Source organism: Microchirus variegatus (assembly GCF_963457635.1).
Source record: "Microchirus variegatus genome assembly, chromosome: 2".
NCBI classification, from domain to species: Eukaryota; Metazoa; Chordata; class Actinopteri; order Pleuronectiformes; family Soleidae; genus Microchirus; species Microchirus variegatus.
In genome coordinates this window covers 36,140,463-36,212,551 of record NC_139803.1, presented here as the reverse complement: position 1 = coordinate 36,212,551, position 72,089 = coordinate 36,140,463, and the positions used below count along the sequence as shown (strand labels likewise).

At 40.8% G+C, this 72,089-nt stretch overlaps 3 protein-coding genes across 3 annotated transcripts in view; all 3 read right to left on the bottom strand.

Moving 5' to 3' along the window:
* LOC310941730 (thioredoxin-related transmembrane protein 1-like) overlaps positions 1 to 3,972 on the bottom strand; it is a gene marked incomplete at its 5' end in the record, with an annotated part of 6,449 nt that extends 2,477 nt beyond the window's left edge. The window contains 8 exons of the mRNA XM_083906942.1: positions 1 to 32; positions 130 to 196; positions 908 to 1,009; positions 1,708 to 1,753; positions 2,277 to 2,405; positions 2,673 to 2,718; positions 3,369 to 3,484; positions 3,794 to 3,972. The exon at positions 1 to 32 is cut by the window's left edge and continues 2,477 nt beyond it. Coding sequence (XP_083763068.1) covers positions 1 to 32; positions 130 to 196; positions 908 to 1,009; positions 1,708 to 1,753; positions 2,277 to 2,405; positions 2,673 to 2,718; positions 3,369 to 3,484; positions 3,794 to 3,972 — 717 coding nt within the window. The remainder of the gene's footprint in view (positions 33 to 129; positions 197 to 907; positions 1,010 to 1,707; positions 1,754 to 2,276; positions 2,406 to 2,672; positions 2,719 to 3,368; positions 3,485 to 3,793) is intronic.
* Positions 3,973 to 9,795: 5,823 nt separating this feature from the next.
* On the bottom strand, positions 9,796 to 15,087 carry crip1 (cysteine-rich protein 1). Its single transcript, XM_083910589.1, has 5 exons — positions 14,904 to 15,087; positions 11,354 to 11,448; positions 11,192 to 11,249; positions 10,099 to 10,140; positions 9,796 to 9,994 (listed from the first exon to the last, which is right to left on the bottom strand). Exons 1-4 carry the CDS (start codon positions 14,941 to 14,943, stop codon positions 10,103 to 10,105), a joined length of 231 nt encoding a protein of 76 aa, XP_083766715.1. The 5' UTR covers positions 14,944 to 15,087; the 3' UTR covers positions 9,796 to 9,994; positions 10,099 to 10,102.
* A 26,327-nt stretch (positions 15,088 to 41,414) lies between these two features.
* crip2 (cysteine-rich protein 2) lies at positions 41,415 to 63,241 on the bottom strand. The gene is made up of 8 exons (XM_083910588.1): positions 63,104 to 63,241; positions 48,753 to 48,847; positions 45,212 to 45,269; positions 44,701 to 44,829; positions 43,548 to 43,616; positions 43,331 to 43,425; positions 42,561 to 42,618; positions 41,415 to 42,396 (listed from the first exon to the last, which is right to left on the bottom strand). Exons 1-8 carry the CDS (start codon positions 63,144 to 63,146, stop codon positions 42,329 to 42,331), a joined length of 615 nt encoding a protein of 204 aa, XP_083766714.1. The 5' UTR covers positions 63,147 to 63,241; the 3' UTR covers positions 41,415 to 42,328.
* Between the last annotated feature and the right edge of the window lie 8,848 nt (positions 63,242 to 72,089).

Here is a 72,089-nt window from a genome sequence, read left to right as displayed (position 1 = left end):
GATTAACCTCGCCTGTTCCATTGTTTGTTTCTCTGCGGGGGTCACATTCAGGAAATTAAACAGACCATAATCACTTCATCAGGCTAAAAAAAAAAAAAAAAAATCACAAGCAGTAATCGGGACACTCACTCTGGTAGTAATCAGGAGAGGAAAAGCGTCTTGAGGGGAAGACGAAATCTGCGATGAACACCAGCAACTGCAAAGGACAACAGCAAACATTAACACATTGTTCATGCTGGTGTTCAACAAATGAAACCTCAAATGTTCACAGAACATACACTACTGTTCAGAAGTTTGGGGTCACTTAGGAATGTCCTTATTTTTGAAGGAAAAGCCCTTTTTTCCAATGAATATAACATTAAATGAATCAGAAATACACTCTATACATGGTTAATGTGGTAAACGACTATTCTAGCTGCAAACGTTGGGTTTTTAATGGAATATGTACATGGTACAGGTGTATAGAGGCCCATTTCCAGTGTTCTAATGGTACATTGTGTTTGCTAATCGCGTTAGAAGGCTATTGGATGATTAGAAAACCCTTGAAAACCCTTGTGCAATGTTAGCACAGCTGAAAACTGTTTTGCTGGTTCTTTAATGAAAGCAAAGTTTGAAGGGCAAAATGATTATTTGGAATAAAAATCATTATTTCTAATGTTGTCAATGTTTTGACTATATTTTCTATTCATTTTGCAACTCTTTTGATGAATAAAGTGTGACTTTTAATGGAAAACACAAAAAAAATGTGTAGGTGACCCCAAACTTTTCAACGGTAGTGTATACATTTCTACTGGTTGATTATTCTTGTCTTTTTGACTTTTGTACATCTTATTTTATACTTTGCACTCCAATTATAAAGTCTAAACTAAATCTCAATCCTGATAATACAAGCAGAATCCTTTCTCACCAGTCCAAGCACGAGGCCAGAGAACAGAGTGGCCAGGCCAAAGATCACATACGACCCCCAGACAGGAATGCCCAGATGCTCGGTCATGTAATTGTGACAGCGCTGGACACAGAAATAAAAACACAGGTTGTAAAAAGGTCAGTTCAGACAAACAAAAGGATGCCGTGACTAATCAATTATGAAATAATTACAATTTTAATCATAATAATTAAAACAAGCACTGTTGAACATTCCTGGGCTTTCAAGAGAATTGACGGATTCATTAATATTAATTAATTAATTAAATATAAGAATTAATATTGATACTAACTATAATGACTGACTGCATTTACCTGCAATTATCAACATTTCACAACAGCACTGAGTCACATTTAGTATTTAATAATATATCACTCTGATTCAGTACAAGAACATTATTAAAGTATGTGTTATTCCAATAGTTATGAACAAATGCCCTTAATGTCTGTTAAAATGTGGTATTGAATTCTACTCTTTAAGGTTACTTTATTAAAAAAACATGTAAAGACCAGTGTGGTATGATTATATCATCATTTGTGCACCCTCCCTCTAAATATATCTCTTTATCATGGTTACATGTGTATCCTGTATAACTCTTATTAGAGTTTTTCTCTGACATCCACTGCACTTTGCATTTAAAGCACATTTTATTTGCACAGTTGACAGCACTTTCTTCCATGAAATGACTGCAGGGAAGTAGTATGAATAAATAAATAACTATACAGAGTGTAATAACCTGTATACTGACAGTCAATGCTCCACAGAGATACATTTTAACTTACCCGGATAAACATGGAGAGCTTGAACAAAGCAGACATTGAATTCATCCTGTCAAAACAAGAGAAAATGACATGTAATGAGAGCAGATTTGTCAAGTGGTGACATCAATAGACAAAAGTCTGTGACTAGAAAAAGGCAGTTGAGGTGTAGAATGACGCTATAAATAGATCCGACAAGGGCAGGCAGGTTATTTTCTGTTAGTTCAAGGTAAAGCTGTACAACACTGGTGTTGTATTACTGAACAGAGTATAAAAGAATATTCTACTGTTTTAACTGCAGATTAGAAAAGTAAAAAGTACTGTTAAACAGTGTGAATTTGGCCTGTGAAAAGTGTGTTTCAATTACAATTATGACCCCAAACAATTATAAGAAAACGGGGGACATTTATTCAGCAAACAACGTCAAAATAGAACACAGACCTTCAGTGGAATCACGCAGCGAGAGCTAAGATATATATACAATAAGTCACAGTTCTTTTAAGGTAAAGGTTCATTCAAAATGTTCAAAGCCAAATTGACCCAAAATAATCCTGATTATGATAGTTTTCAATACAGCCATATTGTGAACTCACAAAATTGACGATGGCCCGAACCAAGATGAAATTGGCTCCACAGCGGTCCATTTCTGCTCATCGACGAAGCTGAGGAAGTCGTCTTTCGTGCGAGCTCCCTGGTACTTCCGGAAGACGCCATCCTTACAGCTAGAACACACACAGACACACATACAGATACCGATTTTCACTGCAAAGATCGAGAAAGATAGTTTTACGCTAAATAGATACTGAGTTGTGGGAAAAGTAATTTAAAAAAGCAGTTAAACCAGTTATCAAAAATAATTACAGAATAATTAACTCTTAAGACTGACGATGAACGAGTGTTTAGAGTGCAGATTCTAAAAAACTAAACTTTCACAAAAGAGTCACATCACAGAGGAAGTAATACAGACCACAACATAACCAAGAACTCACTGATAAATAGTAGGAAGGGAAGTGATGATGAATCGTCCACTCAGACCTAAACAGAGAGAGGAGAAGAGCGCGGTTCAGTGAGCAGGAAGGAACAATTCTGACTCATTATTACTGACAACATCAAGACTGAAACTCTGAGGCAGAAATAACATTCAGACACAAACTCTCTTCTCTTGGAGTTAATGTTCTGAGAGAGTTTTTTCATAATACTAATTTTTACCAGTATAATGCACACGTACTATCGACTAAATACAAACCATTTACCATTAGAGTGGGTGATGTAAACTCACAATAATACGCATTTTACGCAAAGATCATAATACACCTTAGGATTTGGCTGCACGTTCACAGCTTGATCCCCTGAAGCTCTGGTTTATTATACAGAGGTTTCACACTAAATGTAACTGTTGGTAAAAGTGGTTCATGTAGTGGTTAGCACCCTGGTCTTTAGAGTTTGCATGTTCTCCACATGCAGATTTGGGGATGAGGCAACATGGACACTCTAAATTGACTGTAGGTGTAGTGTTAGAGTAGAAGGTTGTTTGTCTGTATGTGGTCCTGTGATGGCGACATGCCCAGTGTGTACCCCGCCTTTCACCCTTTGTCAGTTGGGATTGACAACAGTGCCAACCGCGACCCTCAGGTGGAGGATTAAGAGGTATGGATGAATGGATGGTAAAGGTTATTCAGACCGACCTGGTTGTTCTGTCACGTCCACCTTGGCTATGCTGACCCCCATGTCCTCCCCCCAGTCTGCAAACTCCTTCCATACCGTCTGCAGCTGCTGACATGCCGGACACCAGGGAGCATAGCTGGTGGAAGGGGCGAGGAGAAGAGGGAGGGAGGGTACGAACACATTAAAACGAGAGCCGACATGTTGTTGACATTTGGCTAGCTGCTGACTAGCTGTCAGCGCTAGTTATTAGCTTGTACTGACCATAAAGCACGACAGTTACTACCACAACACTCATTTTAACAACTTGTCCGGAGTAAACGTGGGCAAATATTAAAACAGTTAAGCAGAAATTCTAACGCAGAAGACACAGGTATTGTGCACACATTTACACAAGCGTTAACGACGATCTAGATACCCGGTTAGCCGTTAGCAGCGTCACACTCACAATTCAATCATCCATTCTCCGGTGAGGATTTCTTCCCAGTTGCCGTCGGTGACTTCTCTAAGGCTGTCCGGTTTGGTCCAAACTGGCACCGTCGTTAACTGTATCACAAGGAACAAATAGCAAACGAACGAGTGCTGTTTACTCCGTGACATCGCTGTGTCCGTGCGGCTACTCGCCATGACTGACTGAGCTCAGCTGCACTTCCGCTGTGCGCCTGAACGTACGAGTCACGTGGTTTGAAACCACCGGAACCAGGAAGTTATATTTAGTAAACGTACATATAAAACAAACCAAACAAGTAAGTTGCGTAAAGTTTTAAAATTACAAAGGTACTAATATATCGTCAGTGCCTTTAATGATGACGGAGCTCTCCATGGCAACTCGGCACTATATTTGTGTTGTAATGTAGACGTAAGTCCAGCAGGTGGCGCTGTTGTCCACAAATTAGAGCACATTGACTTGAAATGTATGTATTTACTTGTATTTACCAGGAAGTCCCAGTGAGATTAGAAACCTCCTTTACTATTTTACAAGGGAGACCTGGTGTAAATGATCATATGGTATGATAAGCAACATTTTATTGTGTAATTTATAGAAACATATCAGCCTATGTACAGGGGGTCATTCCTGGTTTACTGTGGTGTTAAAAGGTTTTTTTTCTTCATCTTGCCTATGATTTTCTGCTGTCTTTGCCCAAACGTAAGTGTAAACTTATTACCGGTGTCCTCATGCAAACGATTTAACCTCAAATACAAGTTTAACTTCAAATGTTATTTGTGCAGTGTATGTTTTCGGTGCACTGAAATGAGTGCGACTGAGTGCAAGAACACAACTTGATCAAATTATCTTACAGCTGGAGAACATTTCAGATCAAAGACGATTTCAGAGGGAAACACTGTCATCACCGAATTCCACAAAAGATAATCCCCACTCATCAGTTTCTGTGACATTGAATAATGGCTCTCATCTTTTACATATAAAACACAAATTAGATAACTATTTGTGTGCCGGTACAGCAGAGCATCCATCACATGGACACAGAGACCACAGGTTATTTATCACATCATACGGTTAAACCAGTTCCCCTCGAGGCTCCGGTGACATCAGAAATGATCCAGGTGAATGTGGTCAGGTGCTCTTCCTCTTTGTAGAGAAAGGAAATAAGTAAACACTAATCATTTCCATCATTGTGCTCGAGGTCAACATGATACGGGCCTGGTTATTAGATCTGAGCCCAGCAGGAGCCTGAGGCCATACTAAACAAAAGGTTGGACTATTTTGTTTAGTCTGTCTCAGACAATTTAAATAAAACACATTTTTTTTGGCAGATCTGTACTTCTTACTAATGAACATTTGCTATCTAAAATAAAAAGAAATAAAAACGTCTGCGATATTCCATTCTATTCTCGAGTGACATACTTAGTCAGTCCACCACATCTGGAGTGAGCTATCTGAGACAAATTAGCATGTCATTCTGTCCACGTTTTTTCATTAAATGGATCTTAACAAGAGCACTGGACCAGTCCTCGTGGTCATGGTGCATGTAAAGTGGAGCGGTTTACAAGAAATGATGTCTTTACTGAAACACAGAAGGGAAAGAAAAGCAGGTGAGGGTCAGGATATGAAACACACAGGGAAAATGAAACAGAGCAGAAGCACAACGGCCACACTGTGTGTGTCTGTCTGTGCACTTTTAGGACCTTACAGTACATGTTATATCAGAAAATGACCTTTGATACTTAAGTACAGTAAATGTTAAATGTTAAATACTTCAAGACTTTTACATAAGACACATTAAGACAAAAAGTGACTTTGACTTCTACCAGAGTCATTTTCTGGTAAGATACTTGTACTTTTATTCAAGTATACATTTAAGGTACTTTATACAAGAAGACGTTGCTTAGGTTATGGGTTATACTGTAGTCAGACACTTAATTATGTCTGTGAGAGTCCTCAACATGCTGTGCAAGAATGTGTGTGTGTGTGTTCTTGTACTTGTGCCATACTGAGGACCAGTGAGGGTTTTTAACCAACAAAGTGAGGTCATTTTTACGAAGTGAGGACATTTTGGCTGGTCCTCACTTTGTTTTCATTGAAATCACTATACTCTGTTTTTAACAGGTTTACGCTGTTTTTAACAGCGTAAACCCATTTTCCAGCTCTGGTGTTTCACACACTTTTTGCTCCGGGGCTCCACCTGCAGACATGTTATGGTACTGCACCCAGTAGTTCTTTATAGATGTCATTCATGTGTAATTGTGTTGATTTATAAAGTGGAAATGCTGGTCCTAAAATTTGTCAGCAACCCAGTCCTGAGTATGCAGCAAGTACAAGAATGTGTGTGTGTGTGTGTGATGAAGAAGATTTTCACACTGTGTGTGTGTTCATTATAAAACTGGCAGGCCCTGATTTTTATGGCTTCACACATGTGATACAGTTGTAAAATCTCCACTCTCAGACTATTACTGTGCAGTCATGTTGTGTTCCCGCCTCCATCAGTATTGTCTGTTTTATTGGAAGTAACATGAGAAATGTCCTGTCGTAAAAAAAAGAAAAAAAAATTACCAGGAGGGCCAGACGCGCTGTGGTAATCTTCCTGAGTGAGATTTATTTTTTTTAAAGGGTCCACAAATCATCTTTTACAAGACTGGATGATTCTGCTGCTCGGCAACACTAAATTATGTCTCATACTTAAAGACACTTGGTAAAGACGCTTTAAGGTCCTAATTATCTGAAGTAATTTTGTACAGATTACATTCCTCATCTACAGATGACAAATATGTCAGTGAACTTGCACTGTAAAAAGAAAAATGGTTGATAAAACTTGTAAAAAGAAAATGACACCTAAATAAATGAAGTTTAAGCAAATGGTGCATATTACTTATTATGATTAGTTATTTTTTAAGTTTATCAACCATTTTCTTTTCCACTGTATTGACATGTGCATGTTTTACAGTAACTAACACAGTAAACTTTATATCTATTGTTATTATTTCTGTTATTTTACTGTGTCATGTGATCACAATTGTAAATTGTACCCATTGTGACAATCAACCTATTTTTAAAAAGAAATTTAGGATTCACTGACTTAAGTTGACCGATATACTTCTGTGAACAGAACAAGTAAACAATATATATGAGTTATAGTTATATATATGTGTTTCCTGGATTGTTTTAAGTTATATTAACTTTTTTATAGTGCTGGGCCCATTAACGGCGTTTGACCGGAAAAAGACCTGCGTGACGTCATGTTTACGTGACTCCCGATTGTTAAAACGAGTCTCTAAAGTAACGCTAAACTTTGAAAACAGAGGCACACATACGCATTTACACAGGTACGCTGGTGATTTGTGGCAATGCTCTTTTCGGTTAACAAACAGACCGCTCCAGTTCCACTGTAGGCGCGCTAACGGTGCTAAATGAGCTAATGCAGCTAACGGAGCTAACTGGTAAACGGTGCCTCTTCTTTCCTCCTGGTTCTTTTCATCTGGCTGCTGCTTTTATGTATAATTAGGAAATCATTTTTTTTCTGGGAGTTTGAATTCAGACCTACAAGTTCAAACCCATTCACCAGGGAGTTGGAAGGGATGCCTCTGTCAGCCATTTTTACCTTTCACCGCAACCTGTCTAGGCAGATGTCTGCACAACTTTGAGTCTGGATTTATCAGAGATTTCCTCCTGTTAAAGGGAAGTTATTTCTCTCCACTGATGCATATTTGTTCATTGTGTGAGTTGTTATGTTTCTCTGCTCTCCATAACATTGTAAAGGTTTTTGCCAACAGAGCCTTGAGATAATGTGTTGTGATTTGACGCTATACAAATTTAAATGAACTCTTATCAAATTGTGAATGCATTTATTTGACTGACTTAAGGACTCATGGCCACCCAGGGATTAACTGTACATGTAAGCATGAGTAATGAAAGCCACATATTGCGTCTACACTCGTTTTCTAGCCCTTAATTGAGACGCTAATGGTTCTACTTTTTACAGCTTCATGACTGAAGGGCGTCTGATTCTTGTTGTCACAGCAGGTCTTCGTTGGAGGAAATTACTCCGGCTTCTCTCGCTCCTCCTGCTTTACAAGGGAAAAGAAAAACAAGAAAGAAAAAAAAAACTGGCAACACTTCACTTTAAGTGCAAGTCACCGTAAGTGGTTTATAAATGTGCTCACTGCCTCCATTATCATCACGTCAGGAAATTAGCCATTAGGCCTCAACGTCATGAATCAATCATGTGCTTCTTGGAGCCAGAAATAATGTGTATTTGCCGCCTGCTGCTCCTTCACTGAGTGCATCTACATTGTGTTTTCACTCTGTCTGGTTACTGTTTCAAAAGCAGAACCAGAGCATTTTATCAGGTCATTTTTATCAAACTATTATATGAGTAATGTTCCTGGTTTCATGCAAATATCTCGATGTGTCACCACGGCAACTAAGTATGCAGTAAACTTCCTGTGCAAAGCTTGACTGAGAGAGAGGTATTTGCATCCCGAAATGAAAATGAGAATTTTCAGAGGAGGAATGTAAACACTCTCTCCAAACCACGTCAAAACAGGACATATTCAGACACAGGATAGTTTGTAGTAAACTATTCTTTTCTATCAACAGGCATCTATTTGAAAAAGTTTTATGTCCACAACAACTCTGAATGGATCCTCTACGTTTTCTGTTGTTTTACTCATGCATTTGTTTGTCAAATATATCACATTTGTCATTTTTACTCCGACTGTTTCCACTTTGAAATAGAAGTTATCCGTATATTTGATATGAGCTACAGTTAATCTACATTTTGGTCCCAGCAACCTACTGAGTGTCTACTTGAATGTTTTTGAAACAATTCAAAATACTCAAAGTATTAGTAAGTTAAAAAAAAAATCATACTGCTTGAGACTGGTTTTAGTTTTAGTCACTATATTCTTATTTATGCAACTATACACTTGTATGTCCTTGCTAGTGCCTCAATGAGGAGCAGATGTGGGACATGTTATATGCATTAACTAGGTGATAAGTAAGTCGCATACTAGCCCTTTATTAGTAATCATTAAGCACATATTAACACCTCATTCTACATAACTTTATTCTACCTCTCCATCACAACATGATTAAGAATTTTCTTACATAAGGTGTTAATACGTGCTTAATATTTACTAAAAAAAAGGGCTAGTATGCAACTTATATGCATGTTAGTAAGAACCTAGTTAATGGTGAATATGTGTTCCCTAATCTAAAGTGTTACCATCACATTTTTGTCTGAATTAAAAGATCATTGAAAATTAAGAAAACATAAAGCATTCAATGATAAAACCATAAAAGACTGTAAGTGTGTAGGGTGAAAACCAGTGTGAAGAACAACAAAACACGTTTTTGTTTTGCATTTCACAATCGGCTTCACGGAGGAGCTGAAAAAATGTCTTCATCGCTGTCCTCTGTGTCTGCGACAGTGAGCATCTTTGTTGCAGAGAATCATAGCGACAGCCAGGCAGAAGACCACAGTGGCTGTGTGTTGGGGCCCCTGTTTGTGTCTGTTGCCGCGGCAACAGTCAAGGCTGTGATGACGGTGGAAGGCAACGGCTGCTGCGTGATTCTTGGACAATGTGGGCGGCCTGGGCGGAGCTTACGTTTGGCATCTTGAGCTGAGAAAGTAGCATAGAGGAAGCATCTGGTCTGATCTGTAAAGACTCACGACCATGGCCTCAGCTGCTCCAGCTGCTACCCACAGTGCACCAGCATGTGCCGGGTTTAGCTTTTTAAATCCTCTGAGCCTGAGCCATTTGTTAGAGTATATTCATTAATGATGCTGCAAGACTGTTGTTATGACAGCATCCATGGAATGAAACATCAGTTTATTTCACTTTGACTGTGCAGTTGTGCCATAATCTAACGTCAAAGTGAATGAAGTGAATTGTGATGTTGAAAAAAGTATTATGTCCTCAATAATGAGTTTCTCTGTCTCACTGCTCACTGCAGTCAGGACAAAATATAAAGACAAATCACACGACACATGTTTTGAGAAGTGTTTAATCAGTCATTAAACAAACGTTTGTCATTGCTGTATCACAGATGACATAAAACACATGCATTCAAAATGTTTTCCTCTTAATCAGAATGTGTTTGCTGGTTTGCATTGGGACTCGTGAGCAACACGAGCATCTTCCATCCGGTTTCCGAGCATCATTTTATGTGTTACTGCGAGGCCTTAACCTGACGATGGAGCAAAAGAAAACACACGTCAATGAACACCGCGAGCCACCAGGAGTGGATTTGCTTATGACCAAAGTCTAAGTAAAACATAAGCAAATGGGTACCTCTCTAATATTTGTAGCTCTCGGTTCCACCACGACCAAAGCCTGAGGAAAGAGACAGAGAGAGTGAGTCATATTTACGAAAAAATTAGAGGAAAAGCTCCAAGGACTACAGTTACTGGCCAGTGGTAGTTTGTAGTGTCTGTCAACAAATGTACTTATCCAGACTTAAATAACATGCTGAATGATTCTTCCCATTTAAAAAGCCAAAAACATGTTTTTCAAAGCCACTGTGACCTTGTTTGGCCACGCAAATGAAGTCACTTCATCTCTGAGCCCAACTGAACAATTGTGCCAAACTGAAAAGAATCTTCTTGAATTAACCGAAAGATAAAGACACATTGACGACTTCAGGGTTTCTCAATCTTGGTCCTGTTTTAGAACACACCCGATTCAAATAAATGGGACATTATCAGGCTTATGCAGCGCGCATTGGTGAGCTGACCTTTTGAATCAAGCGTGCTGGAGCAAGAAAACATTGGAAACATGCAGGACAGTGGAATGAATCCCTGGACTACCATTTTATAATCGAGCCCACGTTAAGTCCAAGATAACTTTTGTACCAGATGTAAATAGGGACTTCTATCTATTCACTGTATCCTTGATTGGTTTGTTTAAGGTGTTTCTAAGACAATATCAAACATCCTTTGAAAGATCACAGAGCTCTTGAACTTTGACGTTCGACCACCAAATTCTCACCAGTTCTTGTGTCCGTCCAGGTAAATGGTTTTACCAAGTTTGAAGACATTTCCTTGCGGCACTCTTAAGAGACCATGTTTAAAAGATGACAAACTGGCCTCTGGCTGTCGCCGAGGTGTGCAGGTGTAAAAATTTCCAGGAGACATCTGGCTCCAGTTTACAGCTGTGTTGATCCATGCTATTAATTATGTAATGATTCACAGTGTGTGTGTTTGTGTGTGATCCTATCAGGTGACAGAGCGTGTTTGATAGCAACATTAACAGCCTCAGTGTCACTACCACGTACAACCGGTTGTTGTCCTGGACGACCACAGGTTGGCTGAGTTTCGAATGTCACTCAGAGTCAACGTGAGCTCATTCTTTAATTAAAGCAGAGGAGTGAGGTGAACGTTCTTACCACCAGGTCCAAACATAGAACTGTAGCAGGGTTTGTGGCAGTAAGGCTTTTCTTCATGCTGCAAGAGAAAGGGGTACATTGATGCCTTTAGTCCTTAGGCAGGTTGATGGTTTAAAAGAAGTACATACACAAGAAGAAAACTAGAAACTAAGAAAATCTCACCACTGCATGTGAACCTGGTGTCAGTGTCTTGCTGCACTTCTCACACTTCAGGCACGGCCTGTGCCACTCCTTCCCTATTGACACCACCTTCTCGGCTGCCAAAACACCAATAAAAGAAACAAATTAATAATCAACTTCCTCTCCAAAGAGAGCTATTGTGGTTCGTAGAGGAGAAAGAAGCATCACATGGGGTCAGTTAAGGACTCGGTGAATATCAGTAGATAACTAGATATAGACTTTGCAGATTATTTTGAGTTGATTGCTTGGGCGCGGTGCTTTAGTGTCCCCAATGAATCTGTCCTTTTGCCTCATAAAGTAAACTCTGATAAAGATGGTCTTTATCTGCACAGCTCATCTGCACCAACACCCAACAGGACGACTGCAAAAGAGGCGAAGAATCCATGTTTTTACTGAATTAGATGGACACAGTTGAGCTGTCTTAGGGAGAAAAAACAATCTAAATGATAAAAACAGATCAAGACTGGATCACATGCACCTCAAAAAGCAAAGGATATGGTTAAAAATGTAATCATCATGGTCTGCCACCATCTCCTAGAGCAGGGAGGGGAGCAAATGCCACATAGGCCTCAAAACCTAAACACAATATTTGGATATGACATGATATTTCCTCCCTAAAAATAGCCTGATGGGGTATGATATTATGTAACCGGCAGCGGAAAACAAAGACAGGGTGAGGTCGGCCTCTCAGGCCAATGTGTTTAGAATGGAAAGATATGTACTAACCCAAAAATAATTACTGTGCTTAAACTCAAATCACACAGCAGTGAACTTTGTGAGTGCTCCTACCTCTCCACACCTCAAAGTCCAAATTTCCTCTGGATTGTGTATGGATCAGATAAAGCACGTGTGCTTTATATGCGTATGGGTCGTTTGTTTGAACTGATATCGTGACAAGAAACGGGCTGTGACGGACAGGAGAATATATCCAATCTATTCTCTGCATCGACTCATGCAGTCTGGATCTTTATGGAGGCAGTCCAGAATACACAAATACCTCAAATACAGCTAGTCACGTCAGACCATATACAGAAAAAGCTTAATGGAGCGGTTGAATAACAGTTCGTCAGCCTGAAAACAAAGAGGCTAAAGCGTTCACAGATTCTAAATATAGGCACTTTTGCACTTGGTTAATATTCAAGCATTGACGTATTAAAGGAATAGTGAATTATTCTGAGTTAATTAAGAAAACGGATGCAGCTCTCGTGTCACACTCAAGTTAAATGCATTCCAGCTTTCCAAGTCGGTTTATTCAGTGGTTAATGTTAGCGTTTTAGTGATATCGAGCTAGTAGCCTATAGTCCTTTTGATGAACACGTCATCAAATGTGGTATATGTGTTTTTTTTTAATAAAAACTATAGCATGTCCACAGACACCAGTGGGACAGGACTGTGACTGTACTACTGTGTGTATTCAATGGTTAATGTTAGCGGTATCACTAAGTTCGCTAACTAGCAGGCTAATCTTGTGCATCATGCAGTATTTCATACATAAAAAGGCCGTAGCGCTAGTGTTGTAGTGGGATCACCATCTTCAGTAGTGAACTCCAGGCATGATTATTTGGAATTACAACATCAGGGGGCGCTATAATTGACTTAGGTTGTGGACATTTTCTTTTGCTTAAATCTAACAGTATTTTGAATGTTTTACCATTTTGAACAACTACGAAAAAACACAAAGTAAACATTTTAGAGTTTTTTTGGGGACATTTTAATCACTAATATCACCTTAAAAAGTCAAGATTTCTGGCCGGACTTAGAGAAGCTTGCCTACATTTTTAGCAGAAGTTGAGTGAGTGATAGTCTGTGCACAATGTCAATTGAAACGTCATACTTGTAGATCTGAGCAGGTCTTGAAGTTGAAGTTTTAATATTACATGCATACTCTCATAATGTTTGTGAAGTTAAAAGCTGGAAGCAACTGTTGCGGTTTAATTTCCTAAGATATGGAATTCAGTGACGTGTTCATTCACAATTACTACATGGCATCGCATAACTCAAAGTCCCAATGGAAAACACAATCATCTGCAAAGTTTCCAGCAAAAGCAAACTTTTTTTTTGCTTTGTGTTGGACTTGGACCAGGATTGTTTGGAACAGTGAAGCAGCAGTAGCCCGATTGTTTCCATGTGAGGACTGTTAACATGAAAACAAAATGAGGAGCAGCAGAGATGGATGAGGAGAGCGGAGTAGTGAGGTGTTCAGGAGGCGATCACACGCTGAGTGACACTTGGAGAAACAATCAGACACGGTTTGCTTTAGGAAACTGATTCAAGACAATGATAAAACAAGAATGAAAAAGTATATGCTTCATACTTTTGCTGCAAAAATTGCATGGTTGGCGTTTTCTTTTATCCGAGTCAAATGGGTTTGATAGTTTTGGTCAGAAGGGGAAGGTTTATCCATTAAAAAGGGAGAAAGGAAAGCGATGGTTCCCCAGTCCCTCAGTAAATTCATTTGACTGACAGTCCAAAGACTTGGCTTCGTATTTTTTATTGGCCTTGGCCTCTGGAGAAGATCTATCCTGTTGCACTACAGAGCAGGAGACAATGTTGTAAATGGATTAAGACGAGGGTAAAATGGAGTTGTCTCCATCCAGTGGATGGAGTAACTGCTCCATGCTTTAATGGCATCCTCATGAGAAAGAGGAAACCTGCCTCCACTGCTTCATCCAGTCGTTAATCATGTTGTTAATCAGACATCGAGAGGGATAATTCAATTCCTGCAGGGAGCAAAAAACCCTGAAATGCCTAAGTTCTTTCTCATATGAAATCGTAGAATGCAGTAAACGTTTCATGTATACGATGCATTTTAGATGATACTTGTACTCTAAAAGCACAAACAGCTGCTCAAAGCTGTTCCCCTAAAAACATAACAACACAAAGTAAAATGCAAACTCATAATAATCTTTAAAAAAAATCAGCGGTGGAAGACGTATTTGGATTGTTTACTCGCATCGTAATCGTAGTTGTGAAGACCAGTAAATACATGCAATTCAGAATAAAAGGCAATTTCCTTCCCAAAAGTACCACATTTTGTAATTACAAATGCAGTACAATAAATGGTATTTGTACTTTAGTATCTCCATTTCCATTCATATACATTAACTCTATTGTATTCATTACAACATAACATAACATCATTTTTTTTTTCATTTTGAAGCATGAATCACAACATACAGAAATTACAACATACACACTTTAAGTTAACCAACTACATTGTTACAGTGCTTATTACTGACTTATGCACCAATAATGACAAATGTGCATTATTATCATTGTTTTGAAGCCTTGTGAATTCTTTTTTTTTCATTTTTTAAAAAAGTGGATAGAATCACTATATGTGTGTGTATATATATATATATATATATATACAATATCCATATTTGAAAATAAATACTGAATACACTTTGTCATGTGCTTCTTGTCTTCTTGCTCAACTTCCTTGTTTCCTGCTTCCTTATTTGTGCAGAAAAGCCGCATGTTCTTGCAACAATAAAGATAAATAAATACACGATTGAACGAGAACACTTACCGAAGTAAACTTCTTTCATGCATTTGGGACACTTTGGCATGTTGGTGGAGCTGGTGTGGATCAGCCGGTGAGAAAGTGTAGTAGTCGTAGTAGTAGTTTCTCCTCCTGTGTGTGAAGTGAAACTGCAGCTGTACCTGTCAGCACTGACGCACCACACCTCAGATTGAAGTGCAGATGTGAGCTGCTGCCTCCTCCGCTTAAATAACTGCAGCCGAAACTTTCTGTAGATTTTTTTTCCTGAACAGAGGGGGGCGAGGCTTGTGTTGAGTCTGAGCGAGTGTTTGTGCAGACACGCATGTTATTGTGAGCTCAAATTACTCCCCCATTCTGTGGCATTTGTGTTATGTTTCTCATTATTTGAGATAGGAAAACGAGTCCACCGATCAGTCTTTCTTCATATAGAGTAGTGTAAGCAGTGTAGGGGTCAAACAAGGTCACTGTGTGTGTGTGTGGCCCTGCATTGTACTTGACTGTTGTTGGATGCATCCTCTGTATGTGTCCTGATAATGTGTTACTGAATTAAATTTTGAATTAATTACAAACAAATGTAGGTGGTAATATGGAAATATTGTAGTGGATAAGCAGTCATGGAGTCCATAGAAAATGAAGCAAATAACAACAAATAAACAATAATAAAAATTTAATCGGTTAATCCTTCAGTGTTTACTTTTTGGAGTATGACGCGAGGGAAGCGGAGCTCCCTGTTGCTCCATCAAAATCCACTTGATATGTGACTCCACTGGTGTGTTCGGTGCTGAATGGCAACCCAACCCATATTGATGAATAATCCAGGTTGAGGTGACACAAACACACACACATGCACACAGGTTTGCACAATTATTCTGATTAGCCCAATGCATCAATTTCCATTATCCTGAACCCTAACTTCATCTAATCACAATTCGAATCTTCGGCCAACAGTTCCTCAGAAATGAGGTTCTTCCTCATTAGCACCAGGTTTTGGCCCGTTGGTCAATGTTTATTCATAGAAAAAAAGTCCTAAAGAGATAACAAATACAAGTACACACACCTTTTTATGCAGCCGTTTTTGATGATCTGTTTATGACCAGTAATGTTGTCGCTTTGACTTGGACTCTGAGTTTGGGTGTAATCATCATAGCACTTGCAGATCACACCCAATTTCCATGACCTTTTCTGATCTAATCTATAGGACATAAAAAAAAAGTTGTTGTTGTGTGTTTGGCTGAAGGTTTATTATGTTTGGAACTCCTTACCTTGACAGCGAGACAAAACATCTTGTCATGACAACTATAGTGTTGACCTTTAGTTCTTTCATTGCACGCCTGGTTGACTTTTGTTTTGATCAGCGTCTCTGAAAACCTTTGACCAAAGTACAATTATACTCAACACACAGTTTAACTCATGTAACACCTGGAGTCAGGCCAGAGAAACAGAACTATACGATTGGTCCACACAGTTAATTGCAAGTGGTCAAATCGAATTTGTGTCCAGATATAATCAACTTTTCTGCATGGGTTGGAAATGATGTAGTTGCATCCACATCTGTGATGGGGCTTTCAAGCAAGGGTGCAAGGTAATGAAGGTGCAGCATCTTGCTGTCATCTCGCAGTGCAAAAGTGAAGCAAAAGACAATTTGAAATGAGGCCTTATATGGAAGATGATATGCCATCCTTAGCACTGGACATCCATCCATTGTCAACCACTTATCTGAGATCGGATTGCGGGGGTAGTAGCAGTAGCAGAAAGTCCTAGACTTCCTGGACTATCTCGACCTCATCCTTGGACTGCCCTAAGGTGTGCACCCAGTTGGACGTGCCTCCTGTCTGGGGAGGCGCCCTGGTGGCATGCCCAAACCACCTCACCAGCTCCTTTTGAAGCCAGCGGCTCTACTTCAAGTCCCTGTTGGGAGACTGAGCTTCTCACCCTATCTCTAAGGAAGACCCAAGAGTTCTGGACATCCATCCATCCATCCATCCATCCATCCATCCATCCATCCATCCATTGTCTAGTGCGTTATCTTCCACTTGATGGTCGCAGGGCTGCTGGGGCCAATCCCAGCTAACAAAAGGGAGGCTACTCCCAAGGGCAACATATGGAGACAAACACTTACACACTCAATCCTATGGCCAATTTAGAGTGTCCAATTAACCTCTGCATGTTTTTGGACATGTGGAAGGAAACAGAGAACCCACAGGCACACAGGGAGACCATGCAAACGTCACCCAGAAAGGCCCAGACTGGGACGTGAGCCAGCAACTTCCTTGTTGTAAGTCAACCGCGTGCGCCACTGTAGTCTAGCACTGGTTCTATAAATTGAATTGCACAAGTCACCATGATCAGCCATCAAATCCTGTTCCTGCTCTGGTTCACAGATCCCGTCTAGACCTGGAATCTCAAACTGAATGTGTCCTGACATCCAATCACAGAAACCACATTTGGAGGTGGTTTGAAGACACGCGTGGTCATATTGCATAAATCAATCCGCTAACATATTAGAGACTCCTTCCTATGTTGATGTCATCTGATTGGCGGCAGTTTCAGGGTCATCATCTTTACACTAATCAGCACTCAAACATTCATTTATTTATAGCCACCACTACAATATCAACAATGATTGCCATATGACTTTAAGTAGAGCTTTGATTCACTCGAGCTCCTCTCGCTTCGGATCACTAAGGGCAGACGTTAATACCAGATTTGAATGGGGCCACATTGACGCATTAGCCGGTGGGCGTGGCTCCAAAAAGTTAAAGAAGAAGAAGAGGTTTATTCTTGTGATATTCTTTTACAGGATGGTTTCCATTAAACTGGGCATGCTGGGAAGAAGCTCTACAAAATAATCACAGAGCTAATGTCTTGCAGCCACCAAGGTAGTTGAGGGTCACGCTTCAGCAACCAGCACTCTGTCCCCCGTGGTCAACTGGGCTCTGGTCCAGCCTCTGAGGTTGAAGTGTCTCCGTGTTAGTGCCTGGCAATTATAGCTCTCAGTGATCGGCCCTTCTCCCTCAAATTGGAAAGGACTAACACGGTGCTTTCATGTTCCTCACCACTAATCAAGGAGAGTGAATAAACACTAACTGTTACCACATGAAGACATTTGTGTGCACAGTCATGCACAGTGTCAGGATCCTGCAAAACGTCCTTCCTCGGAGAGTCGTACAAAGCAGACTTGGGGGCTGCAGTTTTCAGATTTTGGTAGTTTCTCTTAAGACACCGGATCACATTGTGTCTGTGAAGGATATCAGTCATCTTCTGTGGTTCGCTGTAGGTCTTGGACTTGCTTGGGTTAAGATGAAGTTGTTCACTTTTCATCCAAAGAGGCTCTGACTTTCCTTTCCTAAGCTGGGGAAAAAGCAGGTATTTAGCCTCTGAGGCTGAAAGTCAATAATGGCGCTTTTCCATTATACAGTCTCGGATCGACTCTTTTTCCCTTTTACTTTTCCATTAGGTATAGTACCTGGTACCTGGTGCTTTTTTCGGTACTTGCTCTGGTGAGGTTCTAAGCGAGTTGAGCTGATACTAAAATGTGACGTCTAAAGCCGGCCACTGATTGGTCAGAGAGTGTGATCACTGGAACAGTCATGGCAAGAGAGTTACAGCCAGTATCCATGGCTGCTGTCCCCCAAAACTACATTGTGGTCCATCGAAGTGCAGACGCTTGTTGTTGTTTGTGTTGCGTACAAAACAACGTCACAGCAGTTTCATGCTCTCCCACATTGAGAAGGTACTATGAAGTAACAGAAAACAATGTGCCTGATTCCCAAACTGAGTAGAGTTGTGTCGAGTAGAGCCGGGTAATGCTAGAACTGTATCATGGAAAAGTGCCATAAGTTGAACAAAGCAGATCGTTCACCCGTCTAACCGAGTATCAGGTTGTCGCATTATTCCAGAAATGTAATTTGATTCGTAGCGTTAGAACAACCTTTTTATATGTACTTTGGCCTTGCTATATGGAGGCTGCGATCTTGTGCCACTGTGTCTCCCAAATTGTGAAATCGGGCCACATTGCGTGTTTTGTAGCGTAAGTTTACTCCACAAATGACCCTTTGTTGGTATGTGGAGGCCACCGTAGTTCACTTACCTGAGGTGAAAAATGGCTCATCCATTTGTTTCAATCTGCAGTCTCATCATTCACTAATTCTTAAACACTGGATCTTTAAAGGGACCCTATGTAAGATATGCAACTTGAGGTAAAAGACAAGCCAAGTTAGTAATAGTTCAAAGCATTGTCTCCTTCCCACAGACCAGTGGTCGCCAGGTAGTTTGGAGAACCAGTGCCACAGAGACTGAAAGTACTTATTAACATTTTTAACAGAAACAGGCTTTTCAGGCTGTACATTTGTTATTATTTTACAACAATGTGCCTGGAGAAAAACAGATAAATATCCTCTGTTTTGTGTCTTTTAGGTCTTTCATTGTTTTGGATTGCAACAACTAAAGTCCAGATAACAAACATGTATATGTTTGAAGTCACTGTCATTGATTTCTTTCAGCTAAATTTGTTTTAGCATGGAACATAATAAAATAGAGAAAATTTTCAAAAGAAAAGCAAAAACCCTGTTGATTGTGTGGCTGACAACTAATCAGGCAGATTAGACTCTGGTGAGGCTCAGCCTGCAGACACACACCTGTGAGCTCAAAACAGAGATCGGATGGCAACAAATGGACAGGGTTGTCGAGTCTCACGTCTCTCTTAGCGATTCTCAAACTTTCAAGCTTTTGAGAAAGACTTCAAGATCCAAAATGTGATCAGGCGTGCCAGGATCTGTATTTCAGCTTCATAACAGTCAAAATAATTTTTGGAAAAGATGTTCATGCAAACCTGTAAATGTGTCACTTTGAAACCTTATTCATTTTACAAGTGAAAACATGGGCTGGATTTGGCTTCTACCATTGAGACTTCAAAGCATAATGTCATTTTTTCCTCTGAGAGAAAAGTCAAACTCCAATTTTATCGTTCCAGTTACGTTATTTAAACACATAGAAGTCCTTTGACCAGTGGATTCAATTGTACCAAATTCGCCAAAGAAGCAACTGGAAAGGAGATGGAGACTGTTTCACTTGGGAGAACCACTTCCTAAATAAGTCCAGAAGACTAAATCTAGTTAGAAAACAATAACCATAGTCATATACTATCCTGATTAATATTAATTAGTTGCTTTTATTAACCACTTAAGTCATATTTCATCTTTTCATCAAAGCATGCCACACAGATCTACAAGCTTACAACTCACATATTGCAATGTGATGTGTTTTGAGCATGTTGATCTGCTATTTTCACAGTTCTTTGATCCTCTCTACCTATAATGACATTTCCCTAAAATATAGAATATAAAGGGATATTGTTTAGTATGGTGGTGTCATTAAGAGCTTATATGTACACCAACGGGGCGAATTGGCACAATATCTGGGCGCGGATTGTAGTGGGACGGTCTGGACCAAAAAAGTCCAGGGCCAAAATTTTTGTCCCAGTCCACCCCTGCTTGCGTGAGATGGTCTGGTGCCGCCAGACCAAGGCCTGTCCGTCTCTCGGGGGCCACTCCGGATGTAGCAATGGTCTCCAGCTGTTGTTTCGCTATTGCCTTGCCATCGGACTTCACAGAGCTCAAGGGACAGCAGGGTTGCAGCTCCAGAGCGAAGGAGTGTCTGGACTTTCCATGTGGCGACACGGGTCCTAAGACGAAGGTCGGGCTGGGATCCTTTACCGTTTTGGGCAGTTCGGCTTCTTTCACTGATCAGTTTCGTAACAAGACGGTTTCTCGTGGGTGGGTTGTTAGCCCTCCGCAGGATAATCGGTCGATGGGGCTGCCATCTCACAGCGTACCGACACGCTGGGGTCTTTTATTCTCATCATCGCAGTGCTCAACAGCTGTTACACACTGCACTTTTAATAGTAGTTTCTGTGTTTATAACAGGTGAACAACTAAAGTAAATCTCAGCTGCTTTTTTTGGAGCATTTTAGCCACTTTTGTTTGATAGACCTCGATCTGAGGGAGCATTTTCCACCGCTTTACTTACAGAATCGACAATATCTCAGTAAAAACCTCCTGCTGAAAGACCTGAGATCTTGTAACTCCAGGGTCAGACAGATTCACACACTCACACTCCTTATCTCTCCCAGAAAAACGGTGTTTTTTTTCCCCCCACCCCCGGGTCATTTGTCTGGGCTCTTTATCGCTGTTCGTCTTTGATGCTCCCATTACCTCATGTTTCCTGTGATCTGAGTCAAACGGGGAAACTCTGGATCATCTGAAGCTTTGTTGACGTTGGTGGCAGACGATTAAACGTCTCTGGTTCGATTAGTTATCCCACATCACAAGGTGAAAGCCGTGCACTCGTGTCAACTTTTGTAATCAGAGGAGCGAACGCTTTTCCCGTAAGACTTAACAATCCATGCCTAAGCTATGCACACGGTTTAGTGTTTTGATGTAAAATGAGATCTCGTAAAAAGGCCTGAAACCTCAAACCTGAAGTGACTGTGTTAAAGTACAGTGAGAGGAGGATTGGACAATTGTGAATGTGACACTGACGTCCGCTCTACAACTCTGTCAGCTTTCATGACCTTTCCTTGATTGCACCATCGCTCAGTTCACTCTGTGGCGACATTTGTCTTGCGTCACATTCGTGTTTTTTTTGGGGTGTTTTCTCTCTTTCATCATGTTAAACTTAGCTTCTTAGCCTCGGGTGCTGCAGCAAATACAGTCCTTCCTGTTGGAGCAGCTTCACAGCATCTCTCAGACCTTTTTTCATCAGATTCCTATTGGTCAAATTGCGGTTTACGACATAGTTTCTGGCTTAAAAACATTTCCCGTCGGCTGTTCCTTTATAAAAGGTCCACAATGTGCTCATCTGGGAAAGGGCTGGCTTCTTTTTTCAGGGCCAAAACATTCAGTTTTCATGCATGGGAAATTCATTCTAACTCTCTACCGCACTCAATTCTCCTTCATATCGTATTTTCATTGATAAAATGTTCTTTTAGATGAATAATATGATATGTTATGTTGTGAAATCATAGTGGTTAGCACTCTTGCCTTTGCAGCAAGAAGACCTGGGGCCCAGCTCAAGTTTTCCCCGAGTTCTCTGGTTTCCTCCCTTCAAATCAATTCAATTCAATTTTATTTGTATAGCGCTAAATCGCATAACATACATTATCTCAAGGCACTGTACATATACATCATCATGGAGAGCAGAGAAAAACCCAAGAATTCTCACAATGAGCAAACACCAGAGACATCAGTGGAGAGGAAAAAACCCTCTGACAGAACCAGACTCAGAGATGTGCAGCCATCTGCCTCGACCGGTTGGGGTGAAAGAGAAAAATGGGGGACAGAAAGGACAAGAGGGAGATGAGGTAGAGACACAAGAAAGAGACCAAGAGCAGATATACATATACACATATATAACCCTAACCCAAATAATAATAATAGTGATACCATGATATCAATAATAGTAGTATCAGCCTCGAAACTGGATCTGGATCCTGCAACCTGCAAGATGAGCACACAGAGGGAGAGCAAATGAAGGCAAGAAACAAACTAGGGAGAGAAAGAAGAAGGTTAGTGACATATAATGAAGTTATAGTCATACCCCGAGTGTGAGAAGAGTGAATGTGAGTGCACCACAGGAACTCCCCCAGCAGTCTAGATCTATAGCAGCATAACTAAGAGATGGTCCGGGTTCCCCTGAGACATCTCTAACTATAAGCTTTATCAAAAAGGAAAGTTTTAAGTCTAACTTCAGATACAGAGAGAGCGTCCGCCAACCCAACTGTCATTGGGAGCTGGTTCCAGAAACCACGTCTTTATATCAACATTCTATGTAATGGCATAACAAAAAAAATCTTGTCACGTTCAGTGTGATCCATAAACCCTAGTGGTTTGGTTTGGAATAGACACCTTTGGGGGTTTGCGGTTTCAATTGCTAGTTTCGTGCTCTTCTTCAATAACATACAATGTCAGTTTTGTAAATTATGTTCCCATTTTGGAGGAAAATATACGATAAAGCATGGCCCACATTATGAGTGGACACCAGTATGATTGACAGCTGGTCTCGTCCAATATGGGCCTGCGTGTTCGCAGGTTCATTTCTGGTTGCAAAACCTTGGCACTGGCCAAATTGTGAGGCTTCAGAACAGGAGTTCAGATTGTTATGGTTGGCGTCAGGGCCGTGTGAACGCACTTAACTGTGCATACTTGTGTAATTGAAGACATCGTGCCGATTGCAGACTCGACAGACAATAAACAAAAGTATGGAGTAACGCAGTGACCGTCAGGATTACAGATTCTTTCATGTCTTACGTAAAGTCCCTTTAATGGTTTTGTTGTCGGAACGCTAAATGCTAAAGACCTAAACTTGCCTGCGCAAGACTTAAACACAGAAAGAGCAGCAGACTTTAATGTCACCATATTTGTGTCCAGGGTTTTGTTTACTTTGAGTCTCATTTTCTATCCATGGTTGTAAAAATATGATATTCATTTTCCAGCGCCTTCTGCGCAAGAAGCAAGGATGGCAGGCAAGTTCAAGTCCATGTTTGATTTGGACGCTTTTCAGTGGTCGCCCCTCAAAATAAACACACTCATGTACACACACACACACACACGTCTACACAGCTATTCTTCTGAGGACACTGCACCGGGCAGGCACAACACATTATCGCAAACCTAACCCTAACCATAAACTATTACAATTTAAATCTTAGCCCTAAACTTAACCAGTTCCTCCGAAGTGAGGTTCTGACCTCACTAGGACCAGGATTTGGTCTCCTTGAGGACTAACTGGTCCTGACAAGGTCAGTGTTTATGCCAGAAAAGGTCCGAACGAGGTAACAAATCCAAGTGCACACACAAGTTGAAGCCATTTAAATCTTCATGGGAAATGTCATGGCAGGAAACTGGGCATCATCGAGAAGAAAACATGGCTGCAGACATTTTAAAAAAAAACAACAGATTATATAAATTCAAAACAATCACTTCAGCCCATGGCACCCAATCGTCATTAAGGTCCGTTTAAGGCGGGAGTCTGGCACGAGCTCAAATGTTTCTGTAGGAAATAAACAAAGACTGGTGCTTAGCTGCAATTTCCTTGGCAACTGACAAATTGTTGTTGTATTGTTGGGTTGCGTCCGCTGCTATGGCAACGGTGAGTTCCTTCAAAACAGGAAATGAAGAGGCTGCACGTTTCGGAGAATCATTTCTTTTCGGAGACAAAGTCACTGACAATGTAAAGACAGAAAAAACTCACTGTTTTCAACCTGCTATCGTCGTTAGCGTTACTAAGCGGCATATGGACATTTAAATTCGAAATTATAATTCCATATTGGAGTTTATTTTACACTTATCGTGGCTTATTGTTTGGATGTGACGTTTATCCATATTTTTTTATTTATTTCAGTCATTTTAGTTGTATTTTTCATGTGAGTTCTTATGCCTTTTATCGGCTTTGTCTTGTATTTATAATTCAGTGCAGCACTTTAGTCCACTGTGGTTTACAAATAAAGTTGGATTGGATTGGATATACGTGCATTGATAGGCCTTTATTTCAAATACAAAGGGGATTGTGAGGGCACTTCTGGCTCTGAATCAGCTCACTGCAGTCAGGTGTGTGTGTGTGTGTGTGTGTGTGGCACTGATAGGTGTTGATGAATCCCAGGTGTGAGGAGTCTTCATATACCCTGAGTCTGCAGTGCTCTGGTTTGACTCACTGTCTCACCTTCAGAGGCAGTGAGAGCTTCTCCCTGTGTGTGTATCTATGAACACCAACTCAGAACTTTGTGTGTGTTTTGATGTCAATTGCCTGTTTCCCAGTGTAGAACTAGAGTTTGTGGTTCCTTCAGCCTTTTGGGTTTTCAGAGGTTTAACCTTTCATTACAATAGCGGGTGGAAAAAAAAAAAAAAAATGGAGCAAAAGAAGAGTTGAAATCAAACTTATCAATAACTGCGTCAGCCAGGAAATGCATTTTGTTTCTTTCCTGTCAGCCTTCAGTAGTGTGTACTTTCATTTTGACAACATCATTCATTCGTTCGTTGATGCTTTGCCCTGCCTTTCAAACAGCACATGCAAACGTTTGCTGCTGCACAAACGTCACGTACTTCAGTTTCAGTGCTGCTTTTTCAGGCTGCACTGGAGATACAAATGAACATAATCTCCTTAATGTCTTGAGACTGAATCCAATACACAAATGTCTGAAATCTGTATTTTCCTGAATGGAAAATCATCAGGGGGAGACTTCATTGTTTGCAAAACACAAACCATATGACCATTTGACCATATACTTTTCTCTCTATTTATAACATGAGTAGTTTCGTGGTCTTCAGCTCCACTACTTTGTTGCATGTGCAGTCAGTGCTATTTATTTGCACAGTTAATTGCACTGGTCTTGCATTATTGACATTTTTTTTTAATACAGTCACTGTGACTATTATTTATTATCAAGTTTCAAAAGAAATGTTTTATCATTGATTGCATTTGCGAAAACAAATCTTCCTTCTATTCTAAGTGGTGAAGTTTACGAGATTCCTTGAATGCATCTTGAAGTTGCTCCTCTAAGCCCAACACATTGAATATCCCACAGAAGTGATGGCATTTACTAGGGTCTGTGAATGCATCTTTGCTGAACACACAGCAAACCTTTCATTACTCTCACTCACTCCCATGTGAATATTTGACGAATAATATTCAATATTCAAGTAGTATTTTTGTTTAAAAAGGCCCATCCTTAGTTTGTACTGCCAACTGCAAGTTCCCTTTGAGGCAAAACAAAGCTCTGAACTGAACTAAACTGAATCGAAAAAGACAGTAAGAAGAAAAAAAAACCATTTACATAAAAGTTTCTCCCACGCACTGAAACCAGACCAGTCTCATATCAAACCACTTTTCACTCAAAGGTGACAAATATTTCCCAGTCCTATAACTTCACACCTGCTGTGAACAGCCTCTCAGTTGTCCCGTGACTTCCCCTCTGGTGCCTCCTGACACGTGTTCAACTCTCTGCTCATTAGAACCTAATCTCAGGCTGCGAAGCCAAAATCACGCTGCTTTGTTTCAGCACCGCTGGACCCAAAGACGGGGCTTTTGTATTTGTTTAAACATAAATTGCAAACACATTGCAAGCAAACATTGGGATTTGCAGGTGGCGAGAGCGCGACTCATTTGTCAGGTTTTAGGACCTTGGCGAGTCTCGTCTCACCTCATTGTAGACTTGGCACAAAATCACAGTGATCACGATCACGAAAAAATCTCCCACTCCCACTGCTGTAAGACCTGCTACTACAGGCCTGCATTCCATTTCTGTCCTGGCTTTGACTGCACGATTTGCTCTCTGGACAAAAGATTGAAAACGCATGAATCTGCTTTCTGCAACATTAAGTCACTACAGCAGTGTTTCTCAATCGTGGTCCTGGGAACCCACTGCTCCATCACACCTGATTTAACTGGTCAACTCGTCATCGAGCTCTGCAGAAGCCTCATAATGACCCATTTATTGGAGTCAGGTGCATGTGTTGGAGCAAGATAAAGTAAAACATGCAGAACACTTGTCTTTGAATGTGGTCTCTGGACCAGACTCTCACCATTAAGTGGGAAACTATGAGCTGTAAATCAGTCAGTAAACTTTTAAATGTTCATTTGTTTCAGTGGCTCTTGCATGATTTTCACTTTAGTGATGATTGGATCAAGCTCTTAGGCCTGGTCATACTTTCAGCATCTGACATAGATTTTTTTTTACATTACATTGGTCTGCGCAACGCAAGTTTATTTGTATCACAGTATTCATTAGGGATGGGACAATGTCAACACCGATATCACAAACTTGAGTATCTTCCGATACTGATATTAGTCCCATACCGTCATTTTAGACCATTTATGAACTATTAAGCTGTCATTTCTCCAACTGTGTAACAAAAAACAGCCCAAACATGACTCAGCTAAAATGTTTTCTGTTGATTTCTATTTACATTTTTCCAACCTGTTCATATAAACATGCGATATATAGGATTTTTGGGTTGTTTCCACATGGACACGTTCCAGTACTGTTGGTGGCTCTTCTGTTCTATGGTTACGACAAAGATGACGGTAACCATACACTCTTAGAAATAAAAGCGCTAAGTAGAACCATATAAGGTTCTTCGGCTTGTCCTCATAGGAGAACCCTTTTTGGCTCCAGGGAGAACCTTTTAATAAAGGTTCCCTTTTGGAGGGTTCCACCAAGAACCCTTTTAAAGCCCTTTATTCAGGAAAGGGGTTTTTAAAAGGGTTCTCTGGATAAAAATTACTGGAACCATTAGTGTTACCAAGAACCCTTGAAAAACCCCTTTCTTCAGGAGAGGGTTTTTCAGGTGTCAGCTGGAGAGAGTAATCATTTTACAGTGAAATCCACTTTAATGAGAAGGAAAAACAACACACACACACGTTGATACAGTTGGCAGGTCTCCAGAGCGTCTCTCCTCTTCCATCACACGGCAGCTTTCTCTTTGATTCATGGTTCGGTTTTCAAGCTCAGCTGAAATTGTTCCTAAATCTCCAAAAACTCTGTGAGCAGTCACTGACATAACTGCTTTTATATGTTTATTTTTATCCTGTAAATGCCACACAAATCCCCCCCCCCCCGCAAGATCAATCACCCGACTAACGACTCGTGGAAGATGGCACTATTGCAACAATGAGGATGCAAACTGCTGTTAAAATCCCAAAGAAAACACTCAGATTGTCCAAATGTTTAACATGTGCAGTATATGGCCATCGTTCTGTACTTTTGCTGACTTTATGGTCAATATAAAAAGCTTTATTTGAAACTACTAAAAAAAAAAACCATAACATATATTGTAAAGCAATCATGCACCTACACAAACATCCAATTTCTGCCAGTAAACCGTCCAAAATGTTACAAACTGGACCTTTTTAATCAGATCTGTTTCTCTATTCAAAGAACTTCTTGGGTCACACCCTAACCCAAGTTATCCTGCTAAAAATGGATAATGATGGAGATAATTAATGGTCCAAAATGACTAAATTCAGCTCATACAAAGAAAAAAAAGAAAAAATCTCTACGACTGTAGAGTTCATTGAGTAAATGAGAAACAAAACAGACCTTGAGATATTTATGCCGGAAAATCAATCACCCTTTTTTTTTTCCTCGGGACAGAATGTGTGAGTGCCAGTGAACATGGAGCCGCAGCCCAGAGAGACGTGAACGATCCAAGTCTCTTTGTGTGAACTTCATACACACTGTTGTCACCTGCCAACCTAAACACAAGGTGAAGCTTAAATTATAGAAACAGACGATTCCCCCCCGGGTTTGTTTCTCCGTCCTCGATTGCACCCACTGCACAGTGTTTTTTTTTATGGAACTGTAATCCTGTGTCGAAATGCACAGTTTGAATAAATTTATGGAAACTTGACTTGGTTGATTTGTTTTCTTACAGATTGAATCCACACGCAGCGGTAAAAACATGCACAACGCATTAGGATCATGGGTCTCACGATGATGAACGTAATCATAAAACACATCATCGTCGACGTTTCTTCATGAGCAGGTGAAATGTGTCACTCAGAAGTGACATATGTGAGTGTTGTGATGCAACATCTGTCCTCTTCTCCCCTGTGATGTTCTTCTGGTTTGGTTTCCTGTTCCTCCTGTTTCCCCCGGTTATTATTGTTGCGGACCTAGACTGGAAGTTCCAGTTAACGCTGTTCTTTAGTGTGTATCTGCGTCGTTACCTTGTTTAAGAAGCCCTGAAGGTTCAAAACAAACATTTCAGCCACTGCTGAGAACGCTGTGTTTTATTGTAATCTCGGGGCTCAGCGAGATCTCTGAAAGGGACTACGGATGGGGGTCGTGAAGAAGCCATTTTTAAACATTGTTAAAAGAATGTTTTGATAATGAGTAGCAGTGCATCCAGAGGGGGGAGCTGTGTGCTGAATGTGTCACTTCCGGGTACTGGCCAATCACAAGACTCTGTCTTCTGGGTGAGAGAGTTGAGTTTGAAATATCGCGGCTGGGCAACAGCGTCACAAAAAGACAGATTTCTATCGGCTTGTTTACAGCAACTAGGACGTTTTTCACCATAAAAACAAGTTAATGTATGTAAGTAGACCTCCATAACTAACATATATGTGGGACCACTCTATGTGAGCTTTAATCGAGAAAATAATCAATAGATTAATCGATTACTAAAATAATAGTTGCAGCTCTAAAACCATCCAAACATCGGCTACTCCTGACTGGATGAACGCTTTCAATCGTGGACTCTCCCGTTCCCGTGTCGAGTTTTGATTGAAAATAAGCGACGCAACTGTTGCTGCTTTTGTTTTATTTTGTTAAAACCTGTCGTTTCACGAGACCGCGAGTCACAGCAGATGCCTCCGCTTTGCCTAAAAGTAAAAGTAGCCTCGGCTCCAACTTGATGCAAATGAGCGGCAGCCAACGAGATTGTGTCACGACCAGAATGCACTGCGCTGTTGTGCAATAAATTGAAAAGTTTGGAAATCAGTGAACACGTACAGTATTGGTTCCCAAAACTTTTATTTTGAAGCGCCCCCTAGCTTGTGTCCAAGACAAACCACGCCCCTAGCCAGTAGAACCATTGTTCTCTTCTTCTTTGGTAGGAATGCATCCTATTCCCTGTGTCCAGACGTTGTACCGCCACCCGATGGTCAAGTGGGATACTACAGGACCCTGATGTGCGAGTATGCTGCATCTACCACGGGTGTAAAGTGGTAATAAATAGCGGTGGACCAAAAAATGGGATTTGGATATCCATTCAAATCCATTCGAATTGGTATTTTCTAAAACGTAACATGCACAAATATAATTTTAATAACCTAAAAACACTTCTCGCTTCCAATGCTGCTCCCAAGATGGCGGCAAAGTTGACTCGGTCTCAAACAGCCAATGTGGCAGCTGTGTTTCATGCCTAATCCCATTCATGAGCAGGAAATGGTTTTAATCACCCTCGGTTTTAAGCCAAAAGCACAACAAAGAGTGGAAACACTATCACGTCGACAAGCGTGTCTGTAAATAAGTAACATATTTGTGGTTCAGAAAAACATGAGCTCACGCGTCTGTGATGTGCAAAATTGTACAATGGCAACCTGAGATCTTTTGGCGCTGTTCAGATCTGCAGCTCGAAGCTTTTAGCTCCACAAAAACATTCCCTTCTGGGTCTCATTCATCTGGATATAAAGAGTGTCCTGTGACCAAACCGGTGCTGGAAGATTCTCTAATAGTAATCGTGTGCGATGTGGTCAACATCTGGCAGCTCAATAAAGCTCTGCAGTGTGTGAGCTGTTTCTGGGACGAGGGACCTGGACGCTGCCCTGAGCAGAACACCAGATATTCACGTGTATTTTGTGGGGGCGTGGATGTAAATGTGTTCCGACAATGCTCGGCAAATGTATGTGTGTGTGTACGGTAATTATAGTGAAAACACAACATGGCAGGGAAATGGGCCATAATTTAACTTTTTTTTTTACAAAACACAATGCATGCTTTGACTTAATGATTTAACGTAGGGCAGCTTTTAATGTGTAAAAAAAAATGGAATACTCTGAGCTACAGATTGCTGCACGGCAGAAGTAGCAGTACGAAGATGTGCCCAGGGCTTGTGTGATGACGCACAGGAAATGATCCACCATTCCCTTCTTTCCATTCTCATGAAGCACATATTCAATTTACAGTTATATTTATAACAGTTTATAACAGTTTACTCTGTTCGGGCCTGGTACCAGATCGTGATTTGTCCAAATTGTGAACACAACTAATCCGTCTTGAATCCTCAGATCCATTCACAAAAAAAAACACATTTGGAGATGGTTTGAGGATGAAGGTGGCTTCGATTTCTGAGCTGCATGAACAGAATACATCCTCGGGATGGATTAGAGATCAACTCCTTCAGTTTCAGTCAGTTTTTTTTACCAGGAACTTATGGTGTTTTTCCACTACATGGTCCCGACTCGCCTCGGCACGGGAACACACATTTATTTTACTTTTCCATTCGCGATAGTACCTGGTGCTTTTTTTGGTAGCTGCTCTGGAGAAGTTCCAAGCGAGCTGAGCCAATACTATGTGTGGCTTTGTCAGACGGGCGGCCACTGATTGTTCAGAGTGTCCTCACAGGAATAGGCCGAACTGTAGATAAGTTAAAAGACTTGAAAAATCCTTAAAATCTCCAAAATAGAGCATGGAAATGTCTAAAATTACCAGAGTCCTGGTGTATTTAGCGACAGTACTATATGCCTCTCATTTCCAGCCAGTAACTGTTGTTTTTAATCTATTAATATAAAGATTACAGCTGCGTGAGCTGGATGAAAAACATCACATTGAGCTTATCTTTAGTTTCACGCTTTTTTAAAAACTGAAATTCCTTTAAAAGTAGTCTGAAGCACATGAGAGCCAGTGAAATCAAGGACAAAAACCTAACATTCTCACATCGGTGATGTTTTATTGCATTGCAGAACTAGTTTCTCAGAACAATACTGATGATCCTCGTCTCACCAGTTTTAAAATAAACAAACCTCCCTCTCAAATTACCAAGTTTTATTTTGATCGCTCTATAATTTTATTTTCAATAGCATTCTGTTTATCATCATACTCGGGGAACTCGGCAAATCCAAAGCTTTGCATGCACAGCAAAGCAGTCTGTATGCATGCATGTATGTATGCATGTATGTCAATGTAGGTCAGCTACGCTCATCACATGACCTCAAAAAGACATTTTCCTAAATACTGCAGTGCGTAACCACGTTCTATCCAGCTGCTTGTAAAAAAAAATGTTGAGGTTTTCCTTCATATAATCATCCTTCATCCAAATCAAATTAAGGCTCTTGTGGTGAGGGGATTTTTTTTCGAGCCACATATCTGGCAACCTCACCAACCTTGTCCAACCACGGGCGAGTGAACAATCAAGGACTAATAACATGTTATTTCTGCACAAACCTTCGTGGACCACGAGCAGGACGAGTGTGATGTTTTCAAAATCCTCGTTTCCGCTCAATTGTGTATGTTTTCAGTGTTCACGAGGTTTCCAAATCTTTTACGAAAGAAAGACCGAGAGAGAGAGTGAGTGAAAGAAAGAAAGAAAGATGTTGGAAATAACCTGGAATGCTGCTCGTCTGAGAAACCCAGGTCTCCATGGTTACCGCTTCCTCATAACACAAACAGGCCTCGATTCCTCTTGCCAGGCAAATGAAAGGCAAATGCAGAGAAAATGTTTTCCCAACTGATAGGCTGCTCAGCGTCCCCGGTGGAGTTTGGGTATGTGGGAACACATACTGCGTGACCACTGCACAAGTCTGAGAAACTATATCAGAGCAACAGCTGCGGCAGAGTGTGCAGGACAGCGACCCTGTCACTGGCTGCCATTTTACAGATGCACTCCAGTTACGTCCATCTGTCCAGCAAAACCTGCTGATGTAAAACAGGGCAGTTCTATATCAAAGGAAAAGCTGATTTAACAAGAACACTTTTGTGCCTCCACACGGATCGACAGTGTGTGCAATCTGAAAAAATAATTCAGTCACTATTTTTCCATTACTTTAAAGAGGATAAAAGCAATTACGTCTTAGTGGAAACAGCTTCACAAGAGAGAAAAAGCGCTATAAACCAGCACAGCATTTCTGTTTCTGGACTTTACCAACCATGTTCTCAGACAGAAACTTTATATATGGAAGAACCACCTGTTGAGCTCTTTAAGATGGCTAAATAAAGTGACTCTAATTATTATAACTATTTTGTTATTTGTTTCATTTTCTACAAGCTCTTATCAAAATTCAGAGGAAGTACCACGAGAGGAAGCCAACGTACCACCGGTGGTACACGTACCACCGGTGGTACACGTACCACGGTTTAAGAACCATGGTTGTAAGACAAATAAGCTACTGCAGTGAGAAATTCATACTTTTATGCAACAGTTGAACAAAGTACACTCAATTTACATTGAAAATACCAGCAGTGTCAATAACTCACCACCCAGGTGAAAGCTTGTTAGCTTGGCTTGCTAATTTTGCAGCTGAAACTTTTGTTCAAGTCTTTCTTTTGTCCTTCTATTAATGATATTTGGTGCTGTGGTCTTTGAAGTGACGTGTGATTGTGGGAAATGCAGTTCATGAAACAAACAGCTACTATTATTGCTTTTAAAAACAACACTTCCACATTCCAGTTGGAAGCTTGTTAGCCTAGCTTGCTAATCTTGACAGTAAAAGTCATATCCAATCATATATGCTGTGACCTTAAGTTCATGTGCTAATGGGAAACAAAGACCAGTAAACACTGATTTATTATGAAAACAGACTAAACAACAATGTCTAGTTTCCAGTGGGAAGCTTGTTATGTTAGCCGGCTAATTTTGACACTGGAATTCATGTTCTGTCCTCTCTGTCCTACTAACCATATTTGGCGATGTGGCCTTTAGTCCACGTGTTAATAGGAAACAAAGTCCAGTAAAAATTTACAGATTTATTATAAAAACAGACTAAACGACGTCTAATTTCCAGTTGAAAGCTGTTAGCCTAGCTTGCTTATTTTTCCACCATGTAATATGACCTCAAGTTGTTACTCTAAATTTAATGACTCCTCAAGATTTGTTTAATCTATTAATCAACTAATCTATTTTGAAAACATGAAGGACTGGTTTAATTTCATTATGGTTTGTTGTGTCTCACAAGAAAAGAAACTTTGACTTTTAATATATATTAATATATACAGAGTAATTTATTTTTCTTGTTTTGATTATAAGGGTTTCGTTTTATAAATCACTCTTGAGCTTCGGCCGACACCTTTTCCATGTATTTCTTTGTTATATGTCTTTAAACAATGTGTCAACACAAATGTATTACACCTGTGTGTTGTTGTCTGTCGTTGACATTCCAGCCATCGCTCATCTCTCCTCCACGTGTTACTGCAAACTCCCTGCAGCGTTTTTTTTTTTTTTCTGCTCGGTGCCGCTCCTCGCTTGTTTTTTCCACCGCGGGGTTGACGGCGTGCACACTGAGACCCATTGTAGACGCAGACTCTGCGCTGTGAGCTCAACAATGCGCGAAGCTGCTGTGACATCAGCGGGTGCGGCCCTGGACGCAGACAAAAGCCCCGACTGAGTTGACCCTCAGGGCTCCCACTGTACGGATAAAGTCAACTGATGATATGAAAATTCCACACATTAACAGCGAAACCTTTGTCTTTTTGACCCTGCGGTGAAGCTGAGAGTATTTTTGGAACATGTTTTGTGTGAATAGTGAGGTCATTTTTCTATATCTATATATATATATATATATATAGATATATCTCAGTTCCATTTAAGATAAAAAATGAATGGATTTACTCTGAAATGCTGCTGCATTCACAGACATTTCATCATGCATTCATTCAGGATTATTTTAAGGACTTCAATCACACCCACAGACTTTAACGCTGTCTTCTGTTTCATAGCAGGTGTGCTGTTGATTTAAAGGTGCTATATGCAAGAATGTGGCCAAAAACGGTTACAACATTGAAATTCAAAATACAGAGGTCTTTTAAGTTTAGTTTTCTGACATGACTGGCAACCCGTGGTTGCTCGGCAGCTGAGACTCTGCTGACTGCGATGATTGGTAGACGGGCGGTAGGTGGCGCCACATGCCAAAACATGATTTCAAAACATAAACATGATTTGCAGTCTGCAAAATGTGTTTTTTTTTAATGCAAATATTTTGGCTGTACTGTTGTTGTTTGCATCATGAATGGGTCCCTGTCTGATAAAAAGAGAGCATTCATTTGTTTTGACTTTGCCTATTTACATAAAGTGGAAGTTATTTTTGAAGTTAACTTAAAGCTAGGGTTAGTGAGCTGGTAAAGATCAAGCTACACGACCAATACGTCATGAAATAATATGTAAAGTTAGTGACACAGTATTGCACTCCACTCTGCTGTACAGTGGATCTTTTGCTTTTTTGGGTCCAGGTTTATTTGCCAGAAATGTCAGTCTGATGAAAGCACTGAAACCAAACCCAACCATGCATAAGGTCAAAGGTGTTTTCCTCGCCACTGCTCAGCCTTTCCTCTCTGCAAAGGAAGATTTCAAATAAGCCTGATTCACCAGAGGATCTGAGTGGTGCAGCCCACCTACAGTAAAACCCTTGGATTAAATCCCGACAGAACTCTCTGTCCTGTTTCTCCTCTGCCTCTGCTTTCCAACTGGTTTAACAGAATTAGAGCAAAAAAAAAAAAGCTGAACGGACTGCCAACTTTCCTTTTAGAACTATGCCAACGGAGCCCGCCGAATTTTCCATATTAATTTCCATTTATTCTAAGCACAATTCAGCTTTGTTGAAGGTTCAATAACCCTACTATAAATCCTGTCGGTATGCAAAAACAGCAACCTGCAGTAACGGGCAGAAAAACAGGAAAAGAATGAGAATGGCAGGGGTGGGGGAGACGGGCGAGGACATGACGATGACGAAGCTACTGTTCCATGTGATGAGTTCAACATCTGCTTCCTGTCTGCATGAAGGGCGTGGCCGAGCGTCACATCAGCGAGCGCACAAGGGTGCTTGTGGAAGCGAGAGTGGGCAGATTCACACGACTTCTTGTTGCTTTAGATGCTGCAGAAAGTGCAGAAGGTCTGTTTGTGTTCACACCAGCACAGTTTCGGGTTCTTTAAAGGTGCATTATGGATTTATTATATAATAAATCTAAAGCAACTGGCCATAAAATCCTCCTAATATGTCACAGAGACTCAGGAATAATGTTCATATAACAAACTGAACTCACCAACAACAACAGTACAGGCAAAATATTTGCATTTAAAAAAAATATTTTGCAGACTGCAAATCATGTTTATGTTTTGAAATCATGTTTTTGGCATGTGGCGCCACCTACCGCCGTCTACCAATCATCGCAGTCAGTAGAGTCTCAGCTGCCGAGCAACCACGGGTTGCCAGTTACGTCAGAAAACGAAACCTAAAGGACCTCGGTATTTTGAATTTGAATGTAGTAACCGTTTTTGGCCACATTCTTACATATGATGCCTTTAACAAAATTTTGTCGCCACTGAAAACTAGTCCAGAACCTGAAGAGATACATTTACACCAAGAGAGGATGCTCACGTACCACCGGTGGTACACGTACCACAGTTTAAGAACCATGGTTCTAAGACAAATCAGCTGCTGCAGGGACAAATTCATACTTTTATGCAACAGTTGAACAAAGTTCACACAATTTACATTGAAAATACCATATAGAAAAACAGCAGTGTCTATAACTCAAATAAAAGCTTGTAAGCCTGACTTAAACAGCTATATTGCTTTGAATGCCATGTGATGGATTGGCGAACTGTCCAGGGTGTGCCCCGCCTAACGCCCTATGTCAGCTGAGATAGGCACAGCACCCCCCTGTGGTGGAGGATAAAGCGGTCGATAATGGATGGATGGATCACTTTGAAAGCAGATAAACATTGAAGACCATGTTGTATCACAGATACTGTAAGTGTGAAATAAAGTGGAAAAACACAGAGTCTCTTTTGAGTCACCGATATCTGTGCGGATGTGAGTTCTCTTTACCCCAACACGTGATAAAAAAAATAAAAAATGCGTTCGCTGTGGGTTTGGCTGCTCCTGAGGGAGGAGTGGGAGAGGAGAACAGAGGATCCAGAGAAGTGAGACAAGAGGGAGGAGAGGAAGGTTCTGGCTTGAGGCCCGGACAGTAGTGGCAGCTCGCCATGTTTTCATGTCTCTCCTCTGCTGCTCTTGTCAGTTTGCGGACGGCCCACCTGTCCTGAGTGATTGTTCACGTGGGGTAGACTGAGGGTGGTTTGGTCTGTCGGGGTAACAAGGAGGCTCTGGAGTTCACCGTCTGTGGCTACAATGTGTCTTCATTACATTTTAAATGTAGCTCCATCGGGGTGTTGTCTGAGCCGTCAGGATCCAAGGAGGGGAAGAGGTTTTAGGCCTCATCCAGACAGAAATAGAACTTTCTTAAAATTACGTTTTTCCTTAAACGTGTCATTGCTTCAAGTCAAAAACCAGAGTGCTTTACAGATTTAAAGGCACAGCAATATAAAAGGTATAAAATGGTAAAAACTACATAGAAGTGTCCGGGTTGACAGGATATTTTGTTTCCTGAAGTGAAGGCCAAGGAGAAGACGTGGGTGTTTAAAAGTGATTTAAAATGATCACCGGTGAAGGAGCAGATTTAATGTCCATGGGTAACTTGTTCCAAAGTTTAGGGGCAGCTACAGAAAAGGCACGGCCACTTTTTGGAATTTGTTATTAGACCTCAGAAAAAGAAGTTCTGAGAGGTAAGATGGTGCCAAACCGTTAAGAGCTTTAAAAACCAACAATATAATTTTAGAAATCAATCCTAAAACAAATAGGAAGCCAGTGGAGAGAGCTGCAACACAGGTGTGATGTGTTATCTCTTCTTTTTCCCTGTTAAGCGGCAGCTGGAGACGATGACTGGTCTAAACCAACATCTATCTACAAATTGCAGGTGTTTGTAATGCTAATTGTGTTAGTAATGCAAAATATATTGTTAAATATATCGGTAAAATAAGCAGACTTTGGCTTTTGCCGCTCTACTTTAGCCACTCCCCCTCTCACTCACACAGCACTGTGGGCTACCTGAGAGGATCAGTGGGCCTTTAGGCAGAATTGAATCCGTGGGTAAAAAGTTCTTTCTATTGCAATGGGTCAGCGGATTTTGCAACAACACGCTAAACAAACGGAGGTATGCAGCGGCATTTTCAAAACTATGCAAAACATGATAAACTGACACTTAGAATAGCCCATTCTGACAATATCCCCTTCACAGACAGATTAGTCAGTGCAAAACAATATTTTTGAGGTGGGATCAAACCTCAAACCAGTTTTCAGAGTCTTTATGCAAATAACAGGCACATGTGTGTGTGTGTGTGTGTGTGTGTGTGTGTGTGTGAGCAGATATTTCTGCTGAATCAGCTTCTCCGCTGGAAAAATCCTCATCATAACTTTCCAGTGATTATCCAGACTGAATAATTGCCGTAGATTAACAAGCAATCTGAAGTGTAATTACTGACCGACATCTGTCTGTGCAGCTGCTTCACCGAAACCTGGATATCCAAGAAGTGATTGCCGTTAAATGAGTTATTTTATTTGCACACACATCATTTAGTGTTAGTGAATTTGACATCTACATTTTACCCTAAGGACACAGAGAATTGAGGCTGTTTTTTTCTTCCCATTACTATGTTAAAATGTAGATACAGAGGCAGTGCAATATAGTGTCTTATATCCTTTTTTTCCCCATCACAACCTATCGATAGAAATTATTGTTTTCACCACTTATATAAACACACCTGAGCAAAAAGTACTCGAAATGTTCTAAAACCGGATTGAATTTGTAAAATACAACACAGTTCAAAGTCTGTTTTTATGAACAAAAATAACACATAAGAAGATGAAAGTACACATTTTTGAAACCTAGAAACGCACACAGCCAGGATGTCCGGGATTTGAACCAGTGACCCTGCAATTAAAACCCCAATCCCTTTCCTCTTGTCCACGGGCTGCCGCTTTACAATGTGATTTTCTAGTCTTGATGGCCTCTTAAAAGCTCTCGTGGAAGACAATTACGTGCGGTGTACCTCAGGGCTCTGCTTTAGGGCCCCTCCTATTTTCTTTGTACATGCTGCCTGGTACATGGTGCATCTTTTCGTTGATTTGCTGACGACGTGCACATTTATCTGTCACTTAAATGGGCCTCTAACTATCTTTGTTACTCGTTACTACCAAATACAATCAGAAGAAGAAGAAGAGTTGGTATCATGGTCTGTGTTTATGTAGAGCTTTTCTAGTCTCGATGAGCTGCTTCACACTACAGTTTTGCCATTCACACGCTGCAACATGGGATTAAGTGCCTTGCCCAAGGACACATATAGACTAGCAGAGGCAGGTAATCAACCCATAACCTTCCAAGTGAAAGACAACTCGCCCTACCCCTGATCCACCATGGCTGAATCCTAACTCCTAAATGTCATATACTTTAACGTAATTCTCTGGTAACATACTTGTACTTTTATACAAGACTGTAAAGAGTTGTGGCTCCGCATTACAACGTGTGTTTGGTTTCCAGGGAGACACACGGTTTCCTGGGTGTGGTCCACGACACCACAGCACAGTTACTGCCCATTATACACTTTAATGTTTCTGCTGGGTTATTACAAGCATTCGAATGTGATGATTAAATGATGTAATGAAAATAATGCAACCGAGCAATGTCACCATACCTGTACTGAGGTGACGTAAAGGCCGAAACCGCACAGGAGTGAAACCACACATCCTGCTGTCAATCAACATTTGTCTACATTTAGTTTTGTTGGACGCTGACAGAGACACTAACAACATAGTAACAGTATGGTGTAGTATTTCCTGTTTTAATTCGGAGGTAGTATTATGTATTTAATTTTTAAGGTTCGGTAATAAGAGTGTGATGTTGTGGTAAAAAGGAAATACGTACATGTACATGTACTGTATGTACTGTATATATATATATATATATATATATTTCCTAATTTATTTTACCACTGATACTGCTTATTTATTGGTGCTTTACAAAATAAGATCATCTCATTAAAAACACAAAAAGGTTAAAAAGGTGTCATCACACTTACTGGCTATTAAAAGCCTATTGAATATTGAATATAAACTTGTGTAGTTGTCTTTATTAGATTTGAGTGTTTATAAGTGTGGTAACTCCACGTGTCGACAGCCACAAGTGGTGTCTGGGTTAAGAATGTGAGTTGTAATAATATAAATGATGTCTTTAAGGAGATTTCCCTTACAACTACAGCACACATATAAAGTTTGTAAATTGCTTATAAATCCTACAGGAAGTGGAGGAACGTGACGTTTTCGTTTCCTGTAATCGTAAAACCACAGCGTGTGAGAGCTGAGGCTGTTCAGAGAGCTGACCTGAGATGAACGAGTGATTCATTCAGTGAAAAACTCACTCACTGTGAACTCCTGCTCTGCTTTTGTTATGACTTTGAAGCGTTTAGTTCCTCATGCAGGTTTAAAAAAACAAAAACAATTTTTTTTTTAAAAATTCAGTTGTGTTCTGTTGCAGCTTGATTTTGCACAAGGTGGAAGAAACAGTCATTTCATCTGGTTTCACTGGTGACCTCCCAGTTCCTGCACCGTGTCTGGGTCTCACTTTAAAGACACAGTACGCAGGATTTCACAATTTAATGACACATTTGCATACTGGTGCAATGCAGTAGTAGTTATGCTTTCTCATTCAGGCAACATTTGTCAATAAGAAAGCAAGAAATCTTTAAAACAAGCACATTCAGTGCAGCAGCAGCAGCATCAGGCCGTGGTCACATACCAGGGCTCTCAAACTCAAATAACCTGGGGGCCAACGAGCATCCAAAGACGATTCATATGAGCCTAAAATTAAATCACAAAATTCCATCGTGATTTCGCAGTCACAGAAATTTCACGGAATTTCAAAATAAAAGTGTCTTTTTTCCAAAAATCCTGCCTACTCCAGCTTTAACCCTGAGTGCTCACATGGCACATATATCTGTGCCGCAGCAGGTGCACCTTTGGTACACACAACTCCTTATATCAGGGGGTCTCAAACTCAAATGACCTGGGGGCCAATGCATCCATTTTGGTCATGAGGGGGCCGGCCTAGAGAACAAAAAAATTAGACTGTTTACAATATTGCATCATGATATCACACATATACTTAATAATACTATTTATGACGCAAAATTAATGTATTAATATCAAAAACAGTCATTTATTTTATATTACATAAATAATAATGTGGACAACTGTAATTAAAGGAGCCGTTTTGGCCACTGCCATTCGTGGCTTGGCCCCTAACAAGCATATTTACATATGTAATTGAATGTTGTATATGATACATTTAATGGGATAATTATGACCAAATGTCTTGTTATTTATTACTGTCATAAAAACATTGCTAGCAAACATATATTATATTCTATCACCTCGCTGGCAGCTGAGCCTCAGCTACACACTGTGTTTAAAAGACGGTGAGGTCGTGGGCCATGTTTTCATTATAACATGATATTAAGCCAGTTTGAAACCCCTGCCTTATATGGACATCCTGGGGGGTGGGGGGTGTTTATAGGTCATATCTTCAGGCGTTTACAAAATGTGTTGTGTGTTTTTTATCATCTTATATGTTGAGTCAGTTATGATTCATTTTATATAGTTTTTCATCTATAGGTTCTGCTGAAAAAAAGGATATAAGACTTTCTATCTTTGCACATTGTTATAGGCTCTCTGTGTATACGTTTTAACATAGTAATGAAAAAAACAGTCTAAATGCTCTATGTTCTACGGGTTAATTTGGTGTAGAATAGACCAAATTAAAAAAGGTCATAAAGATCTACCGATTAAGAATGAGTGACCCCTTATGGTGAGACGTACAATCACGCACTGCGACACAGACGGACATTTTCGGAAATATTTATTATCAGGGATTAAAAAGACGAATGTGCAGTGCTACAAACAAACAGTGAAGCCCCTGCGGTTTCTACAAACAAACGAGCACAGTTAACAGTCATATACGACTAATACTAGAATGCACATTCTTACAGAATGACTTGTCCGCAGCGTCTCGAGCTAAGCTACTGTTTCTGCTCATGGCAAAAAAAAAAACATGGATCTATAATAATAATAATAATACTTCAAATAGCGCTTCATCTCTCGGAAAATAACAATAGAAATCTCAATCTCAGAGAATTATACAGCTCACATAGTCCAGTAAAGCGTATTAGTAGTAAAAGTGGCTGATGAAATATTAAAGGGACATTTATTAAAGCAATAAATACATGCGTCTCCGTCCTTAACAATACTTAACCATTCTGCTTAACCACCATTTCTGCTTCGGCTTGAAAAATACTATTATATAAAAACCACTGGGGCAAAATAGCTGTGTTATTTATAAGCCACAAATCTGGTTATTTAGTCACGGAAAAACAAAATGAGTCAGAAATCCACTGTTCCTGCTTCTATACAACATGTTTTTACATTTTCTTCCCATATAAGGACTCTTGTCAAACAGGCCAAACCATAACATATGCTGTGTGTAACATTTTTTATTAGTAAGCAGCACCTGATTCAGCCTCCGTGTGTGTTTATTTAAACATACATCACGTCAAAAACATCCCATAAGACCTTATTGCTTTTTTTTTTATATATATAGTAGATTTTAAAGTGTCAGGGAAACATAAGCGTAACAGGAAATGCTTAAATGTGGTCGTTCCTAAAAAAAATACTCGGGCAGCAATGACGTCATGTGACCCGGGGAACGCTGGGTACAGAGGGAGGAAACAGGATCTGGAAGAGAAGGTATGAACACACGGGGAGAAGAAGAAGAAGAAGAGCTATGCTGTGTTTGATGGTCAGCGTTGTGTAGAGAAGAAGGGTGAAGCTTTGAGGAGGAGAGGGGAACAGAGTTTGGTTCAAGGCTGGGTCACTGCACTGGCCTCCTTGTCATAGATGTAGCTGCCCACGCCGCCAGTGTTCACGCCTGGAAAAACCACAGGGATGTCAGAGGGAGAGGATGATGGGGAGAGGAGGAGGAGGAGGAAAGTTAGGGTTAGATTTCCTGATTCAAAAAGACAAAAATCACATTCTTCTTTCAAGTGTAGCTGATAATGTGGAGGTGGGTTGACAGCACCACCTAGCGGTTACCTTTGGGCCCAAAGAGAACAGCGTAGCATGGTTTGTGGCAGTAGGGCTGACCGTCATGCTGGAAAATATGAAGAAGAACGTTAGAGATAAAGAATAGTACTCACTTTATGTCTGTATCATAGGGTCAGTGAGGTCATGACACTTTTTTAAATGATTGAATGCAGAGGATTTCATACACTTTTTTAAAAAGAAAAAATCCATTATATTTAACTTTAGACTGGACTTTTTAATTTCAATGATATTCTGTTTGCTCTTTACTATTATCATCTGTAATAAGTGCTTATTTTGTCTGAAATCTAAAACCAGGAAATCCAATCAATTTCCAATTTCCCGGGAAATTTAATGACAAGAAGCGGGAAACGATCCTGCTTGGATAAAAAAAATATATTGCCTGGGATTAATACAACAATTTTTCGGGAATGATTGATGGCTCATAAGAGTTTTTTGGGGATCCCCATACACCCCAAATTTAGATTTATGTGTACATCATATTTGAAATAACATGCATGAAATTAAGTTAGAATTAATTTAATCTTTAAAAGCTGGGTTTCCATATAGAAAGTTTGGGAAACACTGCAGTAGATATTTTCATTCTTTTATAATTACAAATTAGACTTCACTATGACACTACTTCACTATCACTATGAGGTGTCCAAGTAGGGACGATAAACGTTTAAAACACACCTTTATGGCAGAACTAACTTTCTCCTCTCTTACATTCTTGTCTTATTTTTTCATTCCTAATCAGTCTTTCCATGTCTGTCACTCACCTCTGCGTGGCTGCCAGCAGACAGAGTCTTGCTGCACCTCTCACAGCGCAGACACGGCCGGTGCCAGTCCTTGCCCAGTGACGTCACCTTCTCGGCTGTTGTGTTGAACGCACACACAAACACACACACAAAGACACACACAGAAACAGAGAGAAAAGTGAGACACTTAGTGGTAAATGCTGTGCAGGTTTGCACACTTATTGCTGCAACAACTTACCAAAATACACCTTCTTGTTGCAGCGGGGACACAGGTTAGCTTCTCCAGAAAAAGTGGTGAGGCCTCCAGCTGCACACGCACACACACACACACACATTTAAATACAGTGCAACACGTTAAACATTTTAGCACCAGTCACTTTATATTTTGGTCCCACTTCACATATTTTGTGTTGCTTTTTCTCATGTTTCATGTCTGTATTTAAATGTTATATCTTGTTCCGTCCTCCTGGTTTAGGAGCACAGATGTAAAATGAGTCACAGTTCCAATTTAGGTCATTTCTACACAACTTTAACAATGAAAATCGGCTCAATCTTTCATTTACACAATGTAGAATATTCATTCCTGACCTACACCACATCGAGCGATGTTATTGCAGAAAGTTTGACAAAAACTGATAATTACTCTTATTTCCCAATAAAAACAAAATCCTTTCCCTGGATTCTTCTCACTCCTGACCTCCACTAGATTATTACAAGCAATTTTGCTATATATAATTTAGAGAAGATATGAGGAAAATCAGCCCAATCCCTTTACTTACTATTTCACATTCTTTAAATTCAAATAAATCCTTAATAACAACATTTCCCAGGATTCTCCTTGTTCCTTTTTTAAGCAGTTTGCATTCTAAGAAAATTAAACACTTGAGCCTGTTGCAACACGCCTTTAAAAGTTTAAAAATCATTGCATCGAATTATTACTGCAGAGTCAAAACACTCGTCTCTGACATGCAGTACTGTGCTGGGAACAGCAGGTGGCACCAAAACCCAGAGACTGTTCCCCCTCCAACAGCCAGTGGGTGAAATCTGCACAGCAGAGACTAATTCTAATCATTTAAAAGATGCTGCTGCTGCTGCTACAGTGTGCCTGTGAAAAGAAAATTCTCGTAATTTCCCAGAAGACTTTCGCTGATGGTCTTATTAGCTGTCATTCACACTGAAAAACACAAATCTTCTTGGGGGGAAAAACACGCTGCTTCATTCACATCAATAAATGTGAAAATCTCAACCTATGGAGACGTGGAAGGGAGTTTTGCGTATAAGCAGAAGTTTCTCTTCAGATTTAAATGTTTATTATTGTATATTCTTAGTTGGAGTCGTTGTAGCGGAACCCAATTTCATAGTATTTCCACATTTCTCTTTCTCTTCTTTACCTTTAGACGGAGCCTTCGGTGCGTACACTCGTTTCTCCTCAGCTTTGGTGACTGAATCCACACCAGTGGGGTTGTTGTTGTTGGCCGGAGCCTCGTACACATAAGAGCCTGCTCCACCAATGTTCACGCCTACAGAAGGAACGCAAAAATAATCAGTATCGCGGTTTTACAATCTAAAAATAACAATTAAAATGAGTATATTTATCAATTTAACGCATAAATACTGATGCAAAATAAGTAAATACACAATACATAACTGAAATAATGCATTTCTTGTAAATAAACATATACTTACTAAAGATTTACATGTATTTATCTCGTCTTTTATTACTTAGTCTGGACTGTATGTGTGTTATGTATGTTCGGACTGTGTATTGTGTAATAAATAATACTGTTTATGTGATTTAATGAGCTGTATTTGGTTCTTATCATCATCATAAAAGCATAATTCCCGAAGTATAATTACTTTTGTGTGTCATATTAGTGTGGAATAAAAGTACATGTACTTCACCTTTTGGCCCAAAGAGGGCAGCATAGCACGGTTTGTGGCAGTAAGGCCTCCCATCGTGCTGAAAGACAGAAGAAACAAATGAGACAAAGATACTGTAACTGAGACGACGGGAGGATGAGGAAACTAAACCATGACATTCATGTTCAGTCACATTTTTCTGACATCATTTATTTTGGTTTTGATGGAGAGGAAACAAAGTGTCCAAAAAAACAGGAACATTGTTGTGTTGGTGGCTGCCTCGTGATGTCATTGTCACAGGCTTCTCCAACACATAATAATGACACCGGTATCCAGGAAACAGGTCTGCGTGGATGAATTCATTGCCACACTTCAGTGAAACCTTCATGACCGACAGTCTGGCACTGGAACGGCGAACAAAAACCCAGGTCTGAGACACAGATGCATGCTGGGAATGGTGGTGGGGACTGCGGGAGCATGTTACAAGTGTGTGGGTATACGGGCTGAGGTGTGTGCGAGTGTGTGCTTTTGGTTGAAAAACCTGAAGTCCATACATGAAAGTAACTGAGCAAACACAGTAGGTGAGATGCCAGGTCAGGGTCCGTCTCCTCAGACGACCGCACAGACGTAAAAAAAGGGGGTTATTCGCTCACCTTTTAATAATGAATTACGCGTGACGTAACCGGCTACTGTTAAAGCAGCCACACACTTCTGACGGGGACACGTTAAACCTGTGAAGGTTTGCCTTTGTGCACTGATGACTTTCTCAGGACGAGACGAGCACAAGAGCTCCATTGTGCAGTGAAGCGAGCGGCTCGTGAACAGACACCGCAGTGATACTGTACGTCAAGGGCTGTAGTGGTGGAGGGAGAACTAAAAATGGATTATCCATCGCTGCATCACAGCCCACTCTCTTCCCACATGCTCACTGAAATCTGTCTTCTCCATCCATTCTTCTTTCTTCTCTCTCCAGACCCTGATCACTTTCCTGACTGTTTTTTTGTTCTGCTTTTCAATTCCTTGAAACTCCTGCGTTTTCCATTAGCGATAGCACCCAGTAGCCTGGTGTATTTATTTTTTTAAAGTACCTGCTCTGACGAGGTTCCAAGCGAGCTGAGCCAATGCTAAAACGCGACGTAAACAGACCACTGATTGGTCAGAGAGTGACGTCACTGGAAGAGTCGTGACTGTAAACTGGGGGATGGGCGTGTGTACAACACAACAATCAAACCGAACAATACTGAACTGCAGATCACTCAAAAACCCGGAAAACTTGCATTAATCTCCAACATTTAGCAAGGAAATGTCTAAAATCTCAATATCTGGTGTATTTAGTGACAGCACTGCGAGAATGCAGGTGAGGGCAATAGTATCCGTAAGAGCGGATGTACAGGAAGTGTTCTATTCTTGGCTGCACAGTGCAGCACAGAGTTCTACACAAAGTTCCAGCCTCAGAGGATTTACGTGTCCAGTGGATACATGTTATATATGACGGCAATGTGCCGGCAAGAGTCGGCAAATGATGGCTTTTCCAAATGCTAACTGCTGTTAGCTGCCGGAGCCTCAGTGATGCTGACATAGATTTATGTGTCTCATTTGCATTTAAAGAGACAGGCACTCAAAACCTAGTGTTCTGTAGAGGGCTGTTTTGACAGAGTGATTGAACTGCTGTGGTGCTTCATTCTTAAGGTATTTTGACCAAACGCATGTCACAGATATGTTCATTAGGACACCAGGGAACTAGGTTAACTTGGAGAAATAGGGCATAATATGAGTCCTTTAATATCATTTCGGATCAACAGTGGAGACTTGTCACCTCGTCTTTGTCACTGGCCTCAGGAAGCTGCTCCTCTCCTTTATCCCACAGATGACAGCTTCCACTTCCCCTTTAAGAGCAGCCACCATTAGTGCTCTGAAGTTCACAACCTCCTGCATACCAAGCCTGAGATGACATCAAACATCTCCGCAGACAATCCCACGGGTTGTTTTACAAACTTTAATTTGCGTGTTATGTCTCTCCTTATGTCTCGCTCTGTTTCCATGACAATCGAGTTTTTCATCTATTAAAAGTGAAGGAGGTGGCACGACGCCGCAGCACAGGAGCGGGATTTGGACGCCGTCCACGGATGCAAAGAGCGTAGAGTGTAGGGGTAGGGGTGGGAAAGAGGATGGTGGTTCACTGAGCCTCAAAGAGATTGTGTGACTACATTACTGTAATCAGGCAGAGATTAAACAGCGGCAGCAGCAATCGCTTTTGTGTATAAAAGAGGCTGAGATCACATCCTCTCTGTGCAGAAAAAACATGAGTGACTCAAAGAGTGATATTCATCCCTGTACAGACAGAGAGAAGAAGGGATGAGAAGTGAATCACTGGCTGGGTCATGGAAGACAAAATAAAAAAAGCGAGAGTTTGGTTGAGGGTCACAGCCGGGGGAACTGGATGTGATTCTGCAGTTTGATTACGTAATAAGAGGAAAACAGATATGAAAGAATCCAACAGTGTCAGGGCTACAGATGTTAAGAGTCAGGACCAGGCAGGAAACGGGACATACACACAGCTATTTCCAGTCCAAAATGCACATGGTCTGGAAAAAATTTAATTCAAATATCTAGCTCTTCCTCAATAATCAAGTGTTTCCTCTTGGATGAATTATTACAGGACTTGCACAAACCGTCACTGTGCAATAAATTGCGTTAGAAATGTAATTTTCCCATACACTGGAGAAGGAACATTGTGACCCGTTTCACAGCCCACAATATCTGCCAAACTGAGGATTCGCTGAACAAGGAAGCATTGGCTCAGTCAATGACCTACGGCACTGAGTTTGTTGACCTTTCAAAGATTGGGATCAAAATCTGAGGAGGAAAAAAAAAAACCCTGACGTGACCTCCAACCTCAGGCAATGATAGTGAACCAGTGAGTCTCCGAAAATAAACATTCTAGTAGGACCGGATGATTTGAGGAGAGATATTGAGATTACAATTTGATTTCCTTCTTCTTCCCTTCCATATTTGTGTTGGAGAAGATTTTAAGAGAAGTTATTAGCTCCTCTGTATTTTAATGCAAGTGTGATATGAATAACCAATGGTGAAACCAATAAAAGTAAAGTTTAATAATAATTCCTGTATATATTTCTTTGCAGCCTTGCAGCCATTGGCTCATTGCATTGTTTAAACGTTGTGATTAGTGCTGGGCACGTTACCAACGCTAGCGGCGTCAACGTTAACCGCATGACGTCATGTTTACGTGACTTCCTATTATCTAAAGTAACGAAAACTTATCATTAGTATGTGCTAATGTTGATGCCCAGCACTAGTTTTGATTTAAAATAATTAATTGTACAACCCTAAATTTGTGCTTTTCTGGGAAACTCTAGACGTTAAGTCCTGTAACATTGCCAGAAAGTTTGAACAAACTGGATCGGGACTACATGATGTTACTTCATAGAATAACACATGAATACTTTTTAAAAAATAATTGTTAGAGAGAAGAAGATGAGGAGATAAGGATTAGTACCACATGTTGATGAAGTCAGTGTTTACAGCACAGTGGTGTTACTGTTTGTCGCGGCGTTGCACTGACCTCAGCGTGGCCTCCAGCGTTCAGGAGCTTGTTGCAGCGGTCGCACTTGAGACACATCTTGTGCCAGTCTTTCCCCAGCGACGACACCTTCTCAGCTGTGAGACAAAAGACAAAACACAAGAGGAGAGAGGGGGCTGAGTGCAAAGCATTCGACATAAAGCCCGCATTTATACACAACAAACTGTGTCACCCTTGTGTTCTACTACTGTCCAAATCACTCGTCGCAGAGTGGAATGACGTCACCTCGTTACCTCACCCTGCACAATCCTGTCATCGTAGTAACTGGGACGATTGTTTTTTGCGGGTCGTGGAGAGGGAATGTCTGCGCACCACACAGGATGCTGCGATGATGTCGACAGACAGTAGCGTGAGTCCCTGTCCAGCTGGAGCAGCGGGGGGTTCCCACATCTAACCCAGATCCTTTGTGTAACCCCACTCAACAAACACACACCCATCCCCCAGTTTACAGTCAAACCCTTTTCTCTGCAGACCGACCCTCAACCCCATTTCCGTCCCTTTCCTACACTGACCGCCCCTCCAGACAGTCAAAGGACCCTAATTATACACTTTCCAATAATAAATCCCTGCTGCTTCCACACAAAGGGGCCCTGGAGGAGTCGTGCCGGCAGAAGAGGAAACACCTTCTCTTATCAAGGCATGGCACAAATAGCCGGATACGGGAGTTGATTTCCCACATACCTTCAGTAAAAAAAAAAACACACACACATGTATGGAGACATACAGACAATTGCTTCCTCCTGCTAATACTTCCTCCTTTGCTGCAGCAGCTTTCCTGCACATACCATAGAATCACGTCAAATTCCTGTGTCAGTGTCAATGTCAGGAAGCTAATTAAAGATCCACTGTGTAACATCTATCTACAAATTCCAGGAATGTCTGCGTGTGTGTGTGTGTGTCATTCGCATATCTCTTGAACCGATGGTCCGACTTGACAGATGTCTTGCTACGGGTACGAGTAAGTGCAGTGCCAAGTTGTTTGACGTTGTTTGGATAAGTAATGCAAAAGATAACGCTAAATATATCGGTAAAAGAAGCACACATTGGCTTTTTGCAATCTGCAGTCTCACCATTAGATGTCACTAATCCTTACACACTGTCCCTTGAGGGACAAGGACATACTTTCCATGTCTTTGTGTCTACGAGACAAACATCCGTGGTGGACCCTAAACGAATAAACAAAAGCACATGTCCGTTTTAAGTTTGCGAGGGCCATATATGCCACACTTTCCAGTCCAGTTGGTGGTGCGCTCTTGTTTTGGCCAAAAGAGACATGTACGAATGACATGTAACCATGTGTTTTCATCATGGTACAGCTCGGTTTGGCACGGTACGGCTTAGAATGGTAAGGCACTGTGCCATACCATAGAAAAATGTATTGGTTGGGACCGGTTATTTTGGTACTATTCCTAACGGGAACGCAGAAAAGTATGTACTGTACCCATATTAAACCGAACACTCGGTGAAAACACACCAATGGAAAGATGCTTGAGTTTATGTAAGGAGGTGCTCTGGTACCTATATGTGTACAACTTAGTGCTGGAATACAACTCGAAGTATGACCTAAATAAGATGTCAAGGATTTGAGAGCCGGATAACGTGACTTTCATGAGCTTTTAGCTCATCAGCCCTTTACACCAACCGTGTTATGTGAGTCAAATGAGAGATGCTTCTCAGCAGAGCTGCAGGAAATTCACTGACTTCCTCCCTGCAGAGATTTGTTTTCTCTCCAAACACTCTCACTGTCAGTTTCTCTCCGTCAATTACACCACTGAGCCAAAATGTGCCACAACAAGACCCTGGAGAAAAGCTGAGGATGAGGTGCGAGGGAGGGTGGGGGTCACTCATCATCACTTTAAGAGCAGAGGAACGCTGACTTGGCAGAGAGACAACATTGAAGATGCAGTTATTCGGAGTAAAAAGCCTATAAATCAATCTACTCTTAAATCAGAGTGGCCACTCCGAGTCCAGACACCACGAGACTTAATCAGGAAATGCTACTGAAACAGCATCCACAACAGTGGCTGTGTCCAGACTGTTCCCCGCTGGTGGGATTTAAATATGTGAAGTGCTGGTCATGATTTCAACAGGATACACACACACACACATACTAATGGATTTTAAATCATAGTGTGACTTGAGCTGAACGCATGCTGAGCAGAAACCTCAGTCTTTCCACTGATTTAGCTTCAACTGTAAATCTCATACGAATCCATGCACAGAGTTATCATTGTGTCCCCCAGCCTAAAATATAAAAGAGTACACTTCTATTTGTTGTTTGGTTTATAAAATGTCTGAAAATAGTGGAAAAAAGTTGATCTCAGCTTCCCAAACTTGAAACAACAACGTCTGTGCCAATGCCTCGTTTTGGCCACAAACCACAGATATTCCATTTATTGTCATACAATTAGCGCAGGCCCAGTAAAGTTTGCCCTTTATAGTTTATACTGGTGATATAATAACAACGCTTTAAACCACGGATGGGCATTTCAAGCAAAAATACAACTGGAGATCCGATTAATAGTATTTATAGTTGCCGAGTAGCGAGTTGTGCATTCAACGTTACACTGCACCTATTGAACTAAATGGGCAATTTATGTGGGATTGTGTACATTAGGCTAATTAAAACAATAGTTTTATTAATTGATTGATTTTTTTAAATGAGCAGAAGACGTGTTAAAAGACTGTAATGAAAACAGCATGTTGAATCCTGTGTTCCTGATGTTTATTTCCTCCTAAACCAGAGGATAATCATAAACCTCCAGACACCTCTGGTGTTAAAAATAGGCAGCTCTATGGATGTCAGGATCCCCTGCCAGTGTGTATTCAGAGTGGAACTGTCACTGACTGACTCATGACTTACCATCGAGTGGTTTCGAAAAGTCGGGCGCATGAATGGAAACAGACGTCAGAGCCTCTAGTGTGTCGTCATTCCTCCTCAAACTGCTGTGTTTTGTGAGTTCAGTAACAAAGTCCACCATATAACAGCTCGCCGTTTCAAAAGGGCAGTTGTTATTGCAGGAGGGGTGAGCCTGTCTGTCTGCATTATGTGTTGTGGGAGTTATAGAGAGGGGGAGGTGGATGGGATCTGCATCTGGCCCAGATGTTTATATCCCTTTTGCTCGGTGCTTATTATCCTTCATACAGCCACAGCAGCTGAAAATATGCATTTGGTTTCAATCCAATTAAAGAATTACATAATGACTACCAGTTCACAGCATCCCAATATAGCACACATGTGGACAGAAACGAGGTGACATCCTTCTGTGCCTGATTACTGCAGCGTAAACCATTTGTGTAAACAACCGATATCCTATTCACAGGGAAGTCTCTTTGGAATTTCACATGTACCCTGTCAACATTGATGGGAACGTGCCAAATTCTTTGTTTGCCGAGCTGTTCTGCCTCATAACGGCCTGCAATTTGCCTCACTTAAAAGCTTCCGTGCCGGCACCTGAACATAATCTAATGTCAACAGTGTACCTGCTTAAATCACTGTTTTTTAAGTGCTGTAAAGGGATTAACATTCATCCAGGATTCCGTGACAAGCTTATTGGTAGAGCTCAAGAGGACCAACCTGAAGAAAGCCAGTCCATTTACACACTATATGGACAACAGCATTTGGCCACACCTGAATTCAGGTGTTTCAATCAGGATTTGGGCTAGGCTCCTCATCTCCAATGAAGGACAATCTTTAACATCCCAAGACATTTTGGACAATGCTATGGTTCCAACTTTGTGGCAACAGTTTGGAGAAGGTCCTTTTTCTATTCCAACATGACTGTGCCCCAGTGCAAAGACAAAGTCTTGGAAAGTCTTCCAAGAAGTGTAGAAGCTGTTGTGTTAACATGGACTAACTCAATATTAAAATACCGTGTATGTATTTGAATAAAATGCTGTTTCAGGAGAAGGTCAGATCACACAAGTAGGACCGTTTTATCCTGTGACAATCAAGGCCAAGTTTGAGACACTTCACGGCCACATAATTCTACAATTTGGTTTGACCATGAACAGAATTATATGCAATATGCAAACTGCCTTAAAAGCCTACAATTGACAATATGCACAGTCTCCACCTGGTTTTCAACAAGCCAACCTGACTGTTTTCCGGTAAGCTTTCAGCCAACAATGCAGAGATGTTCCGCAGTCTGTGTCCGTAGAAAGTTACCAAGGCTGTTTAACGACAAATTACAGAATGAAAAGAAGGCATTTTGTGGATTTGTTCACCACATATTCAGAAAATTCTGAACTACTCGCACATTCTTCCCCAGTACTGACTGAAACACGGATGACGCTGCTGAGCTCCAGGATACAGAGATGAAGTCACCTGGTCAGAGGTCAAACACCATCACCATATGATACCTGCACTGCTGTAAGCTGCTTAACTTCATTTGTAAATTCCTGCTCTAAGCTGGACATTGTGTGCTCGACTTCACTGGCTGAACAGTCAATATGGTTTAAATCAGAGAGACAGCCGGATGCTGCCGACTCCTCTTCACACACATTTGGCCTCAGTGTTTACAATCACTTGGTTTCACTGTCAAAAAAAACGCAACATCATGTCGGAGAAAAACAAATATTCAACAGATTCCATGCAGGAATACCGTCCTGTTACAAATGCATGACACTTCCATGACTTGTCTTTCTGTTTCCTTGATGCCATTACACGTCAGATTATACCGAGTGAAACCAATTACGCTCAGACCAAGTCCCTCTGCCTGTAAAGGGAACAAGCCTGAAGCAAATGGTTCACAAACCCACTGTAATTGGACAGAACATCAGGCAACAGACCTTTAACAAGGAGTCCTCAGAGGGGAAACTTTATTAGCTCATTTCTCAAAATGACTTAATCACAGTTACTTCATTATCAACAGCAGCAGGACAGCGACACCCAAACACCAGCAACTGTCTCATCATCCCCAGGCAGCTGGAGCTTATTTTCTGTCTTATTCCAAAGTAATTACAGATAAACAAACAAGTCACTGGCCAGCATTTACACGGCCGGGCTGCAGGATACAATGCAGAGTGCTCTCTCTTACCACTCGATAAATTGATCAGGGTGAAAGTGGGGGAAAATCTGATGCGTGCGACGAAAGAGGACAACAACACGGATGCTGCACGAGCTCGAGTCTGCAACAACCGGAAAGTTTCCGGATGTTTTACAGCTTTAAATTAAGGATACATGAGCACTTTGGACACACATTGTTTTACCATAGAATGACAGTGATATGTCATCAGATAGCAGTGGAGCAGCCAATATATTACACGTATAACTGAAATATTTATTTCCAGGCAGCAAACTCTGATTAAGGGTAAGCTGCAGCTTTGGGTCAGAAATGTTGAATGTTGCCAAACTTAAAAAGCCTCAGCACGCCTCTTAAAAACGGCTTGACCGGAGGGGAGCATTGACCCCAAAAGACATGGTGCAGAAGGGATGCGCTGTGGAATAGATGCACTCTGATCCACGTAGCTCCCTCACTTTACACTGCTTGCGTCACTCGGGTGTTCCTAAAAGTAAACCGGATATTTTATTTTCCTACTTCCTCTCACGCTTGCGCTGAATTCTGCTAAATGTATGTGGCTCTGCTGCGACATCCGCCAGAAATAGAAATGCTGCGTATCCGCTCCGACCTTCCGCAACTGAACGGGCCCGACTTTGACTCATTGACTAGAATGGATGTGTATCAGCTCCAACGCTGCAGCACAACCATTCCTGTATTTTGGGGTTTAAAATGTAGACAGCAGAAAGCAGGGAGGGAAGTTGAAGACATGTTTTCCTTCTACAGAAGGAAGCAGAACAGAAAGCTGCAGCTCTTCCTCTCTCATACACATTGTTGGTCGATTTTTTTTTTTTTTTCCAGGTTATCAGTACATTAACAGTGTATTCACATCTAATCATCTAATCACCAGCTCTGCTGCTTTCATGATATAACCAGTGTTACTGTAAACACTTCTCAATCTCATTTGATTGCATTCTGTGCAGTTGCACCGTCCGGTGATGTGAAACCATCTGTTCTGCTTTTCCCACTGTTCCATGTGTCCAAAAGACACACATGAACAAACACAGCACCCTCCTCCTTTTTTCCCCCCTCCAACCATAAGTGACAGCTGAGTCCATGCGGGAGTTTCACTTTTTTGTTGGCTCCTCGTGTGATAGCCATGTGATAACTGCACGTCCTGATAAACACAGTGCACCTGACTCACCGAGCATCTGACACTGGGCTCCAAAGGCAAAGAGTCAAACTTGGGGGGGAGCACTATGTAGTGGAAAACTGGGTTGAATAAAAAGGAAAAAACAAGCAGCCTGCCTTTCCTTCCCTTCCCTGCATCCTCTTACTATTCAACTCTTTCAAACACAAACACCATTTTTCCTTAACTTAAAAACAATAGCCATTATGTCTGGCACACAGAGGCATTCAACCTCACCAGAGGAAGTAGCTTTCAGCTTGGCTATGCATTAAACAAACACATTAGTAACCGTTTGTCTTATAGATCGTCAATGCAGGATACAATCCTCTGCTTTACACCTAAAGAATAGAATAGAAATAATTATAGCTCCTCGTTGTGACAGTAATGTAGTGAGCAGATTTAGTAGCCTCAGGCTACAGGAAGTTTCATCGACTTAGAGCTGTTTTCTTGGTTAGCATTAAGATATTTTTCTTTCACGATTTTCTTCATATTACATATTTTTAACTACCTGATAATTGACACTCGTTAAAAACAAGACTACACGGTTCTACTTCCCTAGTTCTAGAAATAACATTTACGGGAATGTCATCATTAGTAGCAGCAAAAAAGTGTCCAAATGTTACTTGGTCAATCTTAAAGACATTTTTCTGGGACACTTTTTGTATCATCCCCAGCTTCAGTGAAATCTCACGCTCTAACGACACTCATATGGCTTTTCATAGCTCTCATTGAAAATAATCATCATGATTTTAAGTATAAGCATATATCTGATATAGATGGGGGTAGCTTGGATGATTCTACAGGCAGTTTGGCTCCATAACTCCTCATGCACCAACCAATTATCAGTGGTGTTGAATCATGGTTAAAAATCAGGGTTAAAGCAACCCGAAATTCCTGTAGTTTGGGCCCAGCATATCACAGAATGAGACCTTAAAGGCCAATGCCAACACGACAAGGCCAAAAGCAAGAAAAAAAAGGATGTTTGGCCTTGTTTTTGTACACTGGCCTAATGATTTCAGCACAACCAAGACAGAAACAGTATAAAGTCTCAACTCTGACACAAGCTCCACTTGTGTTGGAGATTAATAATCCATCCGTTCTTGACAGACAATTTAAAATGTTTTGAGAAAAAAAGGAAGTCTAGTAGTTTGAAAAACAATCACTCTGTTGCTCTGTGTTAAAAGTGGGTTGACCTCATCAGTGGTGTGAACATTAGAATTGATTTGTTCAGTGTCAATGTGTTGCTGCTTCCTGTGCCGCTCATTACTGCCCGGGGTAGAGAGTCTGATGCTGAAGAGGCATCATGAGGAAACATGAATTTGGATGAGCGTTTCCCTGTGGCTGATGCAACACTGGTGCAAAAACTTAATTCTGGAGGTTGACTGTCGCCTCGGCCAAGGCGAGGTTTCCTCCCCAGGCTCTCTGACTTTTCTCTCCTCCCCCTCCCTCTGTGAATAAAAGAGGCCGACCTCGTGAATCCCAGCGGCTGACGTAAATGGGCTGCAGTTAACTCGCATCCTGTCTGCGATGGTCAGAGGAGCAGCAAGCGAAGCGCGAGCGCATACTCCCCGTCTCAGTCCCAGCTACAGGGACTTCAAAAAGATCCTATGTGCATGACCAGGTTTACAGAGTAGTGGACCATGTCTTCAAAAGAGAAACCAGTCCTGTTATCAAACAGAGTCGCACCTTGAGATGAAGGCTGGGGAAAGTGGATAATAAACCCTTGAGGAAATCATACGACAGAGGCATAACATATTTGCTCTCCTTTGAGTAAAATCCTCTGACACTTGTAGAGTGGCCTGATGAAATTAACCGAGTCTACGCGAGAGCGTGGTGAGCTTTACTTCGAGAGCGCATAGAGTGCAGGGATGCAACGGAATGAATCAAACAACAAAGAGATGAGAAGCTTGTGCATCTGTTGACAGCGCACCAAAACAAACCATGCGCCGTCACGCTGTTGCGATAAAGAGAAAGACGACTGAGGAAGAAGAACACATGGTCACTGAACGAATGAACTCTGGAGGTCACACCCTGAGGATAAGCAAGACACTCAGTGCAGTTAAAGGTGCTCTGTTTAAATTTGCCATCTATTTTCCCCCAAAAGCCTTTGTGTATATTTTTTTTAAAGTTATAATTTGAAAAGTGAAATAAGGTTTAGCTCGGTTATGCAAAACATTGTTTGAGCATTATTGATCTATAATTCCATTCCTTTTCAGCATAATGTAAATCAAAAGATCTGCGAGAAAACTTGATGTCGGCACATCCTCTAGGGTCCATTTACGGCCTTGGGATAGACTATAGAGATTTCTAGAGATAGAGAGAGAGCGAGGGCACCTCCTATTGGCTCTCGTACTAAGCATCTGCATGTACACATCCCTTTAGTTGAAAGGTCACTATCCCAGGCATCGGCAACAACTGCCTACGCTGCAACGCAAACCTAAAACAGGACGATGTCTAAAGTCGCAATATCCAAAGTTTGTCGTTCAATATACGAGAAGGGCAGCAGGAGATGCTCTCCGCTAATACGTTACCCACTATGTTCTAACACAGACTCGCAAAGACGTTACCTGAAAATTAGACATTCCCAAATCCAGCTTTTTCAGTCAATGACCAGACTTCAGTGTAGAGCTGCAACTAACGATTATTTCCGTAATCGATTGATCTGTCGATTATTTTATCGATTAATCGCTTGGTCCATGAAATGCTAAAAAACGTTGATCAGTGTTTGTCAAACCTGGAAAATGACGATGTTCTCGCATGTCTTGTTTTGTCCACAAACTCAAATGATTCAGTTTTAATGATTTCTTTGTTATGTGGAGCAAAGAAAGGAAGAGAATATTCACATTTAAGAAGCTAAAACAATCAGAAATCTTGTTTTAATCATGAAAAAAAGCTTCAAACCAATTAACTGATTATCGTCGACAGCAGTCAACCATTGAGCAATCATGCGTACTACAGCTTTAACTGTTAGCAAAACTCAGTCTCTAATTACCTAAATAATTATCGGTAATGAATGATGTTTTTTTGCTTACCTGTTTAAGCATTAATCCTGCCAAACTTTTTAGAGTTAATGGTTTGAATTACCTGTACACAACCAGCTTTGTTGTTCTGTGCTCTTATGTAAGAGGTCATGCCACAGGAAGGTGGAATGGTTTCACCTGTGTTTGGGGGTTTTATCTCCATTAGGAGGAGATCATATTTGTGCCTCAAAAGGGCAGAGAAAAAGGACCCTCATTGATGGTGCACAGTCGCTGGCAGGTTATACAATAAGACCGAACAGGAGGCGACGGCTCAAGAAATGATGTTACATAAGTGACGAGGCACATTCACAGAGCCCACTGGGCGGCCGAGTGGAAAACAGGGTACTCCAGCGTTGACAGAGGGGGAAAAAAGGGTTATTGTGTGGATGTTTGGGGTAGAAGTGGGATACAGAAAAGGAGGTGTGTGGGAAAACCGGCGCAGCGCTCTGTAACATCAAGCCCAGAGGATGACGATATTGTGCCTCGCTGGAAGCACGAATGTGCGAGGAGACAGATAGAGCCTTGTTTGAATAGAGATGTCGTTTCTCATTATAATGCATGAGGCACTTTGAGAGTCTCAGTTTAAAGCCACCTCAGTCCATTTAGCCCCAGTCCATGAACATTTAAAAAAAAATAAAGACGGGGGAAAAGGAATCCACGGCCTGTGGCAAAACCAAGAGACAAGCCAGAGTCAAAGGAATCAGTGAATGAAAGAGACTTCACTATAGAAGTTCTGGTTTATTCACTCGGCTGCATAGAAGATGCATGGCTGCCATTTGTCATGCACAAGAGTCATGTTGTGTTCTCTTGTGTTGATGTATGGACTCACATGCTAGTACAGGGTCAGCTAATAGTGTCTTGAACATCATAACATCAGTGTGTTATGAGCATCCTCAGACCAGTTGGCCACAGAAGCAATGGGTACCATTCAGAATTTAGCGATCCCAATACTGATAATGATACTTATTGACACTCCTGAATAGCGCGACAACTACTGATTATTTCCATAACCGATTAAATTTTTTGATCATTTAACTCAAACCGATGATGTTCTCAAATGTCTTGTTTTCAAATCAAAATCAGAGAGCTTGTTTGAATCATTAAAAAGAAACATACACACAGAACTGATGAATTTAATTATCAATTAATAATGGATTCATATTTGCAGCCCTCACCATAAAAGGCCAGGGATTTGTGTTTAATCAAATATACCGATCTGTAGTGAACTTCACCCTCAATCACCCAACGTTGACGCCTTCATCAAGTCCACTGGAAAGTGGAAAATAGTGGGCGAACTACGTATGTTAGCATTTTCTGGTTCCCAACTGTTCTAAATACATATTTGACCAACAAGGGATAAGTGACAATTCCACATTGGTTCTGGTGGACACCAATCCCTGGGCCACAGTGTTTACTAGGGGTGGGTCAAAAATATTGATTCTGTGATATATCGTCATCCTTCCTTGTTCAATAGCATAATCAATATGCTGGGCAAATATCAATATTTTTAATCAACAAATTTAGGTGATGTAATGGGAAGAGTTTCTGACAGTTTCACTATCAGGGGTGTGTCGCTACTTCATGAGAGTGGAGAAAGCTACGTTCCATCCATGTTCAATACATAGACTGTATGCACTTTGTTCTCTATGTTGTGAATACATAAGAGAAATCCTGCACTTTTCACTATTCATTCATGTTTTCTTCAGTGAGACAAATATCGAGCGCGTTTCCATGACGACTGACCATAAAAAGATGTGTGTGAAGTCATGTTAACGTGACTCCCGTTTGTTAAAATGAGTCTCTAAAGTAACGCTAAACTTTAAAAACAGAGGCACACATACACAGTAAACAGGTACATTGGTTATTTGTAGCGCTGCTATTTTGGTCGCTAAAGGAGCTAACGCAGCGAACGGAGCTAACGCAGCGAACTGGTAAACGGTGCCTGGACTCCGGTGGTGCGGCACATACACATGACATCACGCGCGTCTTATTCCAGTCAGTCGCCATGGAAACGCATCGTGCGTTAATGTGTGTTAACGTTGACGCAATTAACGTGCCCAACGCTAGTATCGTATCATATTGTGAGGTACCCTGTGATTCTGCATACACCTCTAGTGTATGTGCTGGAAATGTTGAATCACCTCTACAATTAAGATGCTCACAACACTAAGTAGAATCAAGCTTCTGCAAATAAAAAAATTTACACACTTCAAAGTCAGCGAGAACACCAGCGACTGTCAACATTTGCCTTTCGAGTCGATGAAATGAAAGCGTCACCGCTATAAAACCGCCGCCCGTTAAAAAGCAACAGACGGAAAGTAATAAAATCAAAAGAATTTCCATCCCAGACTGTGGCTCACCGCTACCATGAGTAAAGAAGAGGAGAGTCAAGTGTTGGAGGCTTTGCCTGAAAAACCCAATTCTGGGCAACACCAGCTGGAGGACCAGGTGGGTAACTGCAGGGTGGGCCAATCACCCGCTCTATATAGCACACCACAAACCGCTGACACAAAAAGTGGGGGGGGGGGGTTGAATGTAAGGAAAACGACAGGAAATGCACAATCTTCTCTGTCAATAACACGTGTCCTGGTGCAGATTTTCACTGATATTTCACCTCATCTCTGGGGTCTCTGGAGAGTGACGCGCCTGAGAGGAGGATGCATGTAGGTGGAGCCGCTGAGCTCATTCTGTAATATCTGACATTCATCACTGACATCACGTTGATGCTTCAGGCTGTGGGCAGAAGCACAGGCTGGATTGTTGTTTCCTCCCTTCCCTTCCCTTCCCTGACCTCTCCCATGTTTTTAATCATGCTTTCTCTGCAGTGACTTAAACTTTAATATTACTCAATAACACAAGTCTTTGCTCTCTACGTCCTCCCAGGTTGGATGCAGGAAACCAATTCCAGCCGCGCTGCCTTTCCAGAAGCAGCTCATCATCATCCTCAACTTAGCTCCGGGTGCTCTCCACCCAACAAGACACACCCCATCCAAAAATAACTCCTCTGGACTGAATTTTGGTGCATTACATAAAAAACGAAAAACATACACTACACACAGAAGCTGTGACTCACTCTCTGCTGTGATTTAAAGCTACAGCACACATGAACAGTCTGTATTGGTGAGGGAAATCGTCTTATTTGTGCAGATATTATTTCATGATGAGCAGCAGCTGTAACTCAGCTGTTATGTAAGAGGACTTCCACATAAACACAGGATTAGTCATGGTCCACAGCAACATATATTTGTGTTTATTATTTTTTATTAGTATACACAATATAGGCTTCTTTAACTTTGTCTGGGTGCACTTTTGTCACTGTAAACAACAGTGAGGCACTATATCGGTACAAGTCAAGGCTCTTTGCTCAAGTGGGTGTTTTTATTTCCCCCACCTTTGTGCGCAGAGCCATGGAAAAGATGCCTTTTAACAGGTTTTCAACCCACTGACGCAGCATGATGTGTTGCTGTGAGAGTGAGTGGGAAATCTCGAGCATATGGCGTTTCAGCACTCTTGGCAGAGGCTCCCATCATCAACCGTCAAAAGCCATTTGCCAGGCTTTGGATGTTTATTTACCAACAACACAACAAATCAAAAGTGGTACAAATCAGACTCAAAACAAGATAGCAAATGTTTTTTTTTTCCTTCTCCCATTTGACAAGAAACTGGTTTCAGCAGTTGCTCAAGCTGCTCTTTGTTGACACTAAAGTGTGACTGTAAATCATTCACATTGTCGACAGTTCTTTCCCTAAAATAACGTCTTATCCTTAGGTGCCGAAAACACGGCAATATTGAGATGATAATGAGGCAAAATCTTGTTTAGATTTGGTAAATTAGACAAATTGGACACTTTAAATGACTTTACTTTGTTTGTCTCTATGCGTCCTTGTTATGGACTAGCGACCTGTCCAGGGTGTCCCCTGCTGGGATTGACACCAGTGACCCTCAAGTGGAAGATAAAGCGTAGAAGGTGATGAGTGAGTGAGAAAACTCCCTGTCATGATTATCCCAAACCAATATAACTGTGGTACATCAAAATAACTCACTCATGACTATTGTGATTCTGGAAATTCACCACAATCTACTTATTGGGAGTTCTTTGTTTGAACACAATGCACAATAGAACTATAATTAGGGCTGAGTGCTTTTGAATAAATATATAATTTGCGATTATTTTCTCGACACGAATTGCGATTGCAATATCGTTTTTGTTCAAAAAACACATTTTAAGTGATTACTGTGTGATATTGTTCAGATCTGCGAAAAAAAAGTCAGATCAGGACAGTAATTCATCTAAAACTATCACTTAAAACTACACATTTTGGGTTTAACAAACATTGCGCCTTGCATATTTGGTTCCCAGAACATTTCAGTTTCTGGTTCCTTCAACGTTTAAGGAACGTTAGGCTCCCGTCTACCCCTGAGTGTAACCATAAAGTAACTTCAAAGTTAGTTTATGGTTTGGTTGTAACTAACCTTAGGGGAACCTTAGGGGAAGGTTCTTTGAACGTTGTGTGTTAGTAGGTAGGCCATATTGCGATTTCTATAAAATCTTCAGCTCTAATTATAACATTGTAAATGTTGCCCCATCCCCTGCCACAACACTGTATTAATATTTCTAATGAAATTAAATTAATTAATCTGAAAATGAATCTGTATTTATCAGGGACAATGCAGTGAGACAATAGTGGACATACATGATGTACTGCACATTGAGTATATAACAATTTGCTAGCTTGTACCTCCTGTCCCTGGCTGGGCTTTTTATTAATAGAGAGTAGCACATTTAGAGAAAAATGACAATAATATAAGACGCCAATGTTAATCTACCTAATACTATGTAAAAAAAAAAATACACACACACACTTCATAACAGTCTACGTCAAACCAAAATGTGACATTTTTATAACTCATCATAGTAAACAATGGAAATGTGCAGGTGTAAACACATTTCAATGAATGGACATTGATAGATTTTTAGCTAACTAGAAGCCCTATTTGATTACCTTTTTCAAATTAAACTACTACAGCGTCACAAATAACGTAAAACACAAAGATGTCCCCCAAAATAATCGATCCTATCATTCACCCAAAAAGATAAAGTCACTTAAAACGGACACCACTCACCGAAGTACACGGTCTTGTCACACTTGGGACACTTTGAAGCCATGTCGTGGCGTTATTAGACGCGTAGAGTGAAAGCGGTGCGTTTGTCCTCTGTCTTTGTCTCTGTGTCTGTCTCTGTCCTCTCTTCGTGTCCCTCTCTCACAGCAAGTGTCCCGCTCTCTGCTGCTGCTGCACTCAACGGCTGCTCGTTAGCATAGCCACGCCCCCTTACAACCGCGCCTCCCGTGTGTACTTCAAGTGCTGTGGGAAAAACCAAGGAGAAGCAGAAGTTACTCAACAGCAAAACAAATCCATCGAACATATCATTCTTATTTTGTTATTTTTTATTTTATATGATTATTTTTTATTTTATTTTGCTATTGTTATTTTCATAATCGATGTATCTATTGTAAATATATATATAGAATATATATATGTATATGTATATATATGTGTACGTATATATATATATGTATATATATATATGTATATATGCATATATATACGTATGTATACATATATATGTATGGCGCAAAGAAACCAGCAAAAATGCAGATTTAAGAAGCTGAAAAATCAGAGTGCTTGTTATTAATTATTGAGGGGGGAAAATTTGCATCAGAATCGTTGCTCAATAATTCAGTAATCGAATAATTGTTGCAGCCCCGCGTATGATTCACACTCGAAACACTGGTTGTCAACTTGACAAGTGTACTGGCCAAACTAGTTTGTTCTAAATAAAACTGAGGGCAATAAACCCCACCCATTTTATAAGATAATAGGAAATTTTTTATTTTTTTATTTTTTAAATGTTAAATAAAAAGCTTAAACTGTAAGTCAAACAAACTGCTCACCATCTCACAAGTATTTGCTAAATCCAGTTACTAAAGTGTCATTTTTTACTCTGCATGTGACGGAAACAACCAAGCACAGTGTCATACAAGAATACTTTTAAGGAAGTTCTGTGCACAAAGTATCAGCTGGTTTTGCTGCTTTCAATGATCACACAGGCTCCTCACTGAATATTATTATTATACTTTCCCTCTCGTTGTCACCTTCTATTTCATTGCTTTGTTCAGAGTTGTACGTCTTTCATGTATCATTGAAGGCAGCGTCTCTTCTGTGAGCTGCATGTGGATTTTCACAGTCAGCTCAGGACAGGCGGGAACGGCTTGTGGGCAAACGACTGGGCCGTCCACACACACACACACACACACACACACACACACAGGGGCACAAGCACTCCCATTTCCCTGTCTCCCCTTTTCCACAGGAGGAGTATGCAGTGTTTGGTTGAATCACAATGCAGCCTTTCAGACTGAGTGACTCGTAGGAATTTGTTAGGCCAAGGAAGAGGCTGAAACGTGGCTCGCCTGGATCAGCTTTCTCCTTACGAGCTGGCGAACTGGTTCCATGACAAATTAGGTCCGACGTGGACAGAGCAGAAAAGCAGCTTCTGTGTGTAACAACTGTTCAGTCGTTACATTCACTTACGATGACTAATTATAACGAGCCATTGACTGGAACGTTATCAGTCTTAAGTTGGGAGTGAGTGAGTGAGTTCATCTCTTTCACACATTGGTGCTGTCTGCTCTGTTTGCCTGATGGTGACACAGAACAGGTCCTGCTCCAGGAATACACTCTCTGATATCCCCCCCCCCCCCACACACACACACACACATCTGCGTCTCAGCTGATTAGCACTCGTCAGCGTGCCTGTAATCAGTTCCTCCTTATCTGTGAGTGCATTGTTTTAAAAAAAGAGTCCGGTCTCAGCAGCCGGTTACAGATTCAACAGAATAACAGTACACTGGGCAGATTCTGTGGAACTGCTTCTGCTTCAAAATGAAAGCTGTTTGAAAAATACAGGTACTAGATGGTCGCCTACCTTCGTGGCCCAATTTTTTAAAATACTGTATGTGCGCTAAAGTGTCCTCTTGGAAACTAAAATGCCCTAAAGTGTCCTCTCGGGAGCCAAAACGTCGCTAAAGTGCCCTCTTGAGAACCAAAACGTGCTAAAGTGTCCTCTTGGGAACCAAAACACGTGCTAAACTGACCTCTTGGGAACCAAAATGCGCACCAAAGTGCTGAGCCAAATTGCGCTAAAGTGTTCTCTTGGGAGCCAAAACGTGTGCTATAGTGCCCTCTTGGGAACCAAAACGCCCTAAAGTGTCCTCTTGAGAACCAAAACACGTGCTAAACTGACCTCTTGGGAACCAAAACATGCCCCAAAGTGTTGAGCCAAATTGCGCTAAAGTGTTCTATTGGGAGCAATAACGTGTGCTATAGTGCCCTCTTGGGAACCAAAACGCCCTAAAGTGTCCTCTTGGGAACCAAAACACGTGCTAAACTGACCTCTTGGGAACCAAAACACGCCCCAAAGTGTTGAGCCAAATTGCGCTAAAGTGTTCTCTTGGGAGCAATAACGTGTGCTATAGTGCCCTCTTGGGGACCAAAACATGTGCCAAAGTGCCCTCTTGGGAGCCAAAACGTGTGCCAAAGTGCCCCTCCTGGGAACCAAAACGTCCTAAAGTGTCCTCTCGGGAGCCAAAATGCGCACTAAAGTGCCCTCTTGAGAACCAAAACACGTGCTAAACTATACCTCTAGGGAGCCAAAACGCACTAAAGTGCCCTCTTGGGAATCAAAATGCGTGCTAAAGTGCTCTCTTTGCAGCTAAAATGTGCTAAAGTGCCAACTTGGTAGCCAAAACGCGCTAAAGACTCCTCTTGGGAGCCAAAACGCGTGCTAAAGTGATATAAAGCGGCTACATTTTCCCAAAATGTCATGCAGCACCGGACGTCCAATATGTAAACATTTGCAACTTTAACTGTTGCTCAGACAACAGTTGGTCAAAAGTGTCTTCCTATTTATAATGACCCTTGCATTGTTGTTTGCCTCAGCTGCAATAATCCTGTGTGCGAGGTTTTTCTTGTATAATTCACTTAATATAAAATGGGAGCACATTAATAAAAATACAGACCTGGGTCATATTTTTTTAAATTAACCAGGCTTTTTTTGGACCCTTGCTTGGTCAGTAATTAAGTTTTAGATATAGCAGACAAAGACATGTTTCACAGAGACACAGTGGAGTCTTTCCTGCATCAGCGCTCATCGTGCGTGCGCTTCACAGAGGACACCAGTTCATTACCGCTCACCTCCAGTTGTTTGCTGTGGTTGCAGGTTTATTGCCAGTTCAGCTGCAGAGCAACAATCACACTGCAGCCTGCTGAGAGAGCAGAGGAGGTCAAAACATATACCAGAGCAAGATGAAGACAAAGAGGAAGGAGATTGAAACTGGAGCGCAAAAAAACTGCTACTGACTGAATACGGATGACAAAGAGGCAAAGAAGAGTAAACTAATCCCACTTTCTGTCGCATAAATCATTTATGTGATGCAGGAAAACAGAACGAGCAAACAGTAAACATGTTGAAAAATGCATATAAAACACAGCAACCCGTGTTATGGTTTGATTATGTGAAGCAACAGGGAACATGAGATGCCTCTGACAGGTAGGACGGAAGAAATCTCAGGAAGACTCAACTGGACATAACCAGGTCACTATATACTTTTACTTTTAACTCGTTTCTGATGCTGTGTCTGGTTCAGACCTGAAATATTTCTCCGGATCAGACCAAGCGTCCAAACCCCACGAGGGAAGACAGAAATAGATTGAGAAGGGGCGGAGGAAGAATTGAAAGACGGGTGAGGTCGTCCTCTGGGGTCTAAAAGCACGCTCGTGCTTTACTTTTATAGACTTAGGCTAAGTCAAACACAGATGGGGAAAAACTACACAACACATAATAATAGTTTCTTTGGCAAAGAGAGTTGTTTAAGAGACACCTCTCTTTAATTTTACACATAGAGCTCAGTTTACTTTGTTCGGAGGACTCTGAAGTCTGAGAGAATGTCTCGGGGGTCAGCTTTACTTCAGGAACCCTGTGGAGTTTGGTATGTGTGAGCATGTATCGGGCAGTAACGGTCCCAGGATAGATGTTATTAAGATAAAGCATTGTGGGAATTGTAGTTTTTGGAACATGGCCCAAACCAGGGACAGGAAATATGAAACGTCTCTTAAATTAATGTGAGTACCATTTTAAAGAGCTAAATTACACTTTAACATACTGGTCTAAAAGAGTGGATTGTTCAAAGTACCTTGGTTTTCCTAAAACAACATAAAGCTAGCCAATTCAGTTTCTTTTTTTTTTTCAAATAAATGCATATGGTACTTTCCTTACTGTAAACATGGTCATGTCACGCCAGACAACGCAGTTTCAAATTCAAACATTTTCTCTAAATTAAAAAAACATAGTCAAGTTTATGGTTGCCCTAGAGTGCCAAACACTACAACATTAGGAAAATACAACACACTGAGAAAACACAACAACAACAACAAGGAAAGCAGAGATGGAAACAACCCTCTGGCGGACTCTGTTGGTCATATTGGCAAGTGCAAGTGTGGAAGCACAAACAAACAGACAGACACACAGAGGAAATAAAACAATACTTAACTCCCACTTGTGGGGTGAAGTGTTAAGACAACACAACAACATTACAAAAACACTAAAACAAAACACAACATTACAAAAATGCTAAAACAAAACACAACATTACAAAAATGCTAAAACAAAACACAACATTACAAAAACGCAAAAACAAAACACAACATTACAAAAATGCTAAAACAAAACACAACATTACAAAAACGCTAAAACAAAACACAACATTACAAAAATGCTAAAACAAAACACAACATTACAAAAACACTTAAACAAAACACATTACAAAAACGCTAAAACACATAACATTCAAAAACGTTAAAACAAAACACAACTACAGTGCTAAACGCTAAAACACATAACGTTACAAAAGCGCTAAAACAAAACACGACAATACAAAAACGCTAAAACACATGACATTACAAAAACGCTAAAACAAAACACAACGCCATTACAGAAATGCTAAAACAAAACACGACATTACAGAAACGCTAAAACACATGACATTACAAAAACGCTAAAACAAAACACGACATTACAGAAACGCTAAAACACATAACATTACAAAAAAACGCTAAAACACATACCAGTACAAAAACGCTAAAACAAAACACAATCTTACAAAAATGCTCAGACAAAACACAACAACAGTACAAAAACAACCCAAAACACGTTACAAAAACACTAAAACATTAAGAAAACACAAAGTGCTAATTTGTTGTGTTTTGCTAATGTTTTTGCACTTTATTCATGTTGTTTTATTTATTGTGTTTTCTTCATTTAGTGGCGTTTTTGTGTTTTCTTCAGGTTTTAGTGTTATGTTAATAATGTATGTTGTATTTTCTTAAATGTTAATAAATAAGTGTGTCTAATCAAGCGGAGTCATCAGAAGACGTTATGATCAAGGGTGAGGAAACAACACCACAGCCATTTAGCAGATTTTGATTAAAAAGTAGCTGAACATTGGCGGGAAAATCACACATTTATGGGTAGAAAAAACATCAAGTAAATATGTTCTAAATTGGGCAGAAAATAATTTCAATCTCATCACTGACAGAGAGCACATTCATTGTTCCAGTGGTTTTTAATTAAAGTCATAACCCCCACAGTATTAATGTCCTAGATTCACCCAGCTAACAGGTAACAGAGGGGTGATTATGGATTCTCGCGGCACACTTGTCCTTAACACTATCACCCCCTTTCACATAATTACATAATCCCTCTGTGCTCTAAAACCAAATTGGTTTGCCAAAACTGCCTTTGGGCTCCAGAGAGTGACAATCCAGTCTCTCTGCCTTTGGTTACTTCTGTTCCACTCACACAAAGTGACACTTTCAGGCTTCACAGATGTAAATGCAGCATAATCCACCAAAGCTACGTGACGTGTCAGAGGGAGCACCACACGAGGCCCCGAGTCTGAACCAAGACCAAGACCACGACAGGCTGCCTTTTTCTACAAATGGGCACAAGTGCAAGAGAGAGAGAGAGAGAGAGAGAGAGGCAACCAGATGATTTAGGTCCGATTGAGGGCTCGTGAGGCCTCTATTTAAGGCTAACAAGCACATCATTTTTAAGGCCCCAGACAGCTGTGGAATTTCTGAAAATGTAGGAACATAATGTCCATGTGGACGACACGTGACCTGCTGAGCATGTGTGTGTGTGTGTGGGGATGTGTCCTCCTTATGGGGATAAATATCAAGTCCTTATAATGTAAATTATCACATTTTAATGTGAAGACATGTTTAAAATTAGGCTGAATGTTAGGTTTAGGTTTAGGTTTTTTAGGCCAGCAGTCATTATGGTTAAGGTTAGTGTAAATCTCCAGGAAATGAATGTAAGTCAATGTAATGTCCTCTGAAAGAGGCACAACCTCATTTCTGTGGATCTGGTTAAGTTTAGGTCCAGGAATTGGATTGTGGTAACCCATTAACTGGTTATGGTTTAGGCCAGGAGTCTCACACTCAAATGACCTGGGAGCTACTGAGTGTCTAGTTTGGTCACTCAGGGGCCGGTTAAGTGAAAAATAAGTCCAACTTTATGAGAAAAAAGATGTTAAAATAATTATACGTATGATCACGCTTCGTATGATTTCAAAATAAAAGCGTTTCTTTGGATATGGAACGCTAAATAGTTCACAATATAAACATACTATTTATGAAGCAAAATTATTTTTTTTATAATAAAAATAAAAAAACACACAGAAATAACTCATTATAACTTCAAATTAACAGAAGCCAGTAAGTGTCTTTAAAGGGATATCTGTACAAACCTGAGTGTGAGTGTGTGTGTGAGGGAAAAAACAGACTGGATTAATTATTGAAATGTTCCCATCGGACACACTCTCCAGGGTTTGTGATTATGTTGGAAACAGAAGCCTAAATTTAGCTCTGCTGGGAGACAGCGTTCAGATTAAACAATCCCGGCACATGATAAGCTACGGTATATGCTGGGTGTGACGGTCAGACTAGGAGACTAGAGACAGGTCAGTGAGATTTGAAATGGACAGATACTTTATCTTCTGGATAAGACGTAAGGACACGCTTATCTGCTTTTTCTCTAATGTGTTCCCTGAAAGACTCGCGGTCTTGTGTCTCTTTACTATTTACTGTATTTAACATACACATGTATTACAAAGCTGACTCCAACTGAGTGAAGAAGAGCGTGACCTGAGAGAAATACGCTTATTTAATAAGTAGTTTGTACAAACTCACATCAAATACCACTGAATTACAGTCACAGGAGTCAAATTACAGAACAACCTCAGTATAAAACTGAAAACATGTTGAAAAAGGTGCAAGCTGATCTTCAGAAACAACAAACTGGATGCATCTTTTTTTTAAAATTTTGTTTTCCTCTATTTTAGTTTAGTTTCGATTTTAAAATGTTTGCTGTGATTTTGCAAAAAATTTATAATTTTTTATATTACAGATCATTCTTGACCTTTATCGATATCTTTTTTCAGAGTTTTAGCAAAGGCTGAGATGTTAGGCATGATGTAATGTTGGCATGTACCCAAATGCCCAGAAGGCCTGAAAGCATTATACTGTATATATATAAGCACTTTGTTTATGTATACACATACCACTGAAGGACACATTAATACATGTGTATATACACATAGAATAAAGAATAGTGTGTTAGTTAAGCTAAAGTATGTACTTTGTTGTTTCGTTACATGGTAGAGCAGGGCTTCCCAAACTGGGGCCCGGGGACCAAAGTTGGCCCGCCAAAGGGCTTCATTTGGCACGACAGCCTAATTATCAAAGAAAAAGATCTAATATAACGGTCTGTATTTACATGTGTTTCTATCTTAAGCTGTTATTTAACTGTTAAAGCTAAAGGAAAGACATTAATCGAGGAACCTGGGATCCCAGTAGATGGCTAGCATCGTTGCTAGCATTGTTTAGCCTCGGCAAACGTCTTAGAAAAAAGCCTTCAAATGAGGTGAACTTTTTCTTGTGGTACAAGCTCAGAAATGGTCAACTATCCCAGCACAGGCTCATCATTCTGCAATTCAAACATCTAAACGAAGGAGAGGTTGCGATCGTTTGTACGTCCGCCATCAATCGTTCGAGTGATATGTCAGCTTGAGAGACTTTCAGCTAATTTGGCAACAAAGGGTCCCATGGTTGCACTGATTATATGGTGCTCAAAGGTCACTGGTTTGACTTCACAAAACACTATTTTGGTCCAACAAATGGATTTTGGATTAGCCCATTTTTTTCAGATGGATAATCCAGCAGTCGTGACTCACTGTAATTCACCATAAACTATTCAAATCTCTTCTCAAAACCTGTTTTGATTTATCCTCATATTCATGGACTTTCTGAATAAAGCGTGCTCTTAAATCATCCACACATCACATACGTACAATGTTGACCTTTTGACCTTGGCCTGCAATAGGGTCTGTTCATAGCTGCTGTGTTTCCTTTAGTAACGGACAGTGAATTTTTGGAGTGTTTCGCCATCAACCCAAACCCACTGGGACTTTAGATTCCACTGAATGCCATTTTTAGTGAAGTGGGCATATTGTTTTATTTGGCAAATGACTTCCCTGGTCACTGGTTCCACTGTGTACACTTTCGCTGCTCCCTCTCAAAAATCAAACAGCCTATTTTTAGCTGCTGTGTAGTTAGTACAGTATAGTTGTATATACAGTATGATCAATCTAACATGTCATTTTCTGTCCCAAGTTTGTGCTCTGCATTAAAGTGAGGTTTTTGCATGGGGGGGGCACATGTAATGGGGCCTCTGTGGAGGGAGGGTGTGGTAGAAGCAGCTGGCGTGAGCTTTTGGAGGTTAGATCTCGATATCTGCACGTGCTTCTTTCACAGAACTCCATGTCATTTCTGAGCAAATCTAACATAAGACTTAGTCTGATTGAGCCCATAAAATGTTTTTGAAACTCTTGTTCTTGTTCTCAAAAAACTAGACTACACATCCACGATAAAGAGATTAGGAGTCGAGATATTTACTGCACAAAAAGCTGGCCTGGGCTTCTGCTCTCTCATT

What these genes read in the sequence shown, in the direction of transcription:
- crip1 (XM_083910589.1), bottom strand. Translation starts at nt 14,943, where the DNA reads ATGCCAAAGTGTCCCAAATGCATGAAAGAAGTTTACTTCG. An exon ending in CACCAGGTTCACATGCAGTG is followed by an intron (nt 11,250 to 11,353) that starts GTGAGATTTTCT and finishes TTTCTCTTGCAG; the next exon opens with CATGAAGAAAAGCCTTACTG. An exon ending in TTCTATGTTTGGACCTGGTG is followed by an intron (nt 10,141 to 11,191) that starts GTAAGAACGTTC and finishes CTCTTTCCTCAG; the next exon opens with GCTTTGGTCGTGGTGGAACC.
- crip2 (XM_083910588.1), bottom strand. Translation starts at nt 63,146, where the DNA reads ATGGCTTCAAAGTGTCCCAAGTGTGACAAGACCGTGTACTTCG. An exon ending in ACCGAAGGCTCCGTCTAAAG is followed by an intron (nt 43,617 to 44,700) that starts GTAAAGAAGAGA and finishes GTGCGTGTGCAG; the next exon opens with CTGGAGGCCTCACCACTTTT. An exon ending in CTGCTGGCAGCCACGCAGAG is followed by an intron (nt 42,619 to 43,330) that starts GTGAGTGACAGA and finishes CATATTTTCCAG; the next exon opens with CATGACGGTCAGCCCTACTG.